General features: G+C 34.3%; 8 protein-coding genes across 12 annotated transcripts; 2 read left to right on the forward strand and 6 right to left on the reverse strand.

Moving 5' to 3' along the window:
* Positions 1–11,138: 11,138 nt before the first annotated feature.
* LOC108226810 (transcription repressor OFP6) lies at positions 11,139–12,277 on the reverse strand. Its single transcript, XM_017401802.2, has one exon. The coding sequence runs from the start codon at positions 12,038–12,040 to the stop codon at positions 11,573–11,575; it is 468 nt and encodes a 155-aa protein (XP_017257291.1). The 5' UTR covers positions 12,041–12,277; the 3' UTR covers positions 11,139–11,572.
* Positions 12,278–15,233: 2,956 nt separating this feature from the next.
* Positions 15,234–20,016, forward strand: LOC108225119 (HVA22-like protein j). Of its 3 annotated transcripts, none has more exons than XM_017399935.2 (7): positions 15,234–15,426; positions 15,543–15,616; positions 15,709–15,807; positions 16,462–16,518; positions 16,610–16,673; positions 16,756–16,957; positions 18,854–19,010. In XM_017399935.2, the coding sequence occupies exons 2-7, from the start codon at positions 15,585–15,587 to the stop codon at positions 18,868–18,870; spliced, it is 471 nt and encodes a 156-aa protein (XP_017255424.1). In that variant the 5' UTR covers positions 15,234–15,426; positions 15,543–15,584; the 3' UTR covers positions 18,871–19,010. The 3 variants fall into 3 exon arrangements, with proteins under 3 accessions (XP_017255424.1, XP_017255422.1, XP_017255423.1); XM_017399933.2 differs by having other exon boundaries at positions 15,235–15,426; positions 16,756–16,968; positions 18,854–20,016; XM_017399934.2 differs by having other exon boundaries at positions 15,235–15,426; positions 15,549–15,616; positions 16,756–16,968; positions 18,854–20,016.
* On the reverse strand, positions 19,396–19,812 carry LOC108225120 (uncharacterized). The gene has a single exon (XM_064080188.1). It carries the CDS (start codon positions 19,810–19,812, stop codon positions 19,396–19,398), a length of 417 nt encoding a protein of 138 aa, XP_063936258.1.
* Positions 20,017–20,897: 881 nt separating the features above from the next.
* LOC108192850 (transcription factor E2FA) lies at positions 20,898–26,619 on the reverse strand. The gene is made up of 14 exons (XM_017359353.2): positions 26,176–26,619; positions 25,420–25,609; positions 25,218–25,271; positions 25,054–25,139; positions 24,892–24,980; positions 24,729–24,783; positions 24,357–24,409; positions 24,220–24,270; positions 24,080–24,128; positions 23,886–23,951; positions 23,725–23,801; positions 23,400–23,628; positions 21,776–21,842; positions 20,898–21,674 (listed from the first exon to the last, which is right to left on the reverse strand). The coding sequence occupies exons 1-14, from the start codon at positions 26,395–26,397 to the stop codon at positions 21,544–21,546; spliced, it is 1,419 nt and encodes a 472-aa protein (XP_017214842.1). The 5' UTR covers positions 26,398–26,619; the 3' UTR covers positions 20,898–21,543.
* Positions 26,620–27,827: 1,208 nt separating this feature from the next.
* Positions 27,828–31,631, reverse strand: LOC135147114 (protein SEEDLING LETHAL 1, chloroplastic). Of its 3 annotated transcripts, none has more exons than XM_064079747.1 (2): positions 30,552–31,631; positions 27,828–28,566 (listed from the first exon to the last, which is right to left on the reverse strand). In XM_064079747.1, the coding sequence occupies exons 1-2, from the start codon at positions 31,497–31,499 to the stop codon at positions 28,555–28,557; spliced, it is 960 nt and encodes a 319-aa protein (XP_063935817.1). In that variant the 5' UTR covers positions 31,500–31,631; the 3' UTR covers positions 27,828–28,554. The 3 variants fall into 3 exon arrangements, with proteins under 3 accessions (XP_063935817.1, XP_063935815.1, XP_063935816.1); XM_064079745.1 differs by lacking the exon at positions 27,828–28,566 and adding an exon at positions 29,492–29,712; XM_064079746.1 differs by lacking the exon at positions 27,828–28,566 and adding an exon at positions 29,747–29,995.
* A 5,291-nt stretch (positions 31,632–36,922) lies between these two features.
* On the forward strand, positions 36,923–40,478 carry LOC108225538 (protein SMAX1-LIKE 3). The gene is made up of 3 exons (XM_017400427.2): positions 36,923–38,522; positions 39,012–39,228; positions 39,352–40,478. Exons 1-3 carry the CDS (start codon positions 37,321–37,323, stop codon positions 40,408–40,410), a joined length of 2,478 nt encoding a protein of 825 aa, XP_017255916.1. The 5' UTR covers positions 36,923–37,320; the 3' UTR covers positions 40,411–40,478.
* Positions 40,479–41,887: 1,409 nt separating this feature from the next.
* On the reverse strand, positions 41,888–43,938 carry LOC135147343 (uncharacterized). The gene is made up of 6 exons (XM_064080490.1): positions 43,801–43,938; positions 43,540–43,672; positions 43,132–43,443; positions 42,891–43,013; positions 42,229–42,732; positions 41,888–42,137 (listed from the first exon to the last, which is right to left on the reverse strand). The coding sequence occupies exons 1-6, from the start codon at positions 43,878–43,880 to the stop codon at positions 41,955–41,957; spliced, it is 1,335 nt and encodes a 444-aa protein (XP_063936560.1). The 5' UTR covers positions 43,881–43,938; the 3' UTR covers positions 41,888–41,954.
* Positions 43,939–46,825: 2,887 nt separating this feature from the next.
* LOC108226259 (uncharacterized) lies at positions 46,826–50,202 on the reverse strand. Its single transcript, XM_064080189.1, has 3 exons — positions 47,738–50,202; positions 47,374–47,651; positions 46,826–46,899 (listed from the first exon to the last, which is right to left on the reverse strand). Exons 1-3 carry the CDS (start codon positions 50,200–50,202, stop codon positions 46,826–46,828), a joined length of 2,817 nt encoding a protein of 938 aa, XP_063936259.1.
* Positions 50,203–56,204: the final 6,002 nt, after the last annotated feature.

Here is a 56,204-nt window from a genome sequence, read left to right on the forward strand (position 1 = left end):
TGTCTGGCAAACACTGGCGTCATCGCACTTGAAATATTTTATGTTTAAAAATAATATTATTTTCATTTAAAATAAATGGTTTTGAATTTTTTTACTTATTTTAGATATAAAATAATCATATCTATATGTATTATATTTCAATTTTTTTAAATATAACATCTATATTTTTATTTAGAAAAAAAATTGAAAGATAATGTGTAGAAATAGATTTTTCTCGCAACTCAAATTAGGAGCAAATAGTCAAAACAAATATTATTTTAAGGTGCGAGTTCGATAACTTTTGACACACACTTTAAGGTGCATTAATATTATAATAATTATATATACATTCTTAAAAAATTTAATACTGAATATATAGAAGAAAACAAAACTTAATATAATGAAAATAGACGGTCAAATACACTCTTCTGGATTGTGTTTTTCACAATGATTCGTTTAATGTGGGATGAATAGATTATTTTTCTGGAAAACGTTTTGTGACGAGAAAAAGGAGCGAGTCTTCTAAACTCTGTAGCCAACTTCTGTGTCGGGTTTTAATCCATTTGTCTGGTGTGTATATGAACAAAATAATTTATGTGTTTAATTTATTTTAATTGGTGTGGGTTTTATGTATTTATTAAAAAATATAATAGTAATGAATTACCTGCGATTCCCTCTTGTGTCAAAATAAAGTAGTGTGCTTAGATTAATGATGTAACTAGCATAAAAGCCCGTGCGAGGCACGGGGCTCTAGTTTTTGCTGTATTTTAAATAATATTCATATGTCATTATATTGTTCTTGTACGGACCTTGAGTTTGTATTATGTTTTAAATAATATCCGTGTGTCATCATATTGTTTCGAGCGTAACTATTACGTTTTACTTTTTGACAAAATATGTAAACATGAAAAATGTAATATATGTAAGCTAATAGCATTAATAGTAATAATAAGTACTATTCCCTCCATTCCATTTTATATGACCCTTATTCCTTTTTGAGACATCTCTAACTAAAATAATGAACTTACTATACTTACTATTTTTAAACACTACTTATCACTATTACACACACTACTTCTCTATTTTATACTCTTTTATATTAAATAAACACTATTACACTCACTACTTACCATCACTATCTCAAATCTATTATTAAATTTTGATATATTCCACCATTTTACCCACTTTCTAACTAAATTTCCTCTTTTTTACTACTTTTTTCTTAATCTCCGTGAAAGTCAAATAAGGTCACTTAAAATAGGACGAAGGGAGTATATTTTTTAAAAAAAATTATAGATCAAAAACTACATTTGAACTGATATTTCTATATTCAAATTCGTTAGGATATAGAGACCATTATCATATTATCAATGTTCAAAATTATATTCGAAATTAATACTGAAATTTTAAATTTTAAATTTTAAATATATTATACCTCATTAAAAGTATCTGTAATTTATTGTTGAAATTATTAAATTATTTCAACTAATATACCATGATTTTGATGAAAACCTGTTTTTGATATGTGAATTACGATATCCTAAATCATGATTAAATGAAGATGTGTGGTCCGCGTTGCCCTACATTTATTTCTTCTTTTTTGAGCGTACGTTTGCATAATTGTTAAAGTGATACATGATGGAGCAGATCATTAACACATTCTTTTTAGCATATGTTGCACACATTTTGTATAAATAAAAATTGAAACATATGTTGTACGTAAAAAGACATGTACCTTATTTTATTATAAAAGTATCAATTGAACTACTAACCATATAATTGCACCCCAAAAATTTCTGACACCTTTGATGTGTCTTATCCTTTTATTTTTCATATCAATTATATAGTACTTCAATGTATTATATTTTTATTGTTAATTTAAAAATATTAGATGAATATTACTTTGATACAGTATGTTATAACATTATCTCGTTATAAAATTTTAATTTTCTATAATTAGTTTTTTGAGCTTGTCTATTAAGACTTTTAATGATTTTTCATGTAATCGTTATAAAACAGATCTCAAACAAATGATTTTATGGAATTTCAAATAGCAAAAAGAGAGTAGATATGAGTTAGGCATCATGAAGTTCATAAAACCATAAAATATTTAGTTCAATTAGTCGTGTAGTTACTTTTTTAGCTTTGTGCAAACTCACATTTTTAATATTTTGATACTCGTATTTATTAGGAGTGATCAATGTGGCATATCATGTTCAATTGTTAAAGATCAAGTTATATATTCGATATTTTGAATCATGAAAAAACTATTCTTGTTCTACTCCCGTTTAATCAGATATTAGTTTCACCGTATCGCGTCAGATTATCCGGTTCAGAATTAATTAGATTTTATTAGTTTAATTTGTAAATGATTAATTTAACTGTAGTTTGAATCATTTTATTTAACTGGTATGTTATATATTGGATGATGACATATTAAAAATTATAGTTTTAAGACTTTAATATATACAACTTATTTTTCTGTGTTATTTTATTTAACAAAGTAAAATTTATAACTCAAATCTTTTTAGTAGTTCTCGTAAACGCGTTTTATTATTATGTGTTTGACTTTTGATTAACAATATAAAATTTCCTTAAATTCACCTTCATATCAAAAGTTATAGTATTTCAAATACATATATCATCAAAATTATATCATTTAGATATATTTTCCGACACCAAATTTGATGTATTGTCACTATCCTTATATCTATAATTTTTTTAAAAAAAGATTTAGTTACACATCAAATTCTGAATTCATAAGTTTAAAATAAAAAAATATTCTACATAGGAATATTCTTTCAGTCACCTTATTTCGTGTTCTCCAAAATATTGTAATCTCTTTATAAATTGCCTTTTATAATAAAAAAAAATAATATGACATAGCCCATGTTGAAAGCCCATCAATTTTTCCTTTCAAAGATGCTCGCTTAAACCTCAGTTTTAGTGCTTATTTCTCACATTCATGACTTAAAATTTCTATAATATTGTATCGGTGCTCGTTTAAACTATTAAGTTAGATTTGAATTCGAATACGAATTATATCTATTTTTTGAAATCTGAATCATGGCACGAACCCGATTATTCATATTTTTTTTAATTTTAAATTTATTTATGTAAATAATTAATTTATAGATATTAATCTATCATGTAAACAATATATGAGACTTAACTGAAATAATAACTCATCTCAAATAAATAAGATATTGAGACGAATATAAATACAAAAGTTTTAAAGTATGTGATTAATGCTTTTGAGTAATAAACTAATTGTTTGTGTAGCTCAAGTGGTTTGAGTGATGTATTTGTATTGGAGAGGTCCCGAGTTCGAGTCTCATGAATAACATCTTTTTTTTATATATATGAGAAGATGTTAGGTTCGGAGTTAGGCTCAGGTTCGGAGCTAGGTAATTTATTTGCTCAGGAGGAAGGCTTGACACGAACCTGTTGGGCTACTATATAGATAAGTAGATGTCATATGTTGACAAAGAGATGTCCACTCTACTATTGAAACAACCCGGATCAAATCCCGAGTCTTTTTCGAAAATTGGGTCAAGTCCCGAAATCCGAATCCGAAAATAAGCCCAAATAAACTGATCCAACTGCAACAACTTGAGTAATCCACAAGCCCACCACAGGCCCCCAAAAGATCATGATTTGTTGGTGCAATTAGTAGTAGTACTTATGCTTATAAACTGAACTAAAGTCTCCACACTCCTCGATGTAGGACTGGGGTGTTACAAACTCCCCCACTTAAATTCCTGACGTCCTCGTCAGGCCGAACGGATAGCCCATAGGCCCAGATCGAACCTCTCTAGCCATTGTGGGATAATACCGGCTGGCTTCGTGTCCCCGCCTCCGGATCCCGGTCCATTGCGAGATAATACCACCAGCCTCCGAGTCTTTTTCGAAAATCGGGTCAAGTTCCGAAATCCGAATCCGAAAATAAGCCCAAATAAACTGACCCAACTGCAACAACTTGGGTAATCCACAAGCCCACCACAGGCCCCCAAAAGATCATGATTTGTTGGTGCGATTAGTAGTAGTACTCATGCTTATAAACTGAACTAAAGTCTCCACACTCCTCGACGTGGGATTGGGGTGTTACAACCATGCATGCACATCATAATTACAGTACAACATAAATGCAAATCCAGCACCAATCTTCCTAAAAATTTCATAGGAGGTCCAGAGAAGTTCTAACATCGTAACCATATTCAAGCAAATCCCGTTTATTATAATGTCTTATATATATTTTTTGAATTAAAGAATTTGGATATGATATGTGTTAAGCGATTGAAAACAATGACTATTTAGCTTGTTTTATTATGTTTCATTCAGTTTGAGAATTTGTCCAAATTGAATTTCAATACTTATTTTTGTTAAGGATTTTGTGTTAATAAAATTATTTGTTCGTTAAGAAAATCTTTTATACAGAATTTCTTTTATGACGTTTGAGAAAGCTTTTTATGTTTTTTGAAATTATTATTCTTCCTCGGAGGAGAGATGAAACGGATGTGACGGGAAGTCTCTGAATGGAGGAGCCACTGCACGAGGGCCTGCTTCATGGGTGGAGCCGTGGATGACAGGTTATATGACTTGTGACTCCCGGATTATGTTCAAGGAAACTGTTCGTTCAATTTCAAGAGACTGAATGGGCCAACCGATTACGCCTTTGTCTTTTGTGTTGAAAGATATTCGGGATTTATTTTTGCTAATTTACGCAAAATTACGTATATGCGAACCAAGTTGTAGGTGCTCTTTCAGAATTCAAACCAAATCCAAAGCCCATAGATTAGGTCCATTAGGTTGGTTAGTAATGAAAGCATATGAGTTCTCTTTTTGGTTAAATGAGTAAGAGCTTCAAAATCTAACACTAACCAGCCAACCGCGTGAAAGAATGAAATGTTGGTATAATTTCGAAGTACCATGTCCGTATTGTATGATTAGTGCCCAATCACAATAGAGTATGGGACTATGGATACTAAAAGTTACGGCCAGTGATAGCTTGAAGGTGTTGTTTAGACTTGAGACTTTCAGGAGCCCATTAATGATCATACAAAGACACAGGCTTTCTTCATGCTTGGGCTTTCTTCATGTCACGAAGTTTAAATAATGTGAAAATATTTGAATACATGTATTATTAGCTAACAGTTGGAACTAAATAGTTTTTCAAAAATTTTGATATTATTGATTTTTTTTTATTTTTAAAAATTAATTTTCTTAATTTATCAATGATATTTTAATTTGACTAATAATCTCCTACTTATCGAAAAACTCTCCAATAAATCTTGATTTGGTAGATCAACTAATTATTTTTGATTTCCAATTTTTACTTAATGATGTTTTAATAAAACTAGCCTTTAACCCGTGCGCAAGCGAGTATATAATTCACAATTCATTGTTTATAATTTAAAATTTAAAATTATCTTAATATTTTAATATTAATGAATTGGAACATCTATTTATAAGTATTTTTTAATATTAATATATGTTATTAATAGTAGTTTCATTTTTCTCAACTAATTATAAATTATATTTAAGAAAATAATGATAAAGTTTTGTCTTGTAACATATGAGCATATGAGGATTGTTTTTAGTATTTGAAATTGTGTAATAAAAGAAGAGTAATAAATCTCATATATATGTTGTAGACTTCTAGTTCTAGTTGTATAAAGAGAGTACTAAACAAAAAAAATTATACCATGTTGGCTTATTATAGTATAGTATAATAGTATAATATAGAATATCCAACAAATTAATTATAGTTTCGGAGCAAAATATCCAACAAATGATGGGGGCTAGGGTGGATCTGTGCCGTATGCCAGTAGAAGCAAACTCTCAAAGGCCATAGCCCCATGCTGGTGATGCAGCAGGCACCATTAGCATCAAGCTCAAACTGTCGGCAGTTGTAGATATAGATTGCATCTCATTATTAGTTCTCCTTTTCTCTAAATCATCTTTGAAAGCTTTTGATGGGTCCTCAAGTAGCTCGCGTTTTACATGGCCTTGGAAACAAACGATCATGCTCTAGTTCCTAATGGCATATAAAGCAAAGCACACAGTAAGCATGGGCCTGTATTGTATAATCTTTTACTCTACGACAAATAAAAGAAGTGAAGAAAGTATAAAGGTAATAGGTATAGTATGATTTTAAGGAGCAAGATTGCTAAAATGGGGTGTGCTTGTTATCACTTTTGATGAATTAGTAGATTCAAATCTTGGGTAAGGTGAATCTTTATCTAGTTTTTGGTTGTCATAAGGCCCGCAACTACTCACTGGTCACAAGTCACAAGTATGATTTTGATACCCTAAATCATAACATTCCATTTCATTTGATAGCAGATGTCTATCTGGAAATCAACATATATGCCCGGATTTCCATTAACATGCAGACGAATACTGTTGATGTTGTCAAAAAGTACTCGCAGTCTTACTCTCAACTGTAATTGGCTTGTGGCCTGTATTTTTCGAAGCAGAGAATGAGATAGAATACTATTCCATGTATATACTTTGATGTCTGTCTTTCTCCTTTAATATTCAAGAAATGCTGTGACATGGATATTAATCCTTTATCAACGAAATATTACTTGCTTTTCAGAAAAAAAAGAAAGTAAACATTTTTTGTTTAGCAATCTTGCTGTTCCATGACTAATTAAGAAAGATATTTTCGGTGTCAATGATTCACAAATCACAATACAAAAAACATGACATACATGAATTCCATTCAGTTTCTTACGTGTACCGTATTCGGCGAGAAATGGGCGTAAGAGAAAACACCGTCATGGAATTCGATCTTTTAGTGAAAAGGATAAAGTGGGACGCCCGTTTGTAGTTTTATTTAAAAAATTTATTACATGATTACTACTCCCTCCGTCCCTATTTATCTGTCCACTTTGGAAGTAAGAATTTGTCCCTATTTATCTGTCCATTTATACTTTCAAAACTAATTTAATGATAGTTTTTCAAATATATCTCCATAATTTCAATTTTCAAGGCTTGACTTATTTAAAACTTGGTTGAATTCATGTTTTCAAGACATAAAGTAGGGGTATTCCACCATTTTCAAGATATTAATTACAGGTATTTAATGAAAAAGTTCATACAATCAATTATTCCTTGGTATGTGTTTTTTTCTCTAAAATGGACAGATAAAAAGGGACGGAGGGAGTATATCGTAATCCACCCTTATGATATCTACTCAATCCACCCGCGTCTACTATTATCTGGATCCCATCAAGACTTGTATCATGGTTGTGATTTCACAATCTTTCATTTCTCCTTGTATTAATTTGTATTTATTTTTTTATTTTACTCCCTCCGTCCCTATTTATCTGTCCACTTTGCAAGTAAAAATTTGTCCCTATTTATCTGTCCATTTATACTTTCAAAACTCATTTAATGATAGTTTTTCAAATATATCTCCATAATTTCAATTTTCTAGGCTTGACTTATTTAAAACTTGGTTGAATTCATGTTTTCAAGACATAAAGTAGGGGTATTCCACCATTTTCAAGATATTAATTAGAGGTATTTAATGAAAAAGTTCATAGCATCAATTATTCATTGGTATGTGTTTTTTTTTCCAAAATGGACAGATAAAAAGGGACGGAGGGAGTAGTGATTAATATTGGAAATATGTGTATAGTTATGTACTGTTTCACTAATTATTTGTATATAATTTTGATTATTGACACAGATATTTAGATTTTTGACCCTGTATTAAATTCAACTCAAAACAGACAAATAGAGACAAGAAAAGGGTCGGTAGTTTTTACTGTTGCCTGCCCTTCTCACTCATTGAAGTGGCATTTTTTTTACTTATATTTTAATTTTTGTTGTATTTCAATTTATGCAAAATTCTGAACCAATAATTTTCATACGGCTGCTACACAGGCAGTAACTATAATAGTGTTGTAAAAAGCGGGAATCGGACTTAGTCGGTAAAGACACCGTCTAGCGATTAATCGGATAATCGGGGATTAATCGGAGTGATTAATCGGAATCAATTTAATATTATTTTTTTATAGATAAATGTAAACATAAATATATTTATATATACAATAGATTTATAGTCATATAATTTTATGAATTAAAAAATCAATGATTTTTATTCACAAAATATCTATTTTATAAATATTTAGGTCAATTTATCCCATAAGACAATAATACAATGTGTCTTAAAATTAATATTAAAATTTTAAAATTTTTTTACTGTGATCTTTAAAATTTTTAAATCTACCGATTTTTTTACCGATTTTACCGTCTTTTGACCGATTAATACCGCTTTTTGACCGATTTTTCAGGAAAACGCTTTTTCCACTTATTAACACTTGATCAAAACAGTGACCGACCGAATAGCGATAACCCTGATTAATCGACAATTAATCCCGATTAATCGACGTTAATCACCGACTTTTAGAACACGGCTCCTATGGTAGCATGGTGTGTATTTACAATAAACTAACTTCACAGTACAGTAGTACTCGCGGTACTGATTAGCGGTCAAAGAGGATGGAGTTGGAAGTTTGCCACTGAAATAATTGCAGTCAGTCAAGCCTCGGGAGTGAAGTTAGTTTTTGTTGTTTATTGTCAAAAACCACCGTTAAAATAAATTAGACATGCTTCTTGAGTTTAATGAAAGCCACAGAAACCCATTTCATTTCTGCGGGAGTCCACTAACATTAGATTCCCTGCCTAATGTAATGGGTTCATAACTGGTTTGACCAAGACTCCACACTAGTTCATCGGTTAACAATTAATTTGACATGTGACACATTAAGTGCTTCGCTGGATAGAACAGATTTACATTATTAAAATAAGACTCTGAGTAATTTATGAACCCCTGTTTTTATTTACATATTATTGAAGGATTATACTCCTTCTGTCCCATTTTAACTGATGTTTGACTTTCTAGCACGTATATCGAGATGTAAAAAAACAATATCTACACTCAATAAAATAATTCAATTCTTATATCAAATAAAAGTTTAGGTTCTAAACTTTTATTTGATATAAATTTTATAAAAAATTATTATGTTTAGATGTGACTTTTTAACATCTTAAAATACGTGTAAAAAAGTCAAAAGCAGTTAAAATGGGACGGGGGGAGTATTTTTAAAATTGATCAACTAAATATTTTTCATATTCCAAAACTGATACAATAATTTCTTTTAAAACATAATTTTAGTTATACAACCAAAAGCTTAAAATATTTGAAAAAACAAAACCAACATATAAAAATATTGGATGGAATATCCTAAAAAAAATAATCATCTATTTTGAAGTCCAAGATGACAAAGAAGGCTAGGAATATTAAAATTTATATGAATTTTAATTTGATATAAATATCAAAATTATCAATTATTTTATTAAAGTTAACAATTTTTTGTTTCAAAGGTATTGAATTAGTTACTCATCACAAAAGTGATTAACTTTGCCACTAAATTAATATTTTGAATCAACTAATATATTTTTTGGTGATCCAATTAAATACAAATTTTAGAATTAATAATAGAATTTAATCATTTCATGATATGTTGTTATTTTAATATATATTTATATTTTTCACTTTTCTCTGCATAGTTAACCTAGTTACTAGACCCGTTACTCATAAAAAACCTGGTTGTTATTTTGATTATATTATGTTTGTTATTTTGGTTATTTTTGTCTCTTTTTTTGAAATGTTTCGTATGTTTTTGTCTAATTATATTTGAATTTGTTCAATGTTGGATCAGTTAAGAATGATTCCAATGATGTTTTTGGAGATTTGGAAAACTCATGTCAAATTGAACCAGTGGTAATTATTGCAGGAGCTCACCTTTCACAACCGAAGATTGTTCATCCATAAGAGGTTTACACTTTCGGCATGTCTATAGCTGGTATCCGTCATGTAGATAGCTGGGTGTCACTTCTCTTATCTCATCTTATGAGATTTAAGATGAGATTAGGGTTTTTGAATACGGATCTAATATTGACTTTGATGTGATAAAGTCAATTGTGATGTTGCTACTTTTTGGGATGCCAGTGCAATTTGGATCGTTTGGAATATTTTTGAGTTCATTTTTAGCTTTAAGAATTTTAAAATTCTCTGTGTTAAACAATCAGGAAACAAAATATCTAATTATTTTTAGTATGTTTTTTGTTTTCCACCCTGGTTTTATGAATAGCTGGGAATTTGTCCCGACTATATTTTATTCTTATTAATGAAAGTGTGTTTTTTTTCTGGGAAAAAAAACAAAAAAACCTCATCAATAACTTGTTGAGCATAATATGATTCAATAAAAAAAAGTAGTTTTGATAAATAAACAATAATTTATGTCAAATTCAAGAAAAATATGTAGATGCCTATTTTTTTCCCTTTACGCAGTCATATGCGCAAAAAATCAAAATCGCAGTAATCCTACTACGTTTACAAAATGAAAAATGAAAAATGAAAAGAAATTGAAATATGACAGACAGTCTATCTGTGATATTGTGCAATTACAAATCCCAAGACCTTGCTTTTCGCACCCTAAAGTAAGTAGGAGTAAAGCAGAAGAAGTAGCCTACTGTAACACATCGATTTCCATGTTATCGGACCAACTTTGACCAGTGCGCAAACAATTTACTCCTTTTCTTTTAGTTATTTTTACCTAGTACACCTTTTCCTCTACATTTTATTTTACAAACTGCAAAACAGAATTTAGGATTCTGATTTTTCTTTTTGTTAAGCAGGATTCTCATTTTCTTTTCAATTATCAGAGGGCACAGTATTTTTTTTTTGTCAGGAGTGGGCACAGTATTAGACGTATTATTGGTACAAGTCAAGTTTCCAAATATTTTATGTAAAACTAAAACTAAAATGTTCAATACCTTAATTGGCAAATGAGATATACATTTCGTATAAATTTTTAGAATAGGTTCGCATTACTTAAGTCCTAAATGTAAGGCAATTTAGATATGTTTGGAGAGTTGTTTCAAACTTGATTGAAAAGTGTTGTTATTAAGATCTGGTAGTTTTCTTTTTTATTTTTGTATATATTGAGCTCAAATATTGGATATTAATATTAAAATATGTGACAACACTTCAGAAAAATTGAAAAATAATTTTTCCATAAAAACACACATGACATGCATTCTCTTATCTAAAAACAATTTTTAAATCAAAAAATGATATTTAAAAATAATGTTTCTAGTTTTATTCAACAATTTTTCATCTTTCGATTACAAATTCATATGTTACTGTTTGTAACAGGGATTTTTGACGGTTACTCAGCAGCCGGAACTCGAAACCAAGAGCACGTAGTCCTGTGGCTGTCTATAATAATTGAAAGATACTTATATTTAAATTAAATAAAACAGGACAAATAAGAAAAGAACTAGGTAGGCTACTCGAAAGGAAAATAAAATCTAAACAAAAGAAGCGAGTACGTAGCTAGCTTTAGTGCAACAACTAAAAAGGGCACACATTACAATCCTACGCAAACAAATGTCACAAAGTGTACAATGTAACCTTTTAAGCTAAGCCACAAGTCACGTGACTTGCATGTGGAGTCCACCACGGCCATGCAGTTGGGCTTGGCGTAACGGACGCCGAGAGAGAGCTCTTGAATCAACGATAACTAGAGTAAAGACCGTTCCAAATATCGGTGAAAGCACGAACAATTATCTCATGATGATAAGGTGAATTCAGATGCAGGAAACAACCGAGAAGCTCCTTCAAATCATCCTTGGAATAAATCTCTTTCTCCAGTATCATTTGAAGCATCGATCTTCGAAAATCGAGATACGGGTCATCCGAATCTTTTTCGACAGCGAGGCTATCGCTGCCGATCCTCCCGAATCCCTGTAAGGGCCTCGACGGGGCCGGGGAGAAAGACAAGACGGGTGTGTGAAAGTGCGAGGAGGCGGAGGAGGAGGTGCGGGACGTGGGATTGATTTTGAGTTTTTGGAGGTTAAAATGAATGGTTTTCGAGAAGAAAAATAGGAATTTCTTGGAGGATTTTCGGCAGCTGTAACAGCCGAGTTTAACAGTAGTGTTGCTGAGAATAACTCTCCTTTTCTTGTTGTGACTTGACATGTTTGTGTCAATTTTGTTGGGAGAGATTAATTGAAATGAAAGAGAAAGGAGTGAGAGAGTAGAAAGATGGTGGAATGGAATGACATGCGGAAGAGAAATAGGAGTTGTTATACTAGTAGTAGGTATCTGAAGAGAGAGTGGGAAAGGGGTTTGACTGGGTCATGATAAGGGGATGAGCGTGTGTCTTCTATCTTTAAATCTCTACTATACAATATGGATACTCGTGTACTTGATTGTATGTGTTGTGTGTGAAGATATATAGGGCATGTGAGTTTGGGTAAGATAGTTATAATTGTGCCAACAATAATCAATTACAAGCTCCTTCCTGTGTCAAATGGGTCCTTTGTCTTGGTCAGTGTATGAGTCCAGAAATTTCTTAAATTCTGTTACCAAACATATTTCATTTTTTGATCCCTGCATATTATAAAGGGTTTTATTTATGGGCCGAGTGGAAGGGGGACGTGAACTTGATGGACTATCTTATTTTAACTCAAAACACAGTCAGATATTTAATAAAACATTCAGTTGTGTTTTGACTTTTGAATGAATTTTTTGCTTTTTTTTCTGTCATAATTCAAATATTATATTTACTTATCTTAACAACATCCCTAATCTTCCTCCCCCACGAATATCTTATATCCTACTTTCTGTTTAAACTTATATGATAGAAATCCAGAATTTAAGGTGAAATTCATATTCTTAAACATAACATAGTCACGGGTGTATATCAAATATTTGCAGTAAAAAAGAGTACATGACTTGCCACTTTAAACATTTTACATTTGTAATGGTCCTCGGTGATCATCAACTCCAAATTACCTTAAATTGCAATGGACCTGTTAGGTTGAGATTTGCAAATCGAAGAATGGTGTCCAAATTATTTCTTGTGATAGACATATATGTGCTTATAAACATTATAATGCACCTTTTGTGAACTCTGTTCTTGTTATGATGAATACATTTCGATACATAGATATGAATTACTGACTGGCTGATAAATGATGACAAAAAAGGAACAATATAAAAACGTAAAGAAACGAGTGGAGAATAGTTATGCAATTGGCCTTTGAAACTCCATTATATCAACTGAAGCTGCTGATAAATGAGTAGACCTTCGTTCTGCTCTGCAGCTCACTCAATCAAATAGTAACGGTTCTGTTCGTGCTCAAGGCACCTCACATCTAGCTCTTGATGGATTTCCAGCTTAAACAGGATAGTCAGTTAGCTTCTGTTCTTCAAGTTCTTGATGATTCTATTTGTTGTAATTTTCTGATTGCACTTCTGTAATTTTCTGTATGTTCAGTTGGCTTTAAAATCAGATAGTCAGTTGGAGGAAGTTTCTGATATTTAATAGTGATCAACTGTATAACTGTTTTCTTCTTCAACTTCTTGATGATTCTATTTGTTGTAGTGTCTTTTTGGATTATATGTTAGTTCTTTTTCATAACATGGTATCAGAGTCACAGCTTGAAGGTTCTACCATCTTTTATTCTACAAATTAGGTCCGTATCTCGCTGACTATGTTGATTAATCATCCTAACTGTTAGCTTCGAGATAATTAATGCACAGTTAATCTGTAATCTCAGTTCACGTCATTGTTTTTGCTGTGGAATTCTGAAATTGTTTAAATTCTACATTCTTCATTTACAGATCAACCTCTCTTGATCACTTCCTGTTCTTCAGTTTTGTCAGATTCATCAATAGTTATAGTAGTACTTAATATGCATGTAGTTTACTCACTGAATTTGTTCATGGTGCTGAAAATCTATCTTTGCAAGTCCAGTAATTACAGATTTTGCCGTAATAGTCCTGACAATGGAATCACTTAGACAAGATCTTTACCAGTGTACATTCATACCATCCTTGAATGTATGCGGTTTTAATGTGCTACAATTATAGTCAGCAAAAAACAAAAGAATGCTTTGACGGCACTGGACTAAAAAATGTCAACAACGATGTCGCCTGTGATTTGAAATATAGATTTTTTAACTTTTTGACACGTACTTTAAGTTGTTTAATCGCATAGTTAAATTTATTATTTTTAAAATTTTCTTATTATGAATAGAAATAGAAATTACAGCATCATATTTCAGAAACATAAAATTATAAAAATAATGATTTCAGTTATGCGAAAAAAAAATTAAAAATTTGTGTTAAAAAATGAAACGATCTACATTTGAAAACAGAGGAGTGCCGGGTAATCGCAATTAAACTTGTTAAAACTGCAAGTTGGTAGTAGTACTGCTGCAGATTCAAATGTATTACAATGTGCAGGACTCTAAATTTAGTGTAGACAGGTTTGGGCCTTTGGCCATGCCCTTGATCAATCAATTTTAAATATGTTCGTGCATTCAAACAAGAGATTGCTCAGTTTTTTCGGGATATAAAGCATCCCGATAGATGAATTCTGGATTCACAGGAAGGTCGAATAATTTTGAAGCTGCGGTGAAGGTATAATTTTGCATGAGCTTGAATCGCTCACTTGTCAACTTTTTGAAGCAGGCAGTTAAACTAGAAAATAACTTTTTGAAATATATGCACGACTGATTCTTTGTAACAACTATGAGTAGAATATTTATAGACAGAAGTTTCTGATAAGTAGAATCCTGATGGAAATAATCATTGACTGGTTGCCCTGTTTATAAGCTTTGACCACCATCCCCATTAGAATCTAATGCTGTAGCTTCCCTCCCTCCTTCATGAAGTCAAAGAAATCGCTAGAATTTTATTTAACAAATAACATTTTCAACGAACAAGTAAACAATTTACGTTGTTTTCAGTCTTTCTTACCATTTTCTACTTCTTTAATAAGAAAACCTCTACACAAATGATTTTATAATTGTTTTTTGAAATTTTAAACCAAATGAAGTCCGTCCAACGAAAATCAAATAGTCTCAATAACATTTCTAAATTATGCATACTCGCCGAATTCTTGTCGTAAACTATTTTCTCTGTAGTAGTACGATTTATATAATTCAACACTTGTTTGAACTATTCGTTGGACAGCAAACGACGAATATATAAAACTGTGAAACGATAATTATAAACTCCTATAGCGGCGAAAGGAAGAGTCAAAGTGTATGATAGAAGCGAAGATTAATTTCGTGTAAACTATGGAGACGTTGGTGTCAAGACATCTCCCTCCAACTCCCCCACTTCCTCGCTTATATATATATCCACGATCTCACACAATAACTCCTATACGTTATTTATTACATTTATCCATTAAACAATACTATATCATCTCCATTTCATCTCCTAATAATTTATTCTCGGAGGAGGACTTGATAAAATATACAGGCCGAAGGAGCGTTTGACATTGTTGTATATTAATCTTTAGTTTCCCCAACGCCCAGAATCAACCTCAGATCATCTCTCTGTACCAGGTACATAATTGCTAAATTATCTTATTTGAATTATCACATATTTTTCGATGTTGTGTTTGCGATCAGTTCTTTGAAAGTGTATTATCGTGCTCATCGTTGATTTCGTACTAAACTAGTTGCAGTTGAAGAAGCTGTCTTGGAACATAAGATCAACCAATATGTTAGCTGATGTAATTTCGAGAGTTCTTGTGTATGTTATCCCTTCATGATCAACGCTGCTTTCAATATCGTAAATTTTATTGTTTAATGTTTAATTTTGTGCGGTTTTGAATCGGCATGCAGGATGGTTCTTGGATATGCATATCCGGCATTTCAGTGTTTCAAAACGGTGGAGAAGAACAAGGTGGAGATTGAAGAACTCCGTTTCTGGTGCCAATATTGGTAAAGTCTCCTCTCTTGCCTAACAAGTTTACGTCTTTATTTTATTCTTCGAATGTTTGTTTATCCAAGAATTAAGATTAAAATACCTTTAATTGGAAGTATTAAGACTAAAATAGTATAGAATTCTTGACCAAGTTAAAATTTGGTTAGGACTTAGGAGGGACAGTTTGATTATATATTTTGTAATAATGCATTTGTTGAGAATCACCATCTGGATGCAGCAGGTTTGGTATCTTGATGCAACAGTGCTATGTTTATTTATTCACAAGTGCAGCTCATTATCTTTGGTAGAATATGGACAAAAACTGGATGTAAAATAGAAGAGGAAACTGTTACGAACAAGTGGGGGCAATTTCATATCCAGCGTGTCGCAAACATGTCAATTTTGTCTGGTTTCAAAACTTAAAAAACTGACTATATAATTCGAGAAGTCTATTTTCTCCCTACTCTTACTAATTTTTTAAATAATAAATGTTTCATTATTGATATATTCCCATCAATCTAGTTGTGTCATTTTATTTGTGAGTTCTCTCTCTATTAATAGAGGCTGATTTTGAGCTGTATCAAAGGATCCTTAATGTGGTGGCAAATGGGGTTTCATTTTCCGGTTGTTGTATATTAAATATTAATGTTGATCAAATTTGAACTTTTCAGGATTATTGTTGCGTTGCTGGCAGTTGTGGAGAGAATCAGTGACATATTCATATCTTGGTATGTGATGACACAAAACTATTGCGCGCTTCTGAATGTGCTCAAACCTGTACGTTCACTGGTTTTTAACTTAGACTGTTTTGTTGTTCAGGGTGCCAATGTATGCTGAAATAAAGCTAGCCATATTTCTATATATGTGGTATCCGAAAACCAAGGTAAAAGTTAGTTTTTTGTGAATCATTAGACCTGGTTTGTGAAATTCCTTTGATCAAACAGAATGTTGTTGCACTGATTCAGGGAACAGGGTTTGTCTACGAAACCTTATTGAGGCCATTTGTGGCAAAGCATGAGACAGATATTGAAAGGAGCTTACAAGAACTAAGAACTAGATCTTGGGACTTGGCTATTTATTATTACCACAACTGCACAGAACTTGGCCAAACAAAGTTCTTCCAGGTCATTGATTACTTGACTTCTCAGTCGGGAAGAATCAAGAAAGGTAGCTCTGAGGTACTTTCACATTTGTTCTCTCTGTTGATTGTCTAGCCACTTATTGTTATGGCATGTTGTTTTATGTTTACATATTGTTAGCTAACGAGGGGAGATCAAAATCTCCGTCCACGCCCTCAAGCATGCTAATGCTGCTAATCCTGTAAAGCACAAACTTATCAATATCTTTCTTAGTAATACGCTCATCACAAATTAAGAAGGTTCTTAAAAAGTGTTTAGAATTACTCTACAATACTCAAAAGGATTTATTAAATTCCCCTCAGTGACATCGTTTGAGTGAAAATATACTCTGCAGACTAGTTCTGAATTTTAAGTAATCACTAATATGTTTGAGTGGGAACCTTACACGAACAAAATTGAGTTTGAAACGTGCATGTGAGCATCATTGGTAGCTACATTATTGACTGGTTTTATCATCTATGTCCACTGAAATCTGAATTGTTTTAAAATAAGGGTAATGTTCGTCACATTGTCTGGAAATTCTTATGAACAAGGATCTTGGCCGTCTCAAATTTAATCAGGTGTTGTGCATTCTCTATGATGCAAATCATTATAAGAAATTGAGCAAGTTGTCCTATTGGTTCTACATCAAGATGCATAGACGAGATTAAATTGAAAAAGACGTTGACAGATGATCATAAGAAAATCTACTAGTAATAGGTAAATGTGTATCAAGGATGAATTAGTGAATAGTTGCAAAGGTGATCCCTGTTTTTTCCCATAACAAGGTCATTAGTTTGAATTCTTGCTCCAGTGCTTAAGTCGATACTAGTTATATACTCCTCCTTCCAAAGCCTAGCCCCTTGTAAGGATGATGTAGTTAATTCAGATTAAGCCTAACAAAGTTGAACCCCTGGGTAAAACTTTATTAGCAGCCCCTATCCCCTGTAGTTGTAATTATGATATTGAATTATTGAAAGACACCGTTCTTGCTAAACTTGAACCCACGGGGCTAAGAAACTTGTTAGGTCACATACTACTAGCAACTCTTGAACGAGCATGAGGAAATGGTTTTGGTACTCCATGTCGTCGTGTATGGGATCCGTAAAAATATATATCAATATAAACTTAATTAAATGTGGGCCGTTATCTTCTTCTTTGTGATATGCATATCCAATAAAATTGTAGCCAACCATCTGAAGTCCAATATAGATTAGTATTTGGAAACTCCAGCCGACTGTTTCTACTTCCTGCAGCAATCTTGGACTCCTATTTTCAGCTCAGGTTTGTTAACTTAAGAATTAGGACTGAGGTAAAGACTTCAAAAGCCTGTTCGTCAACAAATTTAGTTCATCAATACCAAACTCATACATGAGTTTTTCTATTAGAAGAAAAACTAGTCTCAGTCGAGCCGTACAAATTTAATAAATACTTTACTCAATTTTAAGAGTTCGGCACTATTGATTGTTAGTAAAATACCAACAACGTTTTATTTTCTATGAGTAGATCAAAATCCTAAAATAAGTCATATAAAAATTTAGACTTGCTGCATTTCAAGAGGTTTCATCAATCGCTTACCTAGACCCGACTTTTAATCACGCTAACAAGTAAATAACTAAAATGAGTTACGGAAAAAAACTAGAATCAGGTCACTTAAATATTTTTGTAACCTAATTTTTGTTTCATGTAAGTGGTACTAATTTATTTGTCCTAATATTCGAAAACTTGATGAAAGTGAGACCTAAGGGCTAAGGTCTAAGGCATTTGCAATTCGACCCTGTATTACGTCATCCAATCCGTGATCACAACCAGTATCCAATCAGACAGTAAATAACTTCTGTTTCGTCAAACAGAGTTGGGTCAAATTTGGAAGCAGTGATCGTCAATGTGAATACTGTTGCTTTTAGTCTGTTTCTGAGAACCTTCTTGCATTTTGTTTTGGCAGAAACGAAGAAAAAGTGAAAAGTTGAAAGGGGACGGCCCGCCTCCTCCAGACGCTATATTTTCATTCAACAATCAGCCGTCAAAACCGACTCCATCAGCACCACCACTCTACTCTCAACTGCAGGATTCACAATTCATGACCGACCAGGATCAACAATTCGACAGGCCAGACCACCATGGAAGCCGGTTCGGATTTAAACACAGAAAAGGCTCCCATTAGATTTCAGCACAACTATTTTAGAAATGTACATAAAACAATTAAACATGGCTTTCGCTACAAATTCCTTGATTTTTTGTTACATCATTTGTAATGCCTTCATATTTATAAACATCATTCATCTTGAGTCAAGAGAGGAGTCATTTTGCTGTCAAGACGTTAATCTTTTTCTTTGATGAAATTCATAGAAAAGTTGAATATACATCGATTATATGATTCTTTTCAATCAACGAATAATTCTGCCAGTACAATTGCATATAGTATCTTGTTTATAAAAAAAGAAAAACAAGTGTTTCAATCATCGTATACTTGTATACTGATTAAGATCATCGAAGCCTAACCATCCGCAGAAGCCACTGAAATGATCGGGTCACAACTTGAACCAAATAGTTGTTGGACAGAAATTCAGAGAAATGGAACCATGTACGTCTAAAGAAGCTCCTCGATTCAGCACCAGGAGACGTTGACATGGGCTGCAGATACGCCCAAGCGGCTTGCTTGACAAGGCGATTGCGGATAGCTATCTGATATCCTGAGCTAGAGGCTGCGGCTGCAGAGGGCGCCGGAGAATTGGGAACAGAGCAGGGAAGTATATCCTTGAGGGAAGTGTAGGAAGGTGCCGGGAAGATATGCAGATCGAGAGGGAAGCTCGAGAAGTGATCGGAAGAAGGGAGCGTCAGCTTCGGAGGGACGACAGAGGCTGCGATGGAGTTTCGACGAGCGAGAACAGAGGAGCTGGCCATGTAGAATTAGATAGATAGTTTGATTTTTTTTTAAACAGAGGAGCTGTTTGTTGTGAATTAATAGCAAAAGTTGCAGAAGAGATGAAGTAAAATATAAGTGATGCAAGAATTAAGGCGGCTGCAGAGGTTTGCTTTACGAGACTTTTGTGGATTTGTATTTTGAATGGGTGTAGTAAAGTAAAAGCAGTTTAGTTAGTTTATACACACGACTGAGATAGACTATACGCGTTTTATACTTTTATTCAGTTCTACTTATATTTATCACCACTTTGCTCTTTCTCGTTTTCTTTTTCTTCCATACTCCAGCGTCAGCACGCATTACCCAGTCAACTAACCGTAATGTGAGGATATATGTTACGTGCCAACTCTAACGGCTACTCTTCAATATATATTAATTTTATTCCTCGTAAGCACACTTCTGTATTGTTAAATATAAATATATGTGATTTTAGACTATTTAGTTTAAAGTATATTATGTTTAATAATATTATACTATAATTTACAGTAGAAGATAAGTAGTAAGTACATACATTCAACAGATCTTCCCATTACCCAAGTGCATCTACCAAAAATTGTTATTCAGCTTATAATATGGCTTCTCCTGGCAGTAAGCACTTTCGCGTGATGAAATCAAATGATCACATAAGATGCGACCAAATGAGTATTTAACATCCTTAACAATAATTACGTATAAATAATGATATACAAATGCACAGTTTAGACCACAAAAGACTGATATCTGTTTAGCTTATCCATTCACTACATATCAATATTTATACAAATTCAAAACTATAATATATAATTACTTTAACACGGAGAACACTCAGATGACTGTTTTAACCGGAACAGAACGAATGCAAAGACCAATGAATTAAAAAAAACAGGAAATGGAATGGGAACAGAATAATTAAAATGAGGACAGACTTTTCAATTTTTCATCAGAAAAGAATTTGAGTGGAAGGATCGACCACTTATTTCTAAAATTGAATCAAGTTATAGAGATTGGTAGGGCATCCCAGAAATTGGCAGGAACGGGAGAGCAAAAATTGAAAATAATTGCCTACAAAAAAAAAAATTGCAAATCATGGACAACTATATGTTATCTATTTATTAGTAACAGGGCAAGCCCTGCTTTTGCTGAAGGCAAGCAAAGAAGAAAATACAGGGCATAGCAATCTGTATACCATGACCACTGACTAAAGAACACTAGATATTTTTTCCAGTGCTCAAGTCAAGTTGTCAAATGTCAAGTATATATATCACAATTTGATAAACCAACTTCACGCAAATACAACATAACATGCATTTCAGATTTCAACTAAGGTATGCACGAGAGATGTTCTAAATGGGAAACATACTCTTTATCTATTGCTCAAGCTGCTCACATATCAAGCTCAGCCTGAATCAATTCATTGATAAACAGTTGCATGAGCGACTTTATTCATCATCAAAACACATGCCTCAGAATGCATTTTCCCAATTGTACATTAAAGCTTTTATCTCTTTGCACTGCCATTTCTATGCCCAGTCCAACAGTATGAAATCTTGTAAACCCAAAGTCCAGGGGTAATTTAGTAATATGATAGTGGCTATCACAGGTGACTCTTGAATAGAAAATGAATCAGAAGTGGATACCACCACTCCCAGCCTAAGACTTTGGACCACATTAAGATGTGAAAATCCATGAGAAGCCATACTTGATCCTACATTAGCTCATCAATTGATCTGGAGTCACCTTTGTGTGCCATTTGCAGCAGTTGATACATCAGCAACACCAGATGGTGGAGTCTGCGGTCGAGGGCTAATACAAGGCAGTTCAAACTCCTCATTAAGTAGACTCGCCCCATCCCATTCGACACCAGCTGCTCAAGTGAAAAGAGCAGACCAATTTCACATGAATAAGTGGGCATGATAAAAATTAGGAAAGGGGAGATAAAGAGATTAAAAAAGGAAAAAAGAATACCGTCAGTCTTCCACATGTCTGTCATGCTGATACTTGGATCTGTTAGGAGCCAGTAATCCGCATCATTCTGCAATCACACCACACAAATGGAATAATGCTGTGTTCAGACACAACAATAAGAAGAAAAAGGACTGACCAGGGAATAAAGAGATCAGCTGGTAAGATCTAAGCAAAGCAGAAATCTTTAAGCTATTAATAATAGTTCTTATAAACATATATTCCTATATAAGCAATTACAAAGATACAATTTCCACAAAACTGTAAGTGCAGTTTTTCAGTCCATGATTTCCGATGACTTGGACAAAAAGGTTCATAGCTGTATGCCTGTATTATACCCATCTTTTTCTTTCTTTAAAGTTTATTGTTCCTCATTGAAACTAAAGGTAGAGCTGTATGCTTGAACATCATTAGTTCCTGTGTGCGTGCCTGTATAAATATCAGTGAAACAGAATGTAGAAGCAGCCAATTGCTACAGTACATAGCTGACAATCACAGAGCTGTAAGATAACCATTTAAGTCCTACTGCTTGTAATTGATGACAAATGCCTTTAGTGACTCTCCATTTCATCCACCAATTCTATGTCCCTAGCCTTAAATTAACCAGCTTATGTAAGTTCAAGGCAAATACATTTGTTGCTTAAGGGTCTGTATGTGAACTAGAGGAACCCAATTCATTTACGTTCTATGTTACCCAAACTTCGGTTTAAGTGCCTAGATACATCTTTAAGTGTCAGGTTCGCAGAACTTCTGGATGGTTTTTTTCCAAAATGAAGTGTCATGTTCATACTATGTCAAAGTGCAAAGTGTTTGACTCAGGTATTTGAGCTGAAATAAAGAATCCAACCATCGCCCACATCAAGCCACTTAAATACCATAATATTACACCAGCCTTGTACAATTTACAAAATATATGGTTATTTTCACATTGCTATTTCAGATTAGCCGGCATAGACAACTCTCCAGTTACACCATTCCAGGTGAGACTAATTTGCTCCGAATTCAGCATAAACAGGATACACATGGGGATAAGATCACGTACAAGTAAATAAAATTATTGATTATTAAGTGCATTGCAGTAAGATGTACTCCCTCCGTCCCACCCAATTGTTTACATTGGGTTTGGGCACGGAGGTTAAGAAATATGTATAAAGTAGTGAAAAAGAGGAAGAAAAGTGGGTGAAGTGGTGGGACCCATCGATTTTTAATATATAAAAGAGAGATAGTGGAGTAAAAGTAGTGTGAAAAGGAAGGAAAAGTGATAAAGTGGTGGGACCCATTAACTATTTTGGGAAAGTTTTGTAATGTAAAGAAATGGATGGGACGTCCAAAAGAGGTAACTGTAAAGAACCTGGTGGGACGGAGGGAGTAAATGGTTTCTCCCTGACACTACCTTGAATCCTATCCCTTTATGTATTCATAAAAATATATTTGTATGTCTATAGCATTATTCTGTTGGTAGTTAAAGAAGACAAAAGCATGGATTTGTACATTTATGTTTCATTCCTATCTCTAATTTTCATATTTATACTTGTACATCTTATGTGTAGACATGAAGAAGTTTTTGAGCATGCATAGATCCTGTTCATCTCTTTTGATTATTACCCAAACAGATCAGAACACTTACATCGAGTTCCGAAGGTAGAATCTTCATAATTCCACCAGAAATATCCTCCGAAGTGTACAGATCAGAGTTCACTCCATGGCCATCTTGTGTCATTGTTCCATTCTCTAGCCCATGTCCCACGATTGCGGTCTCTGCTGCTGGATTGTCATTAGACCCGGTACTTGAAGCAAGTGGGAGGCTCATGGAAGGTTGCACACTATTCATCTCGTCAAACTTCTCCTCAAATTGGCTAAGCATAAAGTTATATTAGAAAGCATGTTAGAGAAAGAAATAAAAAAGAGAGAACATTATTCGAATTACAAAAACACACAATCAAAAATGATACCTAACAAGATACACATCAATTGGACCCATTGTGCTCCTTAAGATTATTCTGTATCTCCTCTGAGGATAATCAACAACCTGGCATAGAGAAAGAAAAAAAAATACTTATGCATCAGGGACACGCAAAGTTTTGATATGATACACACATTGCTCCATACATACTTCATCTGGATCTGGAACCTCAAGTGTGGTTCCATGTGGAGCTTTAATTGCTATCAGGGTTTTATTCTGCAGACATACAGAACCCGTATTTGTCAGCATGAGGAATAAGATACAGTACTAAGAGATACAGTCGGAACTGAGATGAAACTACTAATGATAAGCGTCTAAAAAAAACATTTAGCTAAAAGACTTGCCGTAAAGCATTCTAGACCCTTAATATCCTCTTCGGTCACAAAAAGCCACCTAAAGGAATTGAGATATGAATAAATTAACAAATGGATAGAAGCATTGCAAAAATTTATCAGCATAAATTTGTCTAAGAAGAGGAAAATACTTTTGATTCGCTTCATCCTCACTCAAGTCTCTCAACCTTTCCTGCATTTCCCTGTCACAGCAATTAATGTCAGCATCTACACAAAACCTACCAATTCAGGTATAAGTGACTGTTTTATCAAGGAGAAACCATTAAACCTTATGCGATCATCAAGTCTTTTTTCTTCCAGAGAAAGTTTTTCAACTTCTGCCTGGAAACAGAATACGTAAGTGGAGTTCAATAACTGTCAAAATTCATCTCAAATATCATATAATTTAATACACATTCTGTCGATCAGATATCGATCGTTAGCCGTCATATATGATACCAAATTGCGCTTTTAGAATCTTATAGATAAAAGAAGCATTATTGAAAGAAAATACAAGATTGTAACTAAAGTGAGACTTAAGACCTTTTACACATTTTCACACAAAATAGTAATTGACCGGGGACCTGATTCGTATTTTTGCACATGAAGAAAGACATAACTATATCTATATATTTGCGTGTGTGTGTGTGTATTGTTATACCTGCAAAACATTACTATCATCTTCCATTTCACCCGGTCTTGAAGCATCAATTCCTCTATAAAAGATTACAAATAAGCTCTCATAACTTAATTATATCCGAAATGGTAGATGTGTGTGTGCGCGCGCGCGCGCATAACTACATATCGAAGTAGTAAAAACTTACTTCCAGTGGATTCTGTTCTTGAGCTTCTTTTCAATAAGACCAATTCCTTCAAGGACATTAGTGATGTCATATATACGCCTCTTCTGGACCTGTATTTTAAAGCTTTAGTTAAGTCTAGCATATATACATGAAATTTTATATTAATTATCAGCAAAGAATTACCTCTAAGGTCTCAGCAGCATTATTAAGATCAAGAGTACCATCTTCTGCTTGCTTTATCAGATTGATGAACTTTTTGGTCAAAAGGCCTGAACAAATTGAGCTTAGTCAAGTAAGGTTGCCATTAAACTACATAATTAACACTTAGGTCAAGAAATTAGTTTTACCCAAGGAACTATCATAACGGCAGCTTCCAGCAGGAGTAAGAGGAGAAGGAGAACCTGCATTGAGAATTACAATATCTTAAATGTTTTAAGAAATTATATAACTTAAATTTTTTATGAATTACAAGGGCTATTTTGGTGGATGATCATGAAGACAATATTGGCCAAGAATAAAGTTTAAAGGGAATCAGACGAAATGTCTCACCAGCATTTGACATAGGGGTCTGAGGCACAGATGCCAGGCTCTTTGTGGCATTAGACCGGCCATAGACCCTTCCTCCTTTCCCAGATACAGGTGTCTGGTTGGGGCTTTTAACTGTATTGGTGTACGCAGGACTCATACTCAACCTGCTAGACTCAACTTCATTATAATTTCCAGGCTTCCGCTTTGAGGGCTGAAAAACAATTCATCAAGCGCTAAAGTTAGAACAACACGTGTGCAATGAAACATTTAAGAGAACAACTACACGCTTATAATTCCAGCATTCTAAGAAACTGAAATGGACTGAATTGGTCCAGACCTCAAAATCTTTTGCACAATGTTTAGTAACGAAATTCTATGAGCCGCAACAATAGGAATAATTATACCGCACAATCCAATTATGAGACTCCAATTAACAATTCAAATCTAACAGTGAACATATACATAATACATTAAATCAAGCATCAGTTACGTAAATGGAAATTTCGTAGCGCCTTTCTGTTAAAAACAATAAATCGATGCAAGCAAATCGTGAAGTACTTCCAGGCAATTATATATACAATCTACATCAATTAAAACCGATAAATTAAGAAACTCCACATACAACATAAACGAGCCGCATCAGTAAATTCATCGAGAGCTAATTACAATCCAAAATGAGTATTAAGCAAACCAGCAATTAATAAACAATCATCACTCACGAGTCATGAGCTATAAACAACATATAGATAGGGGGTGTGTGAATATATATAATCTCACAGTAGATTTAACGATGATAACATCAGCTTCATGATCCGCGACTCCTCTAGACTCTCCGAACCGGTAATAATCATCCGACGGCACGAACGGCGGCTTCATCGCAGCGAACTGTAGGTGCCGCTTTATCGGCGGCGGGATCCCATTTCCACCGTTGCTCACCGGCGGACGAGCCGACGGCGACGGCGGCGGCGCCTGGCCGTTAGAAGGTTGAGGTCGAGACATTAGATTAATTAAACAAAAAAAGGCGCTTGTAAGTTAATTAAATTGTTGTGAGATTAAGATGGTGATTCCGGGCGAGGGATGGTGGGGAGAAAGATTTAGGGGTTTTAGAGAGAGAAAGTGCGAGAGGGTTTAGAATGGGAAAGTGGGGAGGAGAGAGATAGAGCGAGAGAGAACGAAACGAGAGAAGCGAGGGAATTTTTTGTTCGGATTGATGTGGAGGGAAGCTGGCAGCACGTAAACATATAATTTACAATTTCTATCTACCACCCTTTGCTTTCTAGCTTTATGTTTTAGTCACCCGTACTTCCGCAAATGCAACTCTCTTCCCTCTTTGTTCCCGATGTTTTATCAAGATTTTAGGACTCAAACAATGAGCCGGACCATTTAGCAAATTCGATCATAATAGATGCGTTGATTATTTATAAACTGATGAAATTTTGTAAATATTTGTTAATATTGAATTAAAGCAGGTTAAAATGATGTTAATTTTAAGATGATTGAGCTCGAGAAGGGTTTGGTAAACGACAAAATAAAAGAATTAAGATCTTAATCTTAAAAATCAATATATATATATAATTAGATCAATTTATCATAAAACTTTTAATACTTTCTACTTTTATAAATAACTTTTTCCGGGAAAAATGGGTTATAAAATTGTTTTGCATGATTTACAGAATATCTATATAAGTATATATATATATTGTATAATAATTATAATATCAAAATAATCTCATTTGACTAGAAGTTTCAAGATAATAAATACTGTTATCTCTGCTCAAATCACTTATGATGTGCAAGACTATCATACTAGAAGTATGACTAACTGTTGTTATCTAATATATACGTTGATCTTATTCTTTAATCAATCATTATAACATCTGGTTAATTTGTATTTTATTTTATTCATTAATAAAAATTTATTTTTCACTGGTATACTAAATTTATCCGTTGATCTTCATTTTATTTGTGTGAATTTTAAATTTAGAATATCTACAATTTATTATTGCATTTTGCACATATTCATATGACTTCGATCAAGATCTTATGTACCATTGACATCATAAAATTATTACAAAGCATATTATTAGTTGACCAGTATCATACACAGACATATATATTTTGCTTGAGAATTTTGTATGATACTTCCAACTTCATAACTATAACTGCAATCCGTTGATCAACTACAAAATCATCATGATTTAAAGTGTTAAGTCGTATGTTCACATATAATATCTACAAATATAATTAAACATATAATTTTTATATTTCGGTTGCAAATAGTAAAGCCCATCTTTACAAGATTGTTGGGATTAGTCAATTTTGTTTACAGAAGGATCAAGTGATTGAAATGCTTTTTATTGAAGACAATGAAAACAATCGATAAAGGTTAACAGTTTCTGGTCTAACAACAAAAATCCCATAAACCAGATTCCCCGAAAGCATGCTTAGTTTTTTAATATTTTTGACATGAGCTGGGAAAATCATTCCAGAAAGAAAACTAAGATATGAAATTACCCATCAACTCATCAATCTATGCTTGCCTATTTGGAAGAATTTTATAATATGAAGTTGTGGTTCGGGTATATATCCAATTTACACCAAGCTGAAAACTGATATATAAAGTTGAACCAGACTGGTAAATCCTGTGCATCCCAAACACAGAATCCTCAAATTCCTGTGCAGATCGCAGTCCCACCCCTGCCAGAAATTTCAGGGACAAAACTACTCGCAATGTATGTATGTTTAACATTGAAACCTAATTAATCATTCCATACTCCAACTGCACAGTACCAGTGACATATACGGATTTACCATAGGCCTGACTTGGTACGGAACTTGCAAAGACATAAATGTGCCCAAATTATAACATACAGAAAACCTTGGCAGACAAAAAACACAAGCCCTATGAAGTTATTAGCATAAAAAGAGAATTTCTTTGCAAGACTTAAAGAGCATCCATTCGGCACCTATGACAGAGTCAGAGAGAGGCTAATTAATCACCTAAGCTAGGCAGACCAGATGGACACTATGTGATGAATATAACTGGATGCACCTCCACAAGAGATCCTTCCGAACAGGAATAGGACAGATATGGGCTTTCTTGCCAATGCAGACTTGCATAGGGCGCCTAGACTTGGATCTCCCTCCCAAGCATTATCATACAGAAAACTATTGAAAAAATCAAATTTTATTTCTTAAAAGAACATGGGTATTTAGTAGCACTGTATCAAGATATAACATTTTTTTAAGCTCACTCACTTATAACCAAATGCAAATTAGAGTATCTCCCAAAGGATATATAAAATACAACCAAAATTTTCAAGCTAATCTAATACTTAACTGGATGTTATATATTGCTACTTATGATTCACTTCATGATTTTGTAAATACTCTAAGCTTCAAAAATAATAATATAGGACTCTTGAACTGTAACATCAAATTTTCTATAATCAGATTGAGCATTGCCTTTCAGTTGGTGTATTCCTAAGAAACACATGGTTAGTAAGTAACAGTAGCGAGTACATTGGATTCATCTTAATGTCCAGTGATATGATTAAATAGGGCAGATCACAGCTAAAATGTTTTTGGACTCTAAATAAATTTGTACACTACATAATCATCTTTGGCGAACTCAGGGGTGTTGGACAAGTGTTGTGCTTGTGTCTACATATACGAACTGCAATCACCTTAAAGTTTACTTGATAATGAATTACAACCAGCTAACTACGATGCCTTGGTATGCAGCTGAATATTGTCAAATTTATTAGCAATGAACAGCACTGATGGATTGTATCAAGTGCATTGTGGCTTTAGAGAATAAGATGTTGAGCAATATCCAAATGTAAGATGAGATAAACAAGGATAAAAACCCGAAATACAGCTTGGGCTTTGTTTTTCAAAAAATTTAGAGGGCTGATGGTTGGTAAGCCTGCTGATAATAAATGATCAATTCTCACATCTCATAATTGATAATTTGAAATTTCAAGAAGCACGACTGCTTTTAACTAAGAAAATAGACCAACATTTGATCAATATGTTAGTGTCACCAGACCTTAAACAGTTTGGCCCTCTTTCCAGAATTGACAACAATCAATAATCTTCAAATAGAAGTTTTATCCTCTAAATTGATAAATTAAATACAAAAAAAAGCTTAGAAAAGATATCCTAAAATGATTACTGAAGATTATTCATAATTGACAAAAAAGTTCAAAGATAATCCAAAACTCTCTATTTTAGAACTTCATAACGGGTTTATGTAGACAGTAGTCACCTTTATTGTTCGACCCTTGTCGCTTCAATCTGTAGCCAATGATCCTTTTCAACAAGAATAAATTAATATTCCATAATCAAGTAAACTCAGTATATGTGGGATTCATAAACATGCAGATGCTGGTTTAAAAAAGCTTCAATAAACCAATCTTAAAATGAACTAATTACTGGAGCAGGACACCTCAGAGTGTAATATCGAAAAGTTTGTCATTAACTTGGAGAAACTACCAGGTGTTATTACCCTCATTATTTCATTTGATCCCACCTAAGCAGAGTCCTTGTCCACTCTGTTGTCTGTACAATCTTGTTCCTTTTAGAATATTTCTTCCTAGAAACAATTATTGCATAAAAATAGTTTATTACCAATTCAAACCAATCATATTAATGTTTCCGTCAACATTACACGGTTTGCTATTGCTATTGGTAAATAACATTTTCATATAACCAAATTTGACGGTAACAAAAAATCGCTGTGGTAAATATATCGTATAATATACTATACACTTGTTTGATATTGTAATTTCATATGTTTGCCTAAGTAGATTTTTGCATTTCCTAGTTTTCATATTGCCCAAGGACTTGCTGTAAATCTACAAAATATAATACTTCAACCGTATAACATCTGCACTTGAAGGGACTTCTCATTTCTACAACATTGTCCGTTCTTCCAATCTATTTTTGCATTAAGATGAAGCAGGGCCATGTTTCATAACTAAACATCTAAAATTTCAACATGATTAGAACCACGACACTAAATTTCAGAATGCAGAACCAATAATGCACATGGTACAACAATCATGACAAAGATATATTTCCAAATAAACAATCTATATATTACATCAAGTATCATAATTCGTAGTATATGACAAGGGAGAAGTTCTCACCGGCATAGAAGAACTATAAAACACCTCCAACCTATCCCGAAACCGCTCCTCACTAGACTTCAACATTACAGGAAGCGACAAACACACCCTTTTCTCCACACATTTCTTGTGCCTTGGCTTAATCCTATTCTCCAAACTAAACGAAAAATAATGTGGAAACTCCTTCAATTCCTTCAAATTCCTCCCCATTTCAATCACAAAATAGTTAAATTTCGGCTCCAAATTCTCCTTAATACTGTAACAAAACAACGAGGGAAATCTCCGAAACATAGCAATGGTATCCTTATTCGAAAACCCGAGCTGCTGGAAATACTCAATTCTCGGTATAAGCTTGGACTCCACCGAGCAAGACAACAAATGAGTCAACTTATTAACTTTACATATCCCCACCGTGCTCTGAAGGAAATACAATGTAGGCCTTAACTGCAACTCCACGCTACAAATCAGTAACCGCGGTCTTCGATGAATGACATGGCGAAGATCACGGCCTTGCACATGAGCTTCCCTTAGTAAAAAAGTGAAAACAGGGACTAGGCTTGAAGTGGGGGCAGAGAGAATTTCGGGGCACATGGAGGCGGCGCGTCGAAGGTCAGGAGGAGTGAGGCCAATCGAGTAGAGAAGAGAGATGGTTGATTTGATGGAGGGAATGGGAGTGGAGAGAATGGGCGGGTGGGAGGAGAGGAAGGAGAGGAAATCGATTCCGATGGAATCGAAATAAATGAGTTTTTGTTGGAAGTCGGCATTGGGAGGGGAGGGGGGAATGGAATTGGGGGGATTGGGGGGAGGGGGGAGTTGGGATTTGTGGGGTTTGGGAGGGAGGGAAACGAGGGAGGTGTTTTTGGAGGAGAGGGATGGGAAAGAGAGGAGTTTTCTTCGGGGGTGAGAGATGGGGGGTTTGGGGAGGGTGTTTGTGGTGGAGAAGTGGTGACGGTGGGGTGTTTCGAGCATGGTTTGGGTTGGGAGTGTGTGTTACATGGCTTTGGGAGACTGAGGAGGGGAGTGGAAAGATAAGGTGGGTTTAGAGATTGGGTTGCAGCGGAGCAACGTTCTATCTGGAAATCTTCCCACTTTATTTTATGTGTGTCAAGTGTCAATGCATCTATAATTCTATGCATGTTAATACAAGTCACTTATAATATTTGTTTCTATATATTTATATTTAATTTCATTATATAATAATATGTGTTTTTATTGCCACAATAATATGTGTTTTTAAATTTAAGTAGATTTTAAATAACTAATGAATATCTAAAATATTTTTAATGAATGTGTTGAATTAAATTTTTAAGTCGACATATATTTATAATTTAGTATAAATTCTAAAAATAACAATTCCCGAGAGTCGAATAATAAGAGAAGATAAAACCTTGCCCGAGCTATCGATCATGCTCACATATTTAACTTTTAAATTAAATGCATAGCCGATCCTGGACGGATGCCACCAAATACGATGGGCAAGGTCCACACTAAACGAAGGCAGCCCAGTGAACATTGTCTTCGATGAGGGATCATTATGTTCTTCATGTCGTCAGACACCTTAACTTCGGAGCCCAATTGTAGTCAAAATGATGTTATTGCACGGATCTTATTTCTACGATCTAAGCCCAAACTGAGGTTTTGGAACACGCCCTTGTTTGCACCATAAACATCCAACAGCAGAAATTTGCATCAATTAATAATCTCTCATTTATAAGTTACATTAAATTTGCTATTTTAAAATAATAAATCAACACTAGTATATAGTTTATACTGATTAATTATTAATAAAATTAACTTATATTCCAACCTAAAATACAAGAACAGAATAATTAAGAGTTGCCGTGAGATCAAATTTAATCAAAATGGATGATAAGAGCATCTCCAACGACATTGGCTATAATCGTTGGTTAAATGGAACCTGCAAGATATTATGTAAAATTTGTTGAATTTGTAAGACATTTTGCTTCAATGATATTGGCTATATATTGGTTGGCTATAATTTAAAAATAGTATGTTATTAATATTTTAGATTGTTAAAATAGAATATATCAGCTCAATATGGCAATAAATGATGTGCAATCTTCCTCCAGATTTCTTACACACCTATAGAGGTTCGACAAATTTAGTCATCCATAGGAGATCGGCTAAAATTATAGACAGCAGCCGGGTATAGTTGGAGTACGAGTTTTTCGAGCTGTTGGCTAATTTTTTTTTTATTTTTAGTATGTCAACTCACCTTTTAGTTAAAGGTTTTTAATGGTTGGAGATACTCTAATATGGTAAATATTATACGAGTAGAAATAGATGCGCGTATAAGCTGAATATCAGATATAATTTTAAAAAAAAGGGTAAGACAATGGAAATCTTTCTGAAGTTGAGTGTGAGCTACGTAATTAAATTAGATTTGTAAAAAAAGACTGCCATGTTAAAATTAGGGCAACTTTTAACACATTTCTTTCTCGTTAAGCATTTAAATTATGTGGCCTGTCGAGCAGCGGTGCTATTATACTCTATATAATAGAGATAGAGCTTTTCTCCTTTTGTGTCTGTAGTGTCTGAAATGTTAGGTATTGCCTTTCTTCCATGGGGCTATCTAAAGATCAAGGATGCTCATTAAGCACCAACAGATGCAGAAATAGCAGCACTTTTTAAGTGGATCCTTCTAAATTTCACTCTTAATTAACCACTCTCTTGATTAAGTGAGTTCACCATCCTCTACCATGTCCATGTATATAATATAAACTATATTACTTTCATGAGCACTCATGTAACTGCAATTAAGCAACGAAAAACTAAAAACAATTATATACAGGCGGCTTCTAAAATTTAACACATTTTTCATGGCGAAGAGCCTCCTCCACTGTGCAGTGATTTGTATAAATTGCACACACAATAAAATTACATTCAAACACTTTGTCTGTGTAGTTCCTTTTAGACCACTGGAGTCGCTTTTTTGACTGCGACTACGAGGAGTACGTTATCTTATAATGGATAGACCTCCTGTGTCATATATATATGCAAATAGGAGTAGTAGAATTTGATATACTGTTTGTGATCGTTTGTACTATTCAGCTTGTACGGTTTGCAAATTAAGGATTGATAGGTCACAGACTCACAGGGTGTGTTAGAATCGTTATCATTTTACTTACATTTATCTCATGCCCATGTCACCTCATTGCTTGTCTAGTCATGTCACTTGCTACTCTCATCATCTTTCCTCGACTCACAAGAACATTCCGAATGGTCTTTCAGGATCTGAGTCTGCGTATATATACAATATTGTCGTCTTAATTTTTTTCATAAAATTAAACACGTTTACGCATCCGTCTCATTTCTTTTTTATCACATTCAAATATCATCATGTAAACGTTCAAATGTTCGATATCATGTAAACAAAGTGCGAGAGATTTTTATCAAGAATAGTTAGTTTTCATTTTAGCTGATCTTTCATTTTTGACATGTATATTAAAGCGTAAAAAGGTAATTGTTATATATAAAAATTAATTTCTTATATCAAATTAAAGTTGAGAGTCTAAATTTTTATTTAATATAAAAATTTACAAAAAACTATTATGTTTTGATGTGATAATTTTAATATCTTGAAATACTGTGTCAAAAAGTGAAATAGCAGGCAAAATGAGAAAATGAAGTAACAACTGAATTATCAATATTATTGACTGAGGTTAATGCTCTGAGTGAAATTTATTTACGGCTGATGGAGTGTCTCTGTCCGTTTACGGCCCATCTCTATTGCATTGGAATTGATTAAACACGAGCAGTTAATTAGTTTTTGTTAATAAGAAAAGAAGATGATGGGAGGATACGGGCTACAGAGACCTAGTACAGCCAAGAGATGATTGAAGAATGAAATGAGTATCTCTCGTTTGTTGCGTAGAGAATATTTCTTGGTTCAATAATTTAATTTTTAAAACAATCACAGATATTGCTTAAAGCTAGTGCAGCTCTTCTTTTAAAGCTACCAGTAGTCCTGAGGATTTAGACTGGTTATAAAAAAAATGCGCACAAAAAGCAAATCCACCCCTACAGACCCACTTGAGCTACTAATTAAAATACGCAAGTGCACTTGAATTCACCCCATGGTCTATTTTCTGGAGAATAATAATCAAATAAACACTGAAGAATATTGGAAATACTAATCACGTTACTCCTTTTGCATTTCTAATTCATCACAGAAACCATCGATTGTGTTGGCAGCTGCATGCATCGCTAATTAATCAGTTGCGGTGAATATTTGTCAAGTCTAAATTCGTGCTGATTCTGAACTAGCTATCTAGGTATGTAAGGTAGATTGTTGATACAGATAAAGCTCTGATTGATGTTACTCTAATAATAGAGCAGAACAAGTGCATAAATGACTGGTCAATCTGTTCGAGTTGTATCATTCTTTAGGTTTGTTTGCAGAAGATTCGGGGCAATGATAGAGTTGGGATAGCTACTTTCAACTCTTTAATTTGAAGTCGTCTGAGTCGAAGTTATTGACGGAGAATGTGGCAATAAGAGGTTACGACTTAGGAGGCTCTTTCGTCTATATAGTTTTGAATATCGAGTGATTTGATTATGAATTCTCTCGATTGATTTGATTATTACAAGCATTTTACGGGCAGCCACCCAATTTCTTCTCTAGAACTATGGATTTCAAGTGTGTTTCGTCACAGTGAATTCCATTTCCTATCCCTTGAATAATTTAGAACGAGTTCATCACTTATCTTGAGTTATCTACTGTTTACCTAGCTTGTTAAGTGATGAACTTAATCGACATCTGTAGTTACTGTCTTACAAGTAAATTTATTAATGACTATGATCCATATATCATTTAGTTTGATTCCTAGTACAACTATGATCCATATCATTTGTAGTTGGGCTAATTTATTGTGTACATTAGCAATAGTACTACTGTAAAAGAAAACTATTCTTGCAAACTGTTTGCAGAGACCAACTTAATTACTACCTCTGTTTTTTAATATTTGAAGCTTTGACTTTGAGCACATATCTTTAGGTGCTTTGACCGAGGAGTTAAAATTATTATTTTTAAAATTTTTTTTTTCTGAATAAAAATATATAATCAAAATTTTAATTCACAAAAAAAATAATCAAAAATAATAATTTTTACTATTCGGTCAACTCACCTAAACATGTGTGCCAAAAATCAAAACGTCAAATATTAAAAAACGGAGGGAGTATATTGTATACTTGTACAAACACAGTCTGCAGTGTCGCCCACTAATTAATATTACTAGAGCAAATCTAGTATTGGCCGATCTACACAAACTTTTCCCTTTGCCTTCAGTGAGACGTTTTGATGTCTGCCTTTGCACTTTACATCTTGAATGGCTCTATTGTAGCATTAAACATTGAAAAATCAAAAAACAGTTCTAAAGGAAACATGAATTAATCTAGGGCCAGTGGGCACACCAGCATTCTGGGAATCTGTTTCTCAGTTAAGTTCCCTGTTTGTGGAATTTGAATGAACAAGAAAAGCTAGCTTCAACTGTATATAATAATTGAGAGATAAAGAGAGAACAAGGAATAATGTAAGAATATTTTGGGGTTTCTTAATCCCCATGCAAAAAGATATACAACCTCTGCGTTTCTCTTGCTTTACATACACATACATATACTTAATACTCCTATGGTTTAAGAGCTAAGTGTGGGAGATGTGGTACGCTCGCTCGGTTTCCCATTAATTGAGACAGACAGTCCACCTTACTTCCCTTTTCAGGTCCTCTTCTTTTGTGCAACACACTGTCTCTTTTCCTTTTGGAGCCTACCCCATATATAATCTACATTGTCGTCATTAACTATATATATCAGAGCGTAGTGACAACTTTAAGTTATCCATGAATTATAGAATCTTTGAGTTAAAACTAAGACAATATGTACCACGGTTCAAAGTAGAAAAATATGTACCGTTATTTTTTGAACTTGCATGTGTTGAGATTTATAGAAGTCAGGATTATTATAGCTTGTAATTAGTTAAAGTTTAGACGGTAAATCTGCAGGGTTTAACTGGGAGAGTTTGAGTCAAAGTAATCATGTTTAGATTTAACTTGTTCCGGTTGTGCATAGTTTTTTCATCATCAGGTTTTATTACCTGTACATATAAAAGAATCCATATATTACTAGTAACTCAGCTTTAGGGTTATCAGAAAGGAGATCATTACAAGATATGTACCATTTTGAGAGACTAGAAGGCCGATATATTATAATAATATGAAGTGAGTGTAATAAAAAAATCTTGTTTTTTGCATGAAAGAGGAGCTGCTAGCGACCCATTATTTCCACTGAGCAAAACCTGGTGAGTTGGCTCCGGTACTGCTACATTGAATGGGTCCTTGTTGTCACACCACATGCATTCCACTTTGCACAACACAAAATCCACTTTGGACCCCTAAAACCAACCTTCGTTACAAGCAAGGCACAATTTACCCTTTCCCTTTCCCATATATTCAATCCCTATCACCTTTCTCTTTCGATCAAACCACTCAAACTCAAATCTTTGATCACCTCAAAATCTCTTTGCTTTGCTTCTATTTACTTACAATCCACAAACTACTTACACACCATGACCGATATTGTTGATAATCCTACACACCCAATTAATATTCTGATCAGCTCCATCTTGTATAAATAAACACTCATAAATCGACTCCTCGTTTATGATTCCTATAAGTTCTGTTCGAGTTGATTTCATCTCTATAATTTCTAATTAATTAGCTTCTTGCTGTGTAAAAAATACATATAGTTGAAAATAGATCATTATAGTAGAGACATGAGGGCAGGAGGCTTCACTGTCCAACAAGCTCTATCAGTGGAGGCAGCAAGTGTAATAAAGCAAGCTGTGCAACTTGCAAGACGGCGCGGCCATGCTCAAGTAACCCCGCTTCATGTAGCAAGCATTATGCTGTATTCTCCCACCGGACTTCTCCGAACCGCTTGCATCGACTCTCAATCTCACTCCCAACCTCTCCAGTGCAAAGCTCTTGAGCTTTGTTTCAACGTCGCCCTCAACCGCCTTCCTACCTCTTCATCCACTGGCCTCTTAGGGGCTCCACAGCACCCTTCTATCTCTAACGCTCTTATCGCGGCTTTCAAGCGAGCTCAGGCCCATCAGAGGCGTGGCTCGATTGAGAACCAGCAGCAGCCCCTTCTCGCTGTTAAGATTGAGATTCAACAGCTTATAGTCTCCATTTTAGATGATCCTAGTGTAAGTAGAGTCATGAGAGAAGCTGGATTTTCAAGTACCCTAGTGAAGACCAAATTAGAAGAGAATGTTTCTTTGGGCCTATGCTCTCGATCTCCTACTTCAAGTACTAACAAGTCTACGCCCTCTAAGGAGAACAATAGCCTTTTAGTCTTGTCATCCAGTTCTTCACCTATGCTAGGTCAAGAAAACCTATGTAAACAAATTAGGGTTAACGATCAAGCAAGGAACGAAGATGTGACGGGTGTGATAGAGAAGATGATGAACAAGAGGACGAAAAGCCTTGTAATTATTGGTGAAGAAGTAGCAACCGTAGAAGGGGTCGTTAAAGGAGTCATGGACAAGGTCAACCAAGGGGACGTTCCTGATGCTCTGAAGGAAGTTAAGTTCATAAGTCTCCCACTTTCTTCATTCAAAAGAATTTCCAGAGGAGAGGTAGAGCAGAAGCTTGAAGACTTGATTAGGTGCATGAAAACCTTTGTTGATAAAGGGGTTGTTTTGTACTTGGGAGACCTTCAATGGATTACTGATTATCGAGCAAGTGATTTTGGTGGGCGGAACTATTATTGTTCGGTTGAGCACATGATTATTGAACTTGGAAGATTGGCTCATGGGTTAGGAGAGAGTGGAAAGTTTTGGCTAATGGGGATTGGATCTTTCCAGACATACATGAAATGTAAATCTGGACACCCTTCACTTGAAGGTGTCTGGGGCCTCTGCCCCCTTACAGTTCCTGCTGCCGGTTTGGGCTTGAGTCTCATCACAGACAGGTAAATTATATATATGATGGTTATATAGTTTAATTTTAACTCGGATACGTATTCATTGGAACATTATCACGAACAGAATTAATTAGGGCTTGAAGGTCTAATTTTGTTTTATTTACATCTTAAATTTTAGTTGTGTTTATTTCAGTCCTGCATACTTGCTTCTTTCTTCTGTGCTATTCAATTCATTCTGCTGTTTTTCTGTGTGATTTTCGAAGCCCCAGATATATTTGGTACACCTGGACTCTGATATTCCTTTATTTGAAATCTTCGAAGCCACTTTCTAGGGGCTCTAAACTGAAGCACTAGAGATTTAAAGTGATACAAGTTCAAATATTCCTTAAAGTACTTTAACTTGAACTCTAGTCTAGCTAGCTTTTGTAGAGAGCTATTTAAATAAATTAAGTACTTGGATTAGTAGCTTCATGGATAATGTTTACCAAAACGAATCTTACTCTCATCAACTTTTCTTATTTATGTATTAACGTACAGCTACGTGAAAGATAAAGAAAGAGGAAGCAAGAATGATGGTAATAGATCTAGTTTGGTGCTGATTGAAGATAGTGAGGAGCCGCAGCTTACTTGTTGTGCTGATTGCTCAGCCAATTTTGAGACCGAAGCTCAAAGCTCCAGAAACACTTCTTCTCAAGGCGAATCCACAAGCTCCACTCTCCCTTCATGGCTCAGAAATAACGGTAGTGATGATCAGGTAATCAAATTTACATGTCTTGCAACTTCTACATTAAATATGTATATATATTCTTCGTCTAAATTTGGATTCACATTTGAAAACCTAGCTTAATAACTATATATACATGTTAATATCTTACAGGAAAATGTCTGGATCAAAGATTTATGCAAGAAATGGAACTCCTTTTGTAGGTCATCACATACACAATCTCAGTCATATGAGAAAACAACAGCCTATTCCTCGTCAATAATATCTCCTTCTTCATCGGCATCTTTTTTTTACAGTGACCAGCAAAACCCTAATTTTCACCCCTGCTCCAGAAATACGAGAATGTACATCCCTGAAAATGGCAGGTTGTCCAATCCTAGTTCCGCTCTGAATTCTAATTCTTCCAGTGACAACATGGAAATGGAATACATATCAAAGTTCAAGGAATTTAATGCGGAGAATTTAAAGACTCTATGCAGAGCCTTGGAGGAAAAAGTCCCTTTGCAAAAAGATGTAATTGCTGAAATAGCAGGCACAATATTACAATGCAGGTCCGGAATGTTGAGAAGAAAAGAGAAAGGGAGATGTTTTACTAAAGCAGCCCCTAAGGAAGAGACTTGGCTGTTCATCCAAGGCATGGATAAAGATGCTAAAGAGAAGTTTGCAAGGGAACTGGCTAAGCTTGTGTTTGGCCCCTCCCATTCCAATTTTAAATCTATTTCTCTCAGTAATTTCTCTTCTACACGAGCTGACTCGATTGAAGATTTTAGAAACAAAAGGTTAAGAGATGAACAAAGCTGTAGTCTCTTTGAGAGATTGACGGAAGCAATGTCCGTTAATCCTCATAGAGTTTTCTTTATTGAAGATGTTGAGCAAGCAGACCATCGGTCACAAATGGGTATAAAAAGGGCCATCCAAAGCGGAAAAATAAGAAATGCAGATGGCGAGGATGTTAGTCTTGGAGATTCTATTATAATTTTAAGCTGTGAAAGCTTCAGTTCTAGGTCAAGAGCCTGCTCTCCTTCTACTAAACAAAAATCTGGTCGAACAGAAGAAGAAAAATCAGTTTCGAAATCAGAGGAGACCAGTCCTTGCACATCTTTGGATTTAAATGTGTCATTTGAAGGTGATGATTCTGCAGATATGTTAATAGATGATGTAGGTGATCTTGTGGAATCTGTAGACAGATACATCATCTTTAAAATGATATAAGTCTCTCTTGTGGAGTTGTAAAAAAATATATAAGTCATAACTAAAAAATATCTGTATTATAATCTTAAGCTAATCTTGCTTATAATGATCTCCTACTTTGATTTGTAAATTTCAAAGAGTTTTTCTTTATCAATGAAATTATGGCGGACATTCGTAAAAGTAGATGCATTCGCTTTTCGCAAAGTAACCTAACCTTACAAAATATATCTTGATGCACAAGAGCTGATCAACGGTAATAAATTGAGCGTACTTTCATTTAAATTTAGGATGAAAAGTACGCGCATACATCTTAAAATTGGGGGAAGCTAAATCATTTTTTTTTAATTATATGATAATTAATTTTTAATATTTAAAAATTATTAACCTTTATTAGAATATATACACACACACATATCCTAATATATATATTAGGATATACTAGTTGAATGATTTAATTGTAATTTTTTCATCGTGAGCATATGAGTGACATTAGTTTTATCTATGTTTTACAATCTCAGAGAATATGTGTAAAGAACTCTTGTTTAAGTAAAGCATCTATTTTTATTCAGGTAACAGAACTTTTTATAATCGATAAAAATCGATCATGGGTATATTACAAAAAAATTTATATTGTGAATTGATTTGGTTTTCAGTCACACACTACGGGAAAACAGGACATAACCGACCGACAAAATCGGTCGGTTATGAAGAATATCGGTCGGTTATAAGCCTAAAACCGACCGATATGGCTGGTCGGTTAAACCCTGGTCGGTTACGTGAATTGGTCGGGTTTAACCCTTAAAACCGACCAAGAAAGTGGTCGGTTATGTGCCTTTTTGTTCCCAGAAAAGTGGCCCCACTTGATGCCACCTGTCACCACGTGGCAACATGTGTCACGCCACGTCAGAAGCGACTAGTAAAACCGACCGATATGAGTGGTCGGTTATGTGTTTTTTATCTGAGTTGACTTTGACGCAAAACCGACCGTAGTCAACCTTCTGCCACGGTCGGTTATGTGCGGTCGGTTATGAGTCGGTCGGGTTTGTGGCAGTAGCCCATCCTGATTCACATAACCGACCGTCGCATAACCGACCGACTTCTTATGAAGACGGTCGGTTTTCTGGGTTTTATGTAATGAGCACGGTCGGTTATAGTTGAATGCGGTCGGTTTTCTGGCATCAATATGGTAAAAAACGGTCGGTTTTGGTACCATTCGGTCGGTTTTGCTGGGTGCATTTTTAAAAAGATTGCAGCAGAATCTGCAGTTTCCAATCCATTCCAACCACAATCCAAACCAGAACCATACCAAAACCATACCAGCCACAATCCAAACAACAAAATTAAACGAAACCATTCTAAATAAACAAAATTAAACGAAATACCAACAACAAAATTAAACGAAACCATTCTAAATAAACCAAATCCAAACATTATAATTACAAATTCAAACATTCTAATTACAAATCCAAACATTCAAACAATTCAAAACACAAACATTCACCACAATCCAAATCCAACCATTGTCTTAATATATACCATCCATTAAAATTAAATTATAAATTACACTAATCGGTCAAAGAAACATCGGATGATTCACCATCGCCTTCGCCACCATCTTCACCACCGCCTTCACCACCGCCTTCCCCACCACCTTCACCGCCGGCTTCGCCTTCACCCTCATCATCCGTGTTTCCATCCGTGTCCTCGTCCACATCCGTGTAATCTTTCTCTCCCTCTTGCGCAGTTGCCTACAAAAACATGTCAAACAATTAGAAATCCATTCATTTTTACATATCAACCAAAAACAAAAAACAAAGCATTAAGTCATAAGTGTATTACCATTTTAGCACGAGCATCCATTTTTTGGAGGACATCCTCGAGCAATGTCCCTACAATATGCACAACCTCGCCGCCAAGAAGGTTATTCCATTCCGCCCTCCGAGCCGGGTCAGCGGCTGGATCGGACGCCTCGAGGGCTGTGCGTGCAAAGGTTGTTATCTCCTCATCCGATAGGCGACGAGCAAATTGCAGAGGATTGGCACGGGTTTCATTGAGCACATTGCGGACAATCGGGAGGAAGATGGAATCGGGAACCACCGGATTTTGTGTTGGAGCGGATGAGGATGAGCCGGCGCCGCCACGGGTGGAATCCCTATAGCGCGTGGCTAGTGTTGGGATCAAATCACTAGCTCGAGCTTTGGGGAACCCCACAACATAGTTCTTTTTTGGCCTCTCGCCTTGGGGAACCTCCATTGCTTCCATCCACCAATCCCAAGGCTCATCCCGCTCCCCCGTTTGAGTAACCTCCACCGGCATACGATCAAGAATGGAGGCATATCGTTCCTACACATTTATCACAATTGATTAGCATTCATGGTTATGATATAAACAATTAATTAAAGTGCTAAAATTAGAAGATATAAGCATTAATTAAACATATAAACATATTGACGTATTCATGGTTATCACAATTAATTAAAATGCTAAAATTAGAAGATTACCGCAATGCGCATAGCGGCGGGGGTAGTATATATCCGGCTCTCGGGAGTGGAGGTGATCCTAGTGTGGCATTCATCCCACACCTCAAGCTTTGTCGGACTTTTAGACAATTTCTTTTTCATGTTCTTGAATTATACCACAAAATAACTTATATTAGCATTTGCATTATCATATTATATATTATATAATTATAAGGTAATAACAAAATGTGTGTGTGTGTTTGCATATTAAAAATAGTACTACCTCGCGCACACGGTTGAAGGAGCGAGCACCCGCGCTATGCAACCTTTCCACGCGTTGCCGATTAGCAGCTCCAACTTCCGACCTATGCAAGTGGCCTTCATCCGTGTCCCAATACTTGAGAAGATCTTTCCAAAAAATGATATTCCAATATTCCGGTTTCAAAGCCAACTTCGAAACCCCTTCCTCCCTTGACTTCCTCTCGATCCTCCTCTTCAATTCATTCATGGTCCTTTTGATTGTGACCTTTATGTGATCTTCAATGATAGCTTTGGCTTGTGAACGGCTTTGACCTTTCAATTGCCTATAATATTTCTACATAATATCAACAAGTACAAGGATTAAAATTGAATAATCAAACCAATTACCAACAAAATCAATAACAGGACATGTAAACAAAAATGTACTTACGAGAAACTCCTCAACCCTTAGACCGAGCCACTTTGGGTAAGCCGCGTCTATGTCACTAAACGTGTACTTACCCAAAGGCCATCTTGCCCGAATAATCGCAAGCAAAGTCTTTTTTGCCTCATTATCTTCAATACTATATAAGAACATTATAAATATTAACTCGTGAACAAATTATTAATAACTAACGCACACTACATATATTTAACACTAAAAACCATTACAAATCACTACAAAACACAACATATAAAACAATATACTTACTGTCCATCGGAGATATTGATCCGTCGAGGTCTTGTTGGTATCTTAGCTCCAAAAATGCCGCATGAATGTGACCGTGGCATCCTCACAACTCTTCTCGCCGGTTCCTCCTCCGCCTCCGCCTCCGCCTCCCTCGTGTTATGCTCCGATTCGGTCTCCGAATCCGTTGGCTCGTCACGCAACCCCGTCTTTCCCTTTCCTTTTCCCTTGCCTTTTCCCTTCGCCTTCTTTTTGTTTGTACTACTACCGACACTCTTTCCCTTGCCTTTGTCGGTGTCCTTGTCCGTTGCTTTCCGTTTTCTTGCCATGATATATATCGTCATTGAAATCATGACGACTATCATCACCCAACCAAAGAGCCCCTACAATACAATTCATTAAAATTAAGTTACAAAATATACAAATTATACAAAAACAAATTACACAAATTATACAAACACACACATTATACAAATTACACAAACTATACAAGCACATACAAACACACATTATACAAATTAGAGGCCAAAAATTATACAAACTATACAAATTATACTAAGACAAATTACAAAAATTATACCAACACACACATTATACAAATTACACAAACTATACAAGCACATACAAATACAAACACACATTATACAAATTGGAGGCCAAAAATTATACAAACTATACAAATTATACAAAAAGAAATTACAAAAATTATACAAACACACACATTATACAAATTACACAAACTATACAAACACATACAAATACCCCTTTGGTTCATCCGAAGCGAAACTTGAAAAATTAAGAAAAAATTCACCCCACATATAACCGACCAACAAATTACACATAACCGACGAACAAATTGCATGCAAAATTTCTCATACACGTATATGCTAATTAACACATACTCACATACACAAATACATACACATTAACAGAAATTAACACAAACTTATACATATACACACATATATATACAGATTCACACATACAACCAACATATACAAACTAAAAATTGAAAATTTTAAAAAGCGAAATAGAATCGAGCATACCCCTTTGGGTTCATCCGAAGCAAAACTGAAACGAGAAGGGGCTTTCTTCTTCCTAGCATAACGAGCCCTCCTTTGAGAACCGAGCACAAATGGGCAGCACAAATCGAGAACCAAAATCAACAATTGAAGAAGAGCAGCAGCAGTTGAAGTAGAGAGAGCCATTTGCAGAGAGATTGAGAGAGATTGAGATTGATAGAGAGAGAGGAAGTTGAGAGCGAGAGAGATTGAGAGAGATTGAGCGAGAGAGATTGAGAGGGCTGAGAGTTGAGAGAGGCAGTTGAGAGGAGATGAGAGGTTAAAGAGATATAAGGCAATAATATAAGTAACGGCTGTCTTTTTTTATTTATACAGGGCATAAAACCGACCGACTGTGCGGTCGGTTATGTCATTGAATCTTCCTAAACGCCGTCGTTTAACTGAGGCGCGTCTTTTAATTTTTCGCGAAAAATTGGGCGCAAAAAAGTAAGCGGTCGGTTTTAGCACAAATCGGTCGGTTTTAAGAAACCCTAAATTTAGGGTTTTAGGGTTTTATTATTAAACCCTAAATTTAGGGTTTTATTTAATTAAATAAAAACCATAACTTTTAATATTTTAATATTAAAAATATTAGGATGCTATTATATATTAATAGCTAGTATTATTTAATAATATTTTAATTTTAAATCAAAAGTAATATTACTATATATTAGCAACTAATATATTTATTATATTCATAAACTCTATAATTATTCATATTTAAAGTAATATAATATTTTAATTTTAATATTTATCATATGTACTTCGATTAAGAAATATATATGCGTATTTCAAAAATGCAATCAATGTTCGATATTGCAGTGGATTAATCGGGGATTACTCGGTTAAATCGGCGATTTTTAATTACAACACTGCTTATGACATATATCAGTTAGGAACACGACATAGATCGGAATAATCTTAATTTCTAGGCACGTGAAGTAAATAGGAAACAAAAGTTAAAATAATATATATTAAAAATGAGCCAATAATATATAAACACGTTGTATTGAATAGTATTGAGTCAGCGTACGATCTGCTTTGAATACTGTCAAAGAGGATGGGAGGAACAATGTTTACTTGTCACCGTGAGGAAAGGAGGAAACAAGAGTTATGTTTCACACCTTTCTCTCCGGACACTTCACTTGTAACCATACGTGTATCAGTCATGCAGAGATGATGAAGACTGAAGTGACTATATATATATTTATATTCAGAATATATTTTATATAAATATTACATGTAAAATAATATATATATATATATATATTTATATAATATATATATTTGTTTATATTATAATTATATATATATATAAATAATAAATAATATATAGACATTGACTGACTTTTACTTAAAACCGACCGAAGTCAAAGGGGAAAACGGTCGGTTTTACATGAGTCCGGTCGGTTATAGGTACAGACGGTCGGTTTTCTGGACAAGCTCGGTCGGTTTTACTTGAGTACGGTCGGTTTTCTGGGACATTATAGTTATTATAATATATATATATTATGACAAATTAAATATGAAAACTTTGACTGAGTTTTACGCAAAACCGACCGAGGTCAAATCCTGCCACGGTCGGTTATAAGTGGTCGGTTATGAGCCGGTCGGGTTTGTGGCAGTAGGTCACCCTGATTCACATAACCGACCGTCTCATAACCGACCGAATTCTGTTGAAGACGGTCGGTTTTCTGGGTTTTATGTGATGAGAACGGTCGGTTATAGTCGAATGTGGTCGGTTTTCTGGCATCAATATGGTAAAAAGTGGTCGGTTTTGTGACCATTCGGTCGGTTTTGCTGGTGAAATTTTAAAAAAATTGCAGCAGAATCTGCAGTTTCCAATCAAACAATCAAACCAACAACAAAATTAAACCAAACAATCAAAACCAAGCATTCTCAACAACCAAACATCACAAAATACCAACAACAAATTTACACCATTGTATATCATTACACCATTATAAATCATTACACAAAATTAAACATCATTGAAAGTCATCAAAACCGTCATCATCTTCATCATCATCATCTTCCTCTTCTTCATTATTATCATCTTCCTCTTCTTCGTTGTGTTCAACATCATCATCATCTTCTTGATTTTCATCATCTCGCAATTCGTCTTCTTCATCATCATCATCTTGATTTTCATGCCGAATAAATGGTATTTGTCCATATTGTGCAAAATCAACAAATAATGAAAATGAGCTAGCGGCATTAGATCTATCTTCTTGAAAAGCATCCTCTATATCGTTTTGCACAATAATTGACTCATCAATCGGACGACTTTTAGATTTGACCACCGTATATATTTTGCTTCGTGGATCCAATACGCTAGGAGCGTAATATACTTGAGAGGCTTGACTAGCTAAAATAAAAACTTCGTTAGATCTCAATCTTGAAGTTATATCAACCGTCACCACTCGATTCTTATCGATCCTCACACCATTTCCGAGACTATCAAACCAAATACATTTGAACAAATATACGTGATTGCATCCTTGATAAATAAGTCTCACAATTTCTATTAGTTGACCATAATAATCAAGATTATTTTCGTGCAAAGTTCCCTTAACAACAACACCGGAACCGGATGCGGATGATGTTGAAAATTTATATCCATTAACTTGACAAGTTTCAAAAGTCATGACCTTTAATGCCGGTCCTTCTAGTAAGTCCATGAAACGAGGTCCGTCTATCTCGTCTTTCTCAACCTTTTTCTTAAACCAAGCTTTGAATCGAGTTTTCACAATATGATCTAATTGTTGTGGCGTTGTCTCAGGACGTTGTCTCATAACTCGATCTTGGTACCTCCTACAATAATGCATAAATGTCAGTAACATGAATTTATCATAAAATGTATCGACATCTTCACAAAAATTTATTATAAAATACCATACCTTAGATAAGGTTGAACTTCAGGAGAGTTTAGAAGAACATATTCATCAGCTAATAATTGCTCATCATCATTCAAATATCGACTTCGTTCTTTTCCAAGAGAATCACATGGATATTTAAAAACTTCTAATTTGTCGGTCTTTTGTACATCAAACAAAACTTCATTACGACTTAATTTATTGTGAATCGAGTCGGATGCAAAGTAAAACGCACAAATATTGACAATCTCCTCCTCCATATATCGTTTGGCAATGGAACCCTCAACTCTTGCTTTATTGCCGACCTTTTGTTTTAGTTTCCCCAATAAACGCTCAATTGGATACATCCAATGCCAGTAAGCAGGTCCAGCAAGTCTAATTTCTTCCGCCAAATGCACAACCAAGTGTTCCATCGAATCAAACCAACTTTGAGGAAAAATTGTTTCTAACAAACACAATGCTTTCACAACTGATTTTTCCATTATTTCCAAATCGGTTTTTGTAACCGTGGATGAGCACAAATCTTGAAAAAAATTTGCAATTGCCGTGATGGCATCCGCAATAGGCGCCGGTAAAAGCTCACGAATTGCAAGAGGCAATAATTTTTGAAGAAATATATGACAATCATGCGATTTGAATCCATAAAATGTACACTCCTCAACATTACAACAACGAGATATATTTGAGGAATAACCGTCTGGAAGTTTCAGTGAACTAATCCATTCACACAAAAGTTTACGTTGTTTTCTTGTAATGGAAAAAGGTGCTTTGGGTGACTTGCCATTTTCATCGATCCACAAATGAGGTAACACACCAAAGTGCTTGCAATTCGCTCTTGCTTTCTTGTGATCCTTTGACTTCTTCGCATTCACAATAGTAAAAAATAGGTTCTCAAAAACATTTTTTTCCGTATGCATGATATCAATTGAATATCGTAAACTATGTGAAGACCAATAAGGGAGTTCATAAAAAATTGGAACATGAGTCCAATGATGCTCTTCCCCATATCCAATACTCCTCGCCTTTGTATTAGTCTTTCCGGGTGGTGGAAAAACTAAACCGTCAAGCAACTCCTTTACACCCTCCCCGGACAAACGACCACGAAACACTCTTCTTTCCGCATTATCAAACAAATTACTTTTCCGACGTAGTGGATCATTCGGTTCAAGGAATATTCGGTTCGTGCCATAGAAACTACATTTACCACAATGTTTTAATTGAAACCCTTGCACACTTCCAAGACACACTTGACATCCTAATTTTCCTTTACCCGACCATCCACTTATCATACTCATAGCGGGATAATCACTAATTGTCCACATAAGAGCCGCTCTCATTGTAAAATTTTGTTTCAAAGATTGATCATATGTTTCAATTCCTGTATTCCACAATATCTTCAATTCATCAATGAGAGGCCTTAGACAAACGTTAATATCTTTGCCAATGCTATTCGGACCCGGCACTATATCGGTCATAAACATATAGGGTTTTTTCATGCACATTGATGGCGGAAGATTGTAGACAACTACTACTATGGGCCACACACTATATGTTTTTTTCCCGGTAGGGCCAAATGGGTTGAAACCGTCGGTTGCAAGGCCAAGCCTTATATTACGAATTTCTTGAGCAAATGATGGATATCGACGATCAAAATTTTTCCACTCTTCTCCGTCCGCGGGATGACTAATTTCTCCATCTTTGACATCTCGATTCTTGTACCATCTCATATGGTCGGATGTATGTTTTGACATATACAAGCGTTGTAGTCGAGAAATCAAAGGAAAATGTCTCAATATTTTTTTTGGTATTTTTTTACCATCTTTCCTCAAAACATCCCGATAACGATCTTGACCACATATATCACACACAACTTTATCCTTGTCATCTCCATAAAATAACATACAATCATTCTCACATAAATCAATCTTTTGATATTCAACCCTCAAACCCTTCATTATCTTCTTCATTTCATAATAAGTTTGGGGCAACGTGTGTTTTTTTGGTAATACATCCGCAAAAAGTGTAAGCAAACTATCAAAAGCCTTATTACTACAATGTGAGATATTCTTGAATTCTAACAATTTTGTGGTAAAGCTTAATCTTGTATACTTCGTATTACCGGGATAAATAGGTGCTCCATTTTCAACAATCACCTCATACAATTTTCTTGCACTATCATTTGAAACTTCTTCTACATTCCTAGTTCCCGTATCCACGTTGTTATAAAATTCGGAATTTTCACCGGCAAAATCATGTAGCATCGCATTCAAATCTACCGGTTGTTCTACCCTCGTAGGTTCCCGAACACAATAACGATTATGCGATGTTCGACTACGTTTTCTTCCTCTTTCTTCACCATGTGATGTCCAAACGGTATAACCCTCAAGCATCCCCTTAGCAAGTAAATGGAATCTAACATCATCGATACTTAACCAATTCAAATTCCTACAACGTTTACAAGGACACTTCATTGTACCATCTTCTCCCATTCCATTTTCACTTGCAAATTTTAAAAAAGTTTCTACACCATTCCTATATTCCGGAGTTAACGAAATTTTATCACTTTGCACTTGATTACTAATCCAACTTCGATCCAAGTTTGTCATCTACACACACATTTAACACACATTTAACACACACATTTAACACACACATACATTTAACACACACATACATTCAATACACACATACATTCAATACACAAATGTAATAACACATACATTTAACAAATAATTTGACATGAATTTCATACATTCAATACAAGCATTCAATACACACACACACATTTAATATAACAAACACATTTAACACACCCACCACACACACATTTAATGCAAAGAAATGAAAATCACTTACTTGAAATGTTTGCAAGCAATAATTCTTCCCCACTTTAGCTCCTTTCTTCTCCTTTGATTTTTATTTCAAGTGAATGGGAGCTCACTACTAGCTAAAAAGTGATATAAAAGCTGCAGGATAAAACCGACCGACTAATCGGTCGGTTTTAGTACCAAACAAAAAAAACGACGTCGTTTTATGGGGCTGACGCACAGATATTTTTATTTAAATTAATTTTTAATTATTTTTTCGCGGAACACAAAACCGACCACAAGGAACGGTCGGTTATAACAGTGCCATGTCATACATATAACCGACCGTTGCCAACGGTCGGTTTTATTTGTTGCCACGTCACCCAGGTCGACGCCGTTTTGTGATTTCGACGGGTTAAAACCGACCACGCGACCGTCGGTCGGTTTTATATGCGGCGGTCGGTTTTGTGCGGTCGGTTTTGACCTGTTTTCTTGTAGTGACAGGAGATTTCTGTGATTGCTGCTTTTCATTAGGTGGTGGACGTAAAACTGAGGAATAGTTTTTGTTCTTTGATGGCGCTTAAAAACTGTTGGACGTCCAAAAAAATATACACATCCAGCGATTTTGAAGCATTGGACGACACACATACAATGTTAAAACGCGTTAGACATGTTTTAAATCCTGACCGTTCATACCATCATCCATCGGCTGCAAATGTGTATGTTGTGTAACAAGTTCCCAGCAAACACACACTAGCCCACATGAAATTCCCATCTTTACCAATGATTCTATTTTTTATATTACCATAAAATTTATATTTAGATTCTTTATTCTCTTACATTGCACTTTCTTCATAAAAAATTTATTATATAAAATTACATTTAAGTGATATTGTAATCATATAGTTAAGAGCATCTTAAAGAGACTCTCTATAATAGAGTCTTGGTTCAATTAGAGCATCAAGAAATTTTTAGATGCTTTATTAAATTAAAAAAAATCTCTTTTCACTCTTTTATAGGATTTTCTACATACAACTATTAACTTATTTTTATGATCAATAAAAATTCATTCTCTTTTATACTGATAAATATAAATTAAAGAATGAGTATAAAAAATACACTATTAAAAATGTACTAACCTCTTAATATTATATATTTTTATGAGTAAACATATACACCGGACATGATCTTATATATAATATTATGCTCAATCGAGAGAATAACTTTCGTGCCTTTGGTTTTCGTAACATACGACGTAGATTCTCAGATGTGGAAAGCAGCAGTACCAGAAAGTAGAGCATTACAAGGATTCAAATTAAACCACTCCACTAAGTAATCAAAGAAAAGTTAGAACAAATTATAATAAATTAAAAGTTAACATAAGCATCTCTAGTGTCTTTAAACCATAAAGATGTTTCTTCTTTAGAATCTCAAAAAGATTACAGTCTTCATGGCTTTACTTAAGACTGACCAAAAGAGATGAGTATGGAATTTAATGATGGTCTGTTTGAAAAGGTAGAAGTTTCGAGATGCAATGTATAATATTCAACATTTTCATTATTTTCACACTGATAAAAGGAAAAGAAGTTAAACTCTTTTTAGAATACACATATATCCTTTTCTTTATCATATTTCTTTCTCTGTGTAACTTGAAATCATATTTTTTCAAAATCAACACCGTAGCAATGAATCATATATTGCTGATTCGTTTTCTTCCTCTTTTTATTTGGTTGTGTCCATATGTTTTGGCACATAATGAAAGTGTTTTCTAACACATAGAAAGTATATATATATATATATATGACCAGATTTGATAAACAACAGGTTCTTAACACAGATTTTATCCGCATCTTAAAATAACAAATTAGCTTTAGTCCTAGCCTATAAAGAGGTCTTTTGGGACCCAAATGGTGTATATTAATTAGAGCTATCACTTTGTGCGGTTTGTTTGAAATGTAGTGGGCGCCTTTATGAACTATATTATCCAATCGTCTCTTGGGAGCTGTCTTGGTGGTTGATCCCACATATATGCAAGCGGCAAAGTACAAGGTGCTGGTTAAGTACGAGGGGGAAAAATGCTGCTATTACTGAAGTTGCTAGGGATCAATCTATATGAAATGCCAGAACCATACAATGACTTCCCTGTTGGGCAAGGTTCTTCATCATCTTTTAGGTTGTTTTCAGCTTTCTACTCGTCATTCTTCTGCATTTTACTGGACTGATATAATTTTTTAATATCTTCAACTGGATTTTGCAGTCATTGTAAATTTATAAGCACTAGTGCATGGTAACTTGTCCTGCCGTCGTGGGCTCGTGGCTTTGTTGTTTTTTCACTTTAGTTAATTATTACTCCTATATATGTTGTTTAGCAAAATATAGTAATCTGCCACACGAATCTAATTTTCCCTCAAAAGCATGAAGGAATATACTCCATGATGAATGTTTTTAAAAATAATGATAAATTCCAGAAAGTGGACGCCCCTTTTTAAACAAAGCTGATCACTTTTTCGCTCCTTATGGTTTATGGGTGATCTTTAACCTTTTCCTTGTGTTATCGATAGAGAAATATTACTGATCTATGCACCTTTTCGTACCTCTGAATGCTCGTCCCTTTTTATCTTTTTGGCCGGATATATTATATGTAAAAATATATACTAGTAGTATAAACGTGAAAAGTATAGATGAATAATTCTTCTGGGTAACAAAATGCTTTGGACACTACTTTAGAACTAACTGGTGATGACGATTAAGAACACATGGAGCGCATCAACCTTGCTCTTGAAATCTGCAAAAACTTTTCCTAACCCATCCCTCATAAATCCCTACAGTCAGATGTGAGATGTCTATAGGCAATTTTCACAATTTAGGCGAATATTAAGTAATAATATTGTAGATCTGCTCGTAAACTTTCGGTGCGCTGTAGAGTTACACCGAGTATATTTAAATTTCAGTCGAACCAGTTCTTATATGCATGCAGCATATGAGTTTATGCATCTATGCATGCTTGTCATTAGATGCATGCATGTGTAATTTTTGTGAAATCGATCACACTATGCATTTACTAATTGACATTAATACATGAGGATTTTTAAATTTTTAATGCTATTTAGAAAATTTTACTCTTGATCTAGAGTCTAAACAACAGAATTGTGCGTTAATAAGAACTTGTAATCCACATTTCTGCAAGAAATGATAGGCCTGAATAAGCCCATACATAGTTAGTCATACCGCTATGAATCATAATCAAAAACTTCAGGCCTAAAATCAAATATTGCTGTTAATTGTCAGACCAAGGAAAATAGCAAGGGATCGATCTGTCATAAACGACCAGGCCTTTTCCGACGATATTATTGGTTATACCCTACGGTCCATACCGATCAAGGTGGTCTTTTGGAGCGCAACCTTGATGGTCAGGAAAGCTAGGTTAAGCTATGTTTGATTGTCGTGGGATATCCGGCAGATATAAGATTGGGCAGTGTGTTTAGTGAAAAAGACGTATGTTTAGCCATACTGAAGAAGTACTTCTTTTCCAAAAGAAATGACTTTTTTTTTTTAAACTGCTTGCTTAAAAAAGCAAAATCGTTTTCTAGATGTTACAAATGTTAGTTTTTTTGTCACAACTTATGTTTTTTTCTAAACACTTCAATAACTCATAAGCTTTTAATTTGTTAAAATTCACAAACTAGAAATAAAGTTGCTAGCTTAAATGATTGTGTCTATATTTTCCTTTCAGTTCAACCTTAATTTTTTAGACTTTTTAGTGTTCACAAATTTTTGTAGTTTAATGGTTAAAAATATATATTTAAATTATATTTCAAAAAATAAGAATAGAAGAATCCACTCTGATAATGAAAATGTTAATGAACTGGATTGGACTAATAAATATCCGGCTTTCCGATCCACACAATCAATAAATTTCATATAACACCATTTGAACCACCTATCACCAAATCCAACCATAGGTTAGAACTATATAATTCATATAATATAAATTTGGATTAGCATCCAGCGAATTCGTTTAGGTAACATCAAACATGATTGTTCACACAGAGTTTATCACACGTTTTTGTAAATGTAAATGGGGTGTCAAATTCACTAGCAGAGCAGCAGGGCTCAATCTTTTATAGTGGTGCACTGATGCTACATTGGGTTTGCATGAAATGCATGCAGCATGCTAAACACCTTTTACACCTCGTTGACTTCTTATATATGTAATTATATATATGCTCCAACATCTACTGAAAAATTAAAAATGCATAAATATGTATATGACGTTACTGTATTTCCAATCATAAGTTAAATCATGCCGATATATCAAGCCTGTTGAGACGGTGCTAGTTATATATATACGGGTGACCTTATTATGTTGATCATGTACACTCCTTTGAAATTTTTTATAAAAAATAAACAATATATTTATTTTTTATTTAAATAATATATTTTATTTATAATAATTTGAAACAAAAATATATTAGTATTTTAAAATAGCCAACTATAAAGTAGAATACTTCACGAACTTACTAAATTTTAAGTAATTATAGTTTTGTTTTATTTCAATTCATTATTTCGCTAATATCGTCGTCAAAATTGTTCCTATAGTTATTTCTTACATCGTATATATCGACGTAAGATACATATCATCAAACACCCTGATAATTGAGTTGGGTATAGTCTAATTCGTTTTCAGTACTTTATATGTAAATGTAAAAGAATAAGAAAACTGATAAAAACAGGATCAACAATTTTGTTGTGCAACTAAAGGGAGCCTATTTTTGGTCAAAACCTGGTAACTCTCATAATAGATAGATGAAGATTGGAAAGCTACCTAATACTCCCTCCGTCCCAAAAAGAGTGAGCTGGTTTGACTTTCACGTAGATTAAGAAAAATGTAGTAAGTTTAGTTGAAAAGTGGGTAAAGTGGTGGGACCTACCAATATTTAATAATAGATTTGAGATAGTGGAGGAAGATAGTGGGTGTAATAGTGTTTATATTATTATAGAAAAGAGATAGTGTGTAATAGTGAAAAGTAGTGTTCAAAAATAGTAAGTATTGTAGGTTCATTCTTTTTGGACGTCCCAAAAAGGAATAAGGGACGGAGGGAGTAATAGATTAAGATAAAAAGCGAAAAATGTGGTCTCACACAGTCACACGTACCACAAGTCTACTAGGGTTGTGCGCGCATTACCGGGGCCTAATTGTGTATAATCTTTTAGAGTGTTACTAGCTAGACGGAAAAATGTGAAATAAGTCGATGCTCTTTGTAGTCTTGTCCTGGATGGGATTTGAGTAATGCGGGTACGAAGTTAAAAAAAAAAGTCATTGATATATATATAATAAACAAAAATATAGATATTTATATATAAATAAAATCAATTTTTATATGGGTATTGTTATCATCTATAATTATAGCCAATTTATATTGACTATATTTGTCCAACGTACTAAAATTCAATATCGTTTATTACTATATTAAAATAATATATGTTATTTATAATAATTTGATATAATAATTATATATTATTTTTAAAATATAATTAATCAATATAGGTGATATCTAATGTCTTACGGTTCAACAAAATTTTGCAGAGTATATTATAGCCGCATCTCCAACGGGATTGACTAAAATTGAACTCGAAGGATATAGTGTAAAATCTGTTCAACCTTAAGATATTGTATTTCAATA

The sequence above is a fragment of the Daucus carota genome, chromosome 6 (genome assembly GCF_001625215.2).
Source record: "Daucus carota subsp. sativus chromosome 6, DH1 v3.0, whole genome shotgun sequence".
Lineage (NCBI taxonomy): Eukaryota > Viridiplantae > Streptophyta > Magnoliopsida > Apiales > Apiaceae > Daucus > Daucus carota.

What these genes read in the sequence shown, in the direction of transcription:
- LOC108226810 (XM_017401802.2), bottom strand. Translation starts at nt 12,040, where the DNA reads ATGTCAAGTCACAACAAGAAAAGGAGAGTTATTCTCAGCAACACTACT.
- LOC108225119 (XM_017399933.2), top strand. Translation starts at nt 15,585, where the DNA reads ATGTTAGCTGATGTAATTTCGAGAGTTCTTGT. An exon ending in AGTGACATATTCATATCTTG is followed by an intron (nt 16,519 to 16,609) that starts GTATGTGATGAC and finishes TTTGTTGTTCAG; the next exon opens with GGTGCCAATGTATGCTGAAA. An exon ending in TCAAGAAAGGTAGCTCTGAG is followed by an intron (nt 16,969 to 18,853) that starts GTACTTTCACAT and finishes TTGTTTTGGCAG; the next exon opens with AAACGAAGAAAAAGTGAAAA.
- LOC108225120 (XM_064080188.1), bottom strand. Translation starts at nt 19,812, where the DNA reads ATGGCCAGCTCCTCTGTTCTCGCTCGTCGAAACTCCATCGCAGCCTCT.
- LOC108192850 (XM_017359353.2), bottom strand. Translation starts at nt 26,397, where the DNA reads ATGTCTCGACCTCAACCTTCTAACGGCCAGGCGCCGCCGCCGTCGCCG. An exon ending in GACCCCTATGTCAAATGCTG is followed by an intron (nt 25,272 to 25,419) that starts GTGAGACATTTC and finishes TTCTCAATGCAG; the next exon opens with GTTCTCCTTCTCCTCTTACT. An exon ending in AGGTTCCAGATCCAGATGAA is followed by an intron (nt 23,802 to 23,885) that starts GTATGTATGGAG and finishes TCTCTATGCCAG; the next exon opens with GTTGTTGATTATCCTCAGAG.
- LOC135147114 (XM_064079745.1), bottom strand. Translation starts at nt 31,499, where the DNA reads ATGCTCGAAACACCCCACCGTCACCACTTCTCCACCACAAACACCCTC. An exon ending in TTTATAGTTCTTCTATGCCG is followed by an intron (nt 29,713 to 30,551) that starts GTGAGAACTTCT and finishes CTTGTTGAAAAG; the next exon opens with GATCATTGGCTACAGATTGA.
- LOC108225538 (XM_017400427.2), top strand. Translation starts at nt 37,321, where the DNA reads ATGAGGGCAGGAGGCTTCACTGTCCAACAAGCTCTATCAGTGGAGGCA. An exon ending in TTGAGTCTCATCACAGACAG is followed by an intron (nt 38,523 to 39,011) that starts GTAAATTATATA and finishes ATTAACGTACAG; the next exon opens with CTACGTGAAAGATAAAGAAA. An exon ending in ATAACGGTAGTGATGATCAG is followed by an intron (nt 39,229 to 39,351) that starts GTAATCAAATTT and finishes AATATCTTACAG; the next exon opens with GAAAATGTCTGGATCAAAGA.
- LOC135147343 (XM_064080490.1), bottom strand. Translation starts at nt 43,880, where the DNA reads ATGCCACGGTCACATTCATGCGGCATTTTTGGAGCTAAGATACCAACA. An exon ending in ATCAATATCTCCGATGGACA is followed by an intron (nt 43,673 to 43,800) that starts GTAAGTATATTG and finishes GTTCTTATATAG; the next exon opens with TATTGAAGATAATGAGGCAA. An exon ending in TGGATGCTCGTGCTAAAATG is followed by an intron (nt 42,138 to 42,228) that starts GTAATACACTTA and finishes ATGTTTTTGTAG; the next exon opens with GCAACTGCGCAAGAGGGAGA.
- LOC108226259 (XM_064080189.1), bottom strand. Translation starts at nt 50,202, where the DNA reads ATGGGAGAAGATGGTACAATGAAGTGTCCTTGTAAACGTTGTAGGAAT. An exon ending in GAAGTTCAACCTTATCTAAG is followed by an intron (nt 47,652 to 47,737) that starts GTATGGTATTTT and finishes GCATTATTGTAG; the next exon opens with GAGGTACCAAGATCGAGTTA. An exon ending in AAATAATCTTGATTATTATG is followed by an intron (nt 46,900 to 47,373) that starts GTCAACTAATAG and finishes ACAACGAAGAAG; the next exon opens with AGGAAGATGATAATAATGAA.